This window comes from Mobula hypostoma, chromosome 2 (genome assembly GCF_963921235.1).
Source record: "Mobula hypostoma chromosome 2, sMobHyp1.1, whole genome shotgun sequence".
Taxonomy (NCBI): Eukaryota; Metazoa; Chordata; class Chondrichthyes; order Myliobatiformes; family Myliobatidae; genus Mobula; species Mobula hypostoma.
Window position 1 is genome coordinate 126,541,704 of NC_086098.1, and position 68,943 is coordinate 126,610,646.

Genomic DNA, 68,943 nt, shown 5'->3' on the forward strand with positions numbered 1-68,943 from the left:
AAAATAGTCAAGTCTGCAGAAAAGTATTTTGGTATTTATAGGGCTTAGTTGGGAAGTAGTCAAAGAAATGCTGAATGGAGGATCAAACCGTTCACAGGCAGGGAAGGTGGGATATTAATGGCAGTATATCTTTTACAATGGAATGCAAGGAGTCTTATCGCAAGTGGTCAAGAATTTAGGAAATATGTATCAGAACTTGAGGGGAAAAACTCAGATTTTATGTATACAAGAAACATGGTTGAAACCCAGGGTAAATGTGCAAAACTCCAACAACAAATATAAGTACTCAATAAGAACAACTGAGTTGGAAAAGGGATTGGAAAAATGGAGAAACATTAAAAATTTACAAAAGGAAAAGGAATTTTTGCAAAGTGAATTATCTACATTCAGATTATAAAATGAAAACATGGAAACAAATAAAGAAGAACTTCGAGATCTCAGTAAGCAACTCCGATGTGGTATATTGGGTGCGCTTGCCTAAGTAGCGGAGGCAGTCGTACTGCACCGGGACCGGCTGGTACGAGATAGGCCTTTGGCCACCTCCGAGCCAGCGAGACTGAAGGTAGAAAGTGTCACTCTGGGTGCCCTGCCCCTTGCCTCATCAAATAGTGTCTCCCGTGAGCTGGCTGCAGAACACTCCAGGTGGCAGTGTTGACCACCACAGGGCCTTTGGACTTTTATGTGGATTCTGGGGTGACTGGGCTGGCTGACCCCTCAGTTAGAGGGAGTGAGGTGCTCGGGGGGCGTAGTCAATGGCTTGCCCCAGCATTCCTAATGTCCAGCACTATTTATTGTTCTTGTGTTAAAATGCTTTCGTGGGATTATGGTGGGAAGTTCAAGTTTTTTTATTGTTACAGTTTGGCTTGGGTATACACTTATTCGCATGAGTGCTTTGGTCCACGCTGATGGTAACCGGGGTGTGTAATAATCACCTCCTCCATCTGTATGTGACTAAGTGGGTTCTCTCCCCGGGTCCTAGCACCTGGTCTGTTTCTGTCGCAATAAAGATGTCAGTTGAGATAAACTAGCTCTTCTCATCTGTCATCATGGACTGAATGCTCGCTGGTATGTTTCCTTCCATAAACTTATAATTACCATTTTTAATAGCTTTACTTTTTCTCGCAAATGGTCTCCAGAGATATTTTTCCACAGATATTTTCTGATCAGCTGCACGTTAAGAGCAATTTCTGTTTTTGTTTCGTCCAGTTACTCTTTAACTGATTCCAGCCCTCACTGAAAGGCTGACAGTGAGACAGTCATAGCAGGAGAAGCCGCTTCCATAGATACCACCACCAAAAACATTTGTCTTCGTATTGTAAAAGAGGATTTTCAGCGGCAGTTTAACCCATTGTCGTTATTCTAACTTTGAAGCTGGTTTATAAGATGGGTAATATCTGATCAATTGATCATGATCTCTCTATTGAAAATCAGGAGGGACCCACTGTTGGGAAGAACAGACATTGCTTTACACAATCTAATTGCTAAAATTCCATCACATTTTAAAATATGTGTCTGAACATCGTCTGTCGTCATAGCTGGTGTGTTGCTTGAGTTGTGGATGAAAACTATAACAGAAAAGGACGTGGGGCTAGAACCTGGGTATGGTTAGATCTAGAACTGTACTTTCCACTACGCTAAGACCAATTCCATCAATAATCCGCTCACTGCTGATGCCACCTTCAGTCCATTTATATCTCTACTGGGGAACTTGGGCTTCCTCAGAGCGGGCACACCAAGGGTTAATGACTGAAGAGTACAACATAATATTGACAAAAATGTTTTGCAAAAGATATAAGCTGACATCATTCCTAAGCTATAATATTCAAATCGCCTTCAGAAAACAATATAAAAAGGTTTGATCTGTAACACACTGTAAGGTTTCACTGCTAACGTAATGGCTTCTTTGTAATGTTCACTGCTGAGGTAACGGTTTCTCTGTAACAGCAATGTTTGGGTTATGGCTGGAGATAAAGGGATACGTGTTGGCCAATAAGAGATTGTTGCTGTGTCTTGTGAATCAGGAAAGATGTTTTTTTAGCAGTCTTTTGTTGAGGAGAGATGAAGAGGGAAGACGCGTGGGGAGAGAGCTGGTAGACCACCGGACGGAGTGGACTGGGATCTGAGGGTCTGAAGGTCGGCGCTGTTCAGAGGAGTCCGATGGCGGAAGAATGATTACTAAGCGAGTTCCAACGTGGTTTTGACTTGACTTGGCCCTTTTTGTTTTTGTTTATTTTCATTACTAACCCTATATTCAGATTAAGATTCATAAAGTTCAGTCATTTAATTGCATATGGTGTACTGTCTGATGTCTTGCGTTGTGGGTTTGTAACTGGGGGTACATTACACAGCATCCACACAAACGTGATTACTGTGTTTGGCGGGGCTGAAGGCTGTTTCCTCTAGATGAACACGAGCTGGGCGAGCCTGAGGGTTACAGATCTCACGGTTTGAACAGTAGATCCACCTGGAGGTGCCCAGAGTCACTGGGTATATTCAACAGTGATGGGAACAGAGCACAAGATGCTGAGACTCTATGTGACTCTCTCTGTTCTCCTCAGGTTGCAGGAACAGGAGGAAGAGATCTTGTGGAAGAATCGTGCCAGAGCATGATCTGTCATCCAGTCTTGAAAGTATGATGTAAGTACTGTTGGAAATCATCTGAGGTGGATTGAGGGATGATTGGATATTTGTTGTTATGGAGTCATTGGGTCATAAGAGTTGTACGTCATGGAAACAGGCTCTGTGGTCCTGGTAAAATCTTCATCAATCTTTTCTGCACCCTTTCTAACTTAATGACTTCCTTCCCATATCTAGCTGACCAGAGGTGCACATAGCACTGCACACAGATTTCAAGTTTGGTCTCACCAACATCATATACTGCTGTAACATGACATCCCAACACATGGTTTTGATACCCTCTCCAATGAGGGCAAGTGTGTCAAGTTCCTTATTCTCCACTCAGCCAAACTGCGTCTCCATTTTCAGATGACTATAGTATGTAGCTCTTCCCTTTAGTTACCTCTGTTTTACAACACTTACAGTACCAGGGCCTTAACTTTTAATGTAATTCCTGCTCTGGAATCATTTGTCAAAGTGCAGCTTTGTCTGCCTTAATCTGGAACATTTGTTGATTTGGTCTTTATTCCCTTGTATGCTTACTTCACTGCCAATTTTCATGTTGTCAGTAAACTTGTGTACAGTGTTAACAACATTGTCATTCAGATTGTTAATATAAATGAAAGACAACAGGAAACCCAGCCCTGATCCTTTAGCTTACAGGCCTTCTATGACTACACCCTGCCTACTTCCACCAAGCCAATTTTTGTTCATCCAGTTGGCTAGCTCATCCTGGATTTCACATCATCTAACCTTGCAGACCAACCTGTTCTGCTGAAATGTGTTAAAATACTTACTAATATCCACGTAGATCATCTCTACTGCCCTATCCTCATCAATTCTCTTCAAAAAACCTGTTTTGCTTGCATAAAGCCATGCTGACTATTCCTAATCAGTCCTTGCCTTTCTACATACGGCTTGATCCTATCCCTTAGAATCCACCCCTCAGACTTTCCCACCATTTATGATAACCTCTCCCGCTTCTGCTTTCCCAGCTCCCCTCTAGCTTTTATTGGATAAAGACCAAAAATTAGTTGCATCCAGTGTTCCAGTACTGCACCCATGGCTAAGGAAAGCATGAATATCTCTGCCAGGGCCCTTGATGGTGTCCTTCAACCTGTTCAGTCTCTGGGGATTTGTCTGTCTTAATATGCTTTAAAACAGCCAGCACCTCCTGTTTTTGTAATGTAGATATGCTCCAAATCATCACTAAGCATATCTCTTAATTCCTTAGTTTCCAGGATCTTCTCCACACTGAATAGAGATTAGAAACATTTATCATTTAAGAACGCACCCATCTCGTCTGGCTCCACATACAGATGACCACAGTGATCATCACAGGTACTTGTCTCCTGACTAACTGTATTGCTATTATTATACTTGCAGAACCTGTCAATATTTTTCTTCAGCCCTGTCTGCCGGAGCTAGCTCATGTTTACTTTGTGCATTTCTGATTTACCACTCAAGGGATGCTCTACAAGGGATTTCCTTGTTTGCAGGTGCCCCTACATATTACCTATGTCCTTGTTTTTGCTGACCTGAACCTCGATTTATATTGAGAAGCAGGTTTTCCCAATCCTGCTGGTCTTGCTTTTCATACTAACAGCAACCTGCTGTCTAACCTCTAGCCACCTCAGCTTCAAAAGCCAGTCAGTTTCTAGTGATTCTTCATGCTGCAACCTGCCTGTCAATGAACATTTGTAGGTTCATGTCCGATGCTTTCAAAATTTACCTTGCACTAATGTGGAGTTTTATCTTGTGGGTCAGTCAAAGGTCATAAAAAAGTACACCACAAGAACAGGCCATTTGACCCATCTTGTCCCTGCTGAACCATTTAAACTGCCTTGTCCCATTGACCTGCTCTTGGACCAATGCCCTCCATACCCTCCCCCCATCCATGTACCTATCCAGACTTAAACATTGAAATAGAAATTGTATCCACAATTTGCGCTGACAGCTCAGTTTCACACTCTCACCACACTCTGACTGAAGGAGTTTCCACTCATGTTCCCCTTAAACATATTGCTTTTTTTCCTTAACCCATGACCTCTCGTTGTAGCCTCACGCAACCTCTATGGAAAAAGCCGGCTATGATATACCCAGTAAATACCCCTCATAACTTTGTATGCCTCTATCAAATTTTCCCCTCAATCTTCTACGTTTTAAGTGATAAAGATCCAACCTATTCAAATTTCCTTATAACTCAGGTTCTCCAGTCCCAGCAACACCCTTGTAATTTTCTCCATATTCTTTCAATCTTACTGCATCTTCCCTGTAGGTAGGTGACCAAAACTGCACACAATACTCCAAATTAGGCTCACCAACATCTTGTACAACTTCAACATAACATAGCAACTTCTGTACTCAATTTCGATCCATGAAGGCCAATGTATCAAAAGCTTTCTTTACGACTCTTCTCTCTGTGCTTCCACTTTCAATAACTGATTGGACTGTGTTCCCAGATCCCTTTGTTCTTCCGCTGTCCTCAGTGCTCTACCGCTCACTGTGTAAGACCTACCCTGGGTGGTCCTCCCAAAGTGCTTCACCTCACACTTTTTGCCTTAATTTCCATCTTCCATTTTTCAGCCCTTTTTCCCGGCTGGTCCAGATCCTGCTGCAAGCTTTGATTGTCTTACTTGCTATTCACTCCAGCTCCAATCTTGGTGTCATCCACAAATTTGCTGATCCAGTTAACCACATTATCAACCAGATCATTGATATAAATGGCAAACATCAATAGACCAAGCACCAATCCCTGCAGCACTCCACTAGTTACAGGCCTCCAGTCAGAGAGGCAACCATCACTACCACTCTCTGGTCTGTCACCCAAAGCCAGTTTAATCCAATTTACTACCTCATCTTGAATGACAATTGTCGGAACCTTCTTTGCAAACCTCCCATACGGGACCTTGCCAACTGCCTTCCTAAAGTCCATGTAGACAATATCTACTGCCTTGCTTTCATTAACTTTCCTGGTAACTGCCTCAATAAAATCTATATGATTAGTTCGACATGCTGACTATACCTAATCAGTCCTTGTTTATCCAAATACTCATGTCTGGTCCTTTATAATACCTTCCAATAACTTTCCCATTATGGATGCCAGGCTCACTGGCCTAAAATTTCCTCGTTTATTCTTGGAGCCTTTCTTTAACAACAGAGCAATATTAGCTATCCTCCAATTCTCCAGTACCTTGTCAGTTGCTAGGGATGATTTAAACATCTCTTCTAAGGGCTCTGCAATTTCTGCATTTGCCTCCCATAAAGAAGACTTTATCAAACCCTGGGGATTTGTGCACCCTAATTTGCCTCAAGACACCAAGCAAACAGCTCTTTCTCTGTTTTCTGTATAGGGTATATGATGATGCTCCTGCTGTACATCACTTCTATAGACTGTGTCCCTCTCCCAAGTAAATACAGATGCAAAAAATACAGTTAAGATCTCCCCATCTCTTTTTGCACGCATACGTTGATTACCATTCTGATCTTCCAGAGGACCAATTTTGTCTCTTGTTATCCTTTAGCTTTTAATATATCTGTAAAAACCCTTGGGATTCTTCTTCACCCTGTCTGCTAGAGCAACCTCGTATCTTCTTTTAGCTCTTCGATTTGGTTATGTAGTTCTTGTACACTTCTATACCCCAAGAAGAAGGTATTAAAGCTCTGTGCTTCTTTTTCAAAATAGAAATAACCAGTTCTCCTCCAACACCACCCTGCTCTGTCTGGCAGAACTGATCCTCGCCCACTATAATTTTTCCTTCGGCTCCTTTTGCTTTCTCCAGATTCAAGGGGTAGCAGTGGGCAGCCATATGGGCCACATCTATGCCTGCCTTTTTGTTGGCTATGTAGAACAGTCCATTTTGAAACCTTCCCCATGAATGCCCCTCAACTCTTCCTCTACTGCATTGATGACTGTGTTGCTGCTGCTTCATGCACCCACACTGAAGGTTATCAATTTCATCAACTTTGCCTCCAAATTCCACCCTGCCCTTGAATTCACTTGGTCCATTTCTGACACATTCCACCCCTTTCTTGATCTCTCCGTCTCCATCTCTGGAGACAAACTGTCCACTGACATCTTTTATGAGCTATAGATTCCCATGGTTGTCTTGACTACTACTTCCCTCCCTGTCTCCTGTCAGAATGCTATTCCCTTTTCTCATTTCCTTCGTCTCTATTGTATCAGCTCCAAGGATGCAGCTTTCCTTCCCAGGACATCAGAGATGTCCTGCTTCTTCAAAGACTGGTGTTTCCCTTCTTCCACTATATATGCTGCCCTCACCCACATGTCCATTTCCTGAAGTTCTGTGCTCGCCCCATCTTCCCACTGCATTAACAGTGATAGAGGTCCTCTTGTTCTTATCTACCACCCCATGAGCCTCCACATCCAACACATCATCCTCCACAACTTCTGCCATCTCCAAAGCTATTTTACCACCAAACAAATCTTCACATTCCACCCCCCCATTCTCTGCTTTCCGCAGGGATCGCTTCCTCCGTGATTCCATTGTCTATTCGACCCTCCCCACTGATCTCCCTCCTAACTCTTATTGCTGAAATCAGCTACACCTGCCCATACCCATCCTTCCTCACCTCCATCCAGGGCCCCAAACAGTCACTCCAGGTGAGGCAACACTTCACCTGTGAATCTGCTGGGGTTGTCTATAGGGTCCGGTGCTCCCGATGTGTCCTCCTCTACAATGGTGAGACCAGTTGTAAACTGGGGGACAGCTTCTTTGAGCATCTCCTCTCCTTCCACCAAAAGTGGAACTTTCTGATGGCCAAACATTTTAATTTCCATTCCAACATATTGATCTTTGGCCTCCTCTTATGCCAAGATGGTGGAGGAGCAACACCTTGTACTCCATCTGTAGTCTCCATCCTGATGGCATGAATATCAATTTCTCTTTCGGCAAAAAATGTCTCCCTCCCCCTCCCTTCTTGTTCTATTCCCCACTGTGACCTCTTACCTATTCTCACCTGCCTATCAATTCCCCCATGGGTCCTCTCCTTCCCTTTCTCCTATGGTCAACTCTCCTCTCCTATCAGATTCCTTCCTCTCCAGCCCTTTACCTTTCCTAACCACCTGGTTTCACCTGTCGGCTTCTAGGTTTTTCTCCTTCCACTCCCCCCCATCATTATATTTTATCATCTTCCCCCTTCCTTTCCAATCCTGAAGAAGGGTCTTGGCCCAAAATGTCAACTATTTATTCACTTCCATAGATCCTGCCTGACCTGCTGTGTTCCTCCAGCATTTTGTGTGTGTTTCTTTGTTCTAATTTTTTTTTCTAAATCCCCCGGACTGTTGGGGGGCCTATAATTTAGCCCCATTACTTGTTCATGCTGGCCAGTGCTGTGGTAGCATTCGCACTGGACTTCGAAGAGATGGTCCCGGGTTCAAACCCGGCCGGCTCCTTGCACGCTTCCTATCCGTGCTAGGTTGAGCATTGAGCTAGCAACTTGGCCTTGTAAAAAAGAAAAAGACAAAAGGTGCTAAAGAAATGACAAAGTGCCACTAAGTTTGAAAAGGAACAACAATGTGGTCATACCTTTCTTATTCCTCATAATGCCTGACTAGATGAGTTCTCCAGTCTGGCCTGACTGAGCAGTGCTGTGACATTTTCCCTGATTAATAAAGCCACCTCTTCCCCTTTAATCCCTCCTGTGCTATTGCATCTAAAAAATGGAACCTCAGAATACTGAGCTGGTAGTCCTGCCCCTCCTGCAACCAAGTCTCAGTAGTGCTACAATATCATAATTCCATGTGTTGATCCATGTCCTGAGCTCATCTGTCTTTCATACGATACTTCTTGCATTGAAATATATGCAGCTCAGGACAGTAGAGCACCAGACTCAACATTCTGATTCCTGACTTTAAGGTGTTAACAACATCTGCCTCCACAACCTCTCCACTATTTGTTCTGGCACTCTGGTTCCAATCTCCTGCAACTCAAGTTTAACCCCCTCTCCCTGCAGAACTTGCAAACCTTTCTAGGAGGATATTTAGTCACTTAGTAGAGTGAAATATTTAAGGGGAACCTGAGAACGTGGTCTGGATGATGGGTGGGGGAGTCGTTAATGATGGATGCTTCTTTCCTTCGAAGGTGCTCCATATAAGTGTGTTCCGTGATAGGAAGGATTTTACCCGTGAAGGACTAGCATGTATCAATTACTTTCTGTAGGCTTCCCTGTTCAAAGGCATTGGTGTTTCTATACCAGGCTGTGATGCACCAGTCAATATTCCTCTCCACCACACATGTAAAGAAGTTTGTCAAAGTTTTAGATGACATGCCAAATCTTTGCAAACCTATAGGAAAGTAGAAACACTGCCATACTACCTTTGTAATGGCACATATTTGTCAGATCCAGGATAGATCCTCTGAAATGACCATGAATTTAAAGTTTCTGACCTTCTCCAACTCTGATCCATCAATAAGTATTGGCTAATGGTTTCCCCCTTGTAGTCAATAATCAGCTCTTTAGTCTTGCAGACTTAGTGGGCTGATTGATATAATTCTTCTCCTGTGTCTCATGGTGTTATGGTCTCAGTCATTGCAGGGTCTCAAGCAATCCCATTCCCACACCTATTTCCCTTTCATATATTCTCCTGACAACCTGCTGTCAGGGAAACTTCACATCAGTAGTGGGGTCAGAACAGGAGAACATAGAATGAATGGTGTTGGCATAAAATATCAACAGCTTATTGTGACTTCTGGTTTAAGACCATAAGCCACAGGAGCAGAATTAGGCTATTTGGCCCTTTGAGTCTGTTCCACTATTTCATCATGGCTGATCCATTCTTCCCCTCAGCCCCAATTTCCTGCCGCCTTCTGCTTTTTCCTTCATGCCCTAACCAATCAAGAATCTATCAATCTCTGCATTAAATATACATAAAGAGTTGGGCTCCACAGGTGCCTGTGGCAAAGAATTCTCACAGATTCACCACTCTCTGGCTAAAGAAATTCCTCCTCATTTCCTTTCTAAAAGGATGTACCTCTCTTCTGAGGCTGTTTCCTCGGGTCTTTGACTCTCCCTCCATAGGAAACATCATACTCACTCTATCAAGGCCTTTCACCATTTGATAGGGTTCAATGAAGTCACCTCTCATTCTTCTGAATTCTAGTGATACAGGCCCAGAGCCATCAAACGCGCTTCATATGACAAGCCGTTCAAACCTGGAATGATTGTGAATTTCCTTTGAACCCTCTCTGGTTTCAGCACATCCTTTCTAAGATAAGGGTCCTAAAATTGCTCACAATACTGCACGTGAGGGTTCTCTAGTGCTTTATAAATTCTCATCATTATATCCTTGTTTTTACAATATATTCTGTTCCTCTTGAAATGAATGCTAACATTACATTTGCCGCCTTCACCACAGACCCAACCTGAGGAGTTCCCAACGATCAATAAATCTGAACCCCTGCTCCTCAGCTACGCATTCACCTGCCAAATCATTCTATTCTTACCCCACTGGCATGTGACACAGGCAGCAATCCAGAGATTACCACCCTGGAGGCCCTCAGCTTTTCTCAGCTTTTTACCTAGCTCCCTAAAATCTGTCTTCAGGACCTTCTCACCTTGTCTACCTATGCACCAACGCTTCTGGCTGCTCACCGTCATCCTTGAGAATGCCATGGTCCTGATCCAAGACATGCTGATCCTGGCACCAGGGAGGCAGTGTACCATTCAGATGTCTATTGTACCCGCAGAACCTTGTCTCTGTTCCTCTGACAAAGGAATCTCCTATCGACACGGCAGTCCTCTTCACCTCTCCGCTCTTCTGAGTGACAGCACCAGACTCAATGCCAGAGACCTGGTCGCTGTTGCTCCCCCTCCATAGAATCTGAAGTCCTGTACTTATTGAGAGGAATGGCCACACGTATACTCTACAATGGTTGTGCATTTCCCTTCCTCCTGGCAGGCACATAGTTATCTGTCTCCTGCAACCTAGGGATGGCTACCTCCCAGTAGCTCTTGTCTGTCACCACCTCATTCTCCCATATGCGTTGAAAGTCATGGAGGTGTAGCTCCATTTCCTTAATGCGCTCTCGGATGCTGCAGCTCTGTGCGTCTGGTGCAGATGTGTTTATCTGGGAGAATGAAAGTCTGCCAGACTTCCCACATGCCACACAGAGTACAAAACTCGTCTCTCTGTCTTCTCAAACGTCTTCCTGTCCAAGAAGCTGTCAGGTCTCTCCAAGAAGACTGGAAGAAGCTGCAGAAGATCGTGAACATGGCGCAGCACATCACACAAATCAATCTTCCATCCTTGGACTCACTTTACACTGCAAGCTGTCAGAGTAGTGCTGCCAGGATAATCAAGGACACCCAGCCAACACGCTTTTCATCCCATTTCACTCCAGGAGAAGGCTCAGGAGCTTGAAGACTCGTACGGCCAGATTTGGGAACAGCTTCTTTCCAACTGTGATAAGACTGCTGAACGGATCCTGACCCAGATCTGGGCCGTACCCTCCAAATATCCGGACCTGCCTCTCGTTTTTTTTGCACTAACTTACTTTCTATTTTCTATTTATGATTTATAATTTAAATTTTTGATATTTACTATCAATTTGTACTCCAGGGAGCAGGAAGCGCCGAATCAAATATCACTGTGATGATTGTACGTTCCAGTATCAATTGTTTGGCGACAATAAAGTAACGTAAACACTGTCCCAGGAGCCATTCTCACTAATCTACAGATGAGTTCTGAAACAAATAAGGACCAAGAGAGGGTGACTTTCAAGACGATGTTCCTCACCCAAACCTGATCTCACCTAAACCTGATGAGACAAAGCCCCTCTAGACACTGACACATTCCAAAAGAATGACTGCTGCACTTGCCCTTGAATTGTTCTTATTGGCTCTTTCCAATAAATCCCTCTTGCTGATTGATCGCTTCTGAATTCAGAAACTGCCGTGAAACTCCGCTTTTGAAATCTCAAACGCCCTCCTGATTAAAAGGTAGCTCTTTTTACGCAGGCTTGATGTGAATTGTCCAACTTAGAGATTAATGCTGTCAATATAGCGCCAAAATAGCCCTACTCCAAAAAAATTGCAAAAAAAGTTTTATCGTCATTTCTTGTACTTTCCGTGTACTTTCAGAGATACGGAAGAACATATCAAAAGTTGGACAGAAAGGGAGCATGGGAAAGTAAAAAAATCTGATGTTAAAAAATAGCCGCCAATGAAAAGAATCGGACCCATACCTATCTTATTTTGCTATACAGGTATGCATCGCTTAACGTCTACAATGCATTGTGTGAAATCAGACGTTATGTGATTTGGACTTCGTGCAAACGCTATATTATATAATTTTTTTAATACTTTATTTTCAAAATTTTCAAAAAGAAAATGAAATCATTAAGAACATATCAGCTCAGACATGTATAAAAATGAAATAAGCAAAAAAAAAAAGAGACGTAACATTAGAGGGATGCCTATTGTACAAAGTGCTCAAAAATACCAAACATTAAATCTCAAATGAGGGCCGTGAGAAATCAGCTGGGGGGAAATTGCTCATCCGCCCCCGGCCTGGTCCAGGTAGACAAGAAATGGATCCCAGATAGATGAAAATTTTTTAATTGAATTGCTCCTCAAGAACCTAAGTTTCTCCATCTGTATGACTGAGATCATATCAGCCATCCGTCTCCGAAAGGAAGGGGGAGAAGGTGATTTCCATTTCCTCAAGATGTCTTTTGGCAACAATCATCCCCAGCATCAGAGACTGTTGTATGGCTGCAGGGAAACAAATAGATTGCGAGCAGCCAAATATAGCGAGACCAGCTTCCAAGGGGAAGGATCTTTTATAGGCCTTTGAGTACCAGTCGAATGTTTTGGACCAAAACCTAGTCAGTAATGGGCAAAACCAAAAGGTGTGTGACAACGTGGCTTCTGTCCCTTGGCATCTATCACACATTGGCGAGACAGAAGGGTAAATCCTGTGCAATCTAAGTTTAGAGTAATGGAGACGGTGGACAACTTTAAACTGGATCAGTTGGTGCATGCTGTTAACAGAGCAAGGTGGGCACATGGCCAAGTGGTTAAGGCTTTGGACTAGCTACCTGAAGGTCGTGAGTTTGAGCCCCAGCCGAGGCAACGTGTTGTGTCCTTGATCACTTAATCACACATTGCTCTACGACGACACTGGTGCCAAGCTGTAGGGTCCTAATGCCCTTCCCTTGGACAACGTTGGTGTCATGGAGAGGGAAGACTTGCAGCATGGGCAACTGCTGATCTTCTATACAACCTTGCCCAGGCCTGCGCCCTGGAGAGTGAAGACTTTCCAGGTGAATATCCATGGTCTCGCAAGACTAACGGATGCCTTTACTTTATCATGGACAAACACTCATCCCAGGCAGCTTCAGATAATTCAATGCCCAACTCCTCTCTCCAGGCGTCTCTAATCTTCATAGTAAATGCTACAGTGCAATTATCAAACAAACGTACAAACTTAGAAACAAGATGCCTGGAGTCAGCAGGGTTCTTTAAAATATCAAAAAACATATGTTTCCCTGGAAGGATTTCAAAATTACAAATCTTAGATTGAATGTAGTGTCTAATTTGTGAGTAACGAAAAAAAGTGCGAATGAGGCAGCTCAGATTTCTCTTTCAGCAGACTGTCCCTCTACGTACAGGTCTTCAATACAAACTAGACCCTTCTCCCTCCAAGCATGGTAGGTTTTATCTGACCATGAGGGTGGAAAGGAGTGATTGAAACAGATTGGTGTTTGTACAGAGGTCTCTGGTAAATTCAGAATGCTCCTAATCTGATTTAGAATTCTGATGAAATTTTTCAAAACAAAACTCAAACTTTTTGAAGTCCCAGGCTTCTCTAACTTAGAGAACAGCATGGCTGGCAAGGAGGAATTGACAACAGAGTTAGTCTCCATACACAGCCACAAGGAAGCCCCAGGGGCTAGGTTATCCGGAGCCCCCTGTTGCCAAAACATTAAAGCCCTAGCATTGACAGCCAATAATAGTGTCTAAATACAGGTAATCCCAGCCCTTTGTAAATGAATTTTTGAAATCCTTTGGTTCTTATAATTCCAGATATAAGACAATATTATGGAGTCCAATTCTTTAAAGAAAGCTGATGTAAGAAAAATGGGGAGATTTTGACAAAGATAGAGAAACCTAGGAAGGGAAACCATTTTAATTAAATTTATACGACCAATCATGGACAGGTAGGGTTTTCCAACTTTCTATATTCTGTTTAAGTTTTGAAATAAACTCCGTGAGTTTAGTTTGAATATTAATTTAGGATCTTTGGGGATTGTCAAGCCAAGATAAGTAAAATGATCTTTAACTACTTTCAACGGGACACTTTCCAAAAAACCCCGTGTGTAGTCATTGGAGAGGGGCACAGAGTCACTTTTTCTCCAGTTGATTGAGTATCCTGATAGTCTGCCAAAAGAAGTGATAAAATTTAGAAGAAGGGGGACTGACTTTTCTGAGTTTTGTAAGTAGAGTATCACATCGTCAGCGTATAAACTTGTAAGTGTTTCATTCCTCCCACTTTCAAACCCAGAATATTTGGGTGACATCTTATTTTTAAGGCAAGGGGCTCTACTGCGACGGCAAAAAGGGCCGGTAAGAGAGGGCACCCCTGCTGGACTGAACAGTGTAGGGGAATCAGAGTTGACTTGTCACCATTAGTTATAATAGAACACATTGGGCTAGTGTTGATCAGTTTTACCCAAGATACAAATGACTCCCCAAGCCCAAACCTATACAGTGATTCAAACCTGTAAGGCCACTCAATCTGGTCAAAAGCCTTCTGTGCATCAAGGGACAAAATTGCTGCCCCATTAGCTTTCCCATGATCAGCATATATGGTATTAAGGAGGCATCTGACGCTGGAAAAAGAGAACCTACCCGGGACAAATCCTGTCAGATCAGGATGAATGATAGATGACAAATACTTATCTTAGTCGGTTAGCCAGCATTTTAGTAATTACCTTTCTATTGAAATTCTGAAGTGCAATGGGCCTATAGCTGGCTAGGTCTGTTTCCTCTTTACCTTTCTTTAAAATGAGGGAAATGTTAGCCTTGTATAATGTTCTAGGCAAGGCTTTATCTCTCTCAGAGCAAGATATCATTCTGAGGAGAAGTGGGGCAAGGATATCACAAAATTTCTTATAAAATTCACAGCCAAATCCATCCGGCCCAGCAACCTTGCCGGATGGAAATAACTTAATGGCAGAATTTATTTCTTCCAATGTGAAGTCAGAATCTAAGTCCTCCCTAGCAGCGTCACTAAGTTTCAGCATTACAAAAGAATCAAAGAAGTCATTCAAATCAGATTGAGTGGCATTGCATTTAGAGGTGCAGAGTTCGCTGTAAAATTCTTTAAAACAGTCATTTATCCCCTTGGGGTTAGTTAGCAGGGTACCCGCCCTTGATCTAATGCAATGAATTGACCTTAAGGCCTAGGCACACCTGAGCTGCCGCGCCAGGAGCCCCTCAGGCTTCTCCCCCATTTTGAAATGCTTTTATCTTAATTTTAACAGGAGGTTATTTATTTGACTACCCAAGATACAATTGTACTCCTACTTAAACTTCATTATTTTATTATAATCTTCAGAGGATTTCGAAGCCTGGTATGTCACTTCGAGGGTTGGGAGAGTATTCTTAATCTCTAATAATCGCCCTTCTCTCTCCCTCTTAGCATCAGATTCACATGAAATTATATACCCACGAATTACAACTTTTAATGTCTCCCAGAGTGTGGAATCTTGACACCTCCGCCATTATCGTTAATTTTTATAAAATCTTTTAATCTGGTGGTGCTATATTCTATAAATTTCTTATCGACGAGTAGGGAGGGGTTAAAATGCCAGGAATAGATTTGTTTGGAAAGGGAGAGATTTAGGGACATTGTCAAGGGGCTATGGTCAGAAATTAAACTATCATGATATTTTGTATTGGTAACACGAGATATTAAATGAGAATCAACCAAAAAAATAGTCTATTCTACTATAAGATTTGTGTACATGAGAATAATAAGAATAGTCCTTTGTCGGTGGGATGTTGAACTTGCCAAATATCTACTAAATTCCTAGATCTAATCAAGTTATTTAGGACCTGCACTGACACGAGATTTGAGGGTGGGCAGGAGGGCAATCTATCTAAATATGGATCCAGGTAGCAATTCAAGTCACTGCCGATTATTATATTTAAGTACTGGCATCCGGAAGTAAATCAAAAACTTTCTTAAAAAAATTTGGCTTGTCTGTGTTTGGACCATAAATATTATGGAAGGTTAGTGGAAACGAATTAATATTGCCAGAGATCATACACCTGCCAAGAGGATCTGTAGTCATGGAGGTGAGTTGAAATGGAATATTTTTCCTAAAGAGGATAGCCACACCATGGGCATGAGAAGTAAATGGTGACTGGTAAACCTGCGATATCCAGCTAGATCTCAATCTGCGTTGCTCAGTTACTTTGATATGGGTTTCCTGTAGAAAAATCACATCTGCAGGTAGAGATTTGAGATATTTAAAAAGTAACATTCCATGAGACTATTGTAATATCTTTACCCCCCAGCTGCGTTCTACCGCAAGAGCTCTGCATAGGAGAATAAAAAAGAGATTATTAGAGTTGAGCACAAACATAGTGAACAATGCAAAATAACTGGCAGCCTCATAAGAATACAACATCCACCAAAAAAACTTGTCTGAGCTATAAACAGGAACAACACACACTCTAACTCAACCCCCTTCGTGTCGCCCTAAACCAGACACACAGTTCCCCATTTCCATCCCAAGTGGAGCTGCTGGGCAGGTAACTAACATCACACAATTATCACAAACCCCCTCTCCGAGAAAATTTGTAACACAAATTGTATAATACTGTTAAACAGATGCTATTAGGGCTGGGGAGAGCTATCCAATGTCCTCACCTGAAGCTGAATATTCATGACACCAACTCAAATTTAACCTTTATAATAACAAAAATACTTAGAACATTCCCTGCAAATAAATCCCAGTGTGGCATACAGCATTTCAAAACTACATATAACAAGCAAGTCCCTCCCCTTATCCCAACATGGAAATCGGCACAAATATAAGCTGAATAAACAGCGTCAATATATCTACTCCCTTTGAGTGCATTATTCCGTTCCAAGAATTGTGCTGCTTCTATTGTGTCGTCATATTCTTTAGGCGCTCTTCCATCTTGATGATAAATATAGAGCCTAGCCGGATATCGCAGCGTGTGCTTGATTCCTGCATCATGCAGAGTTTGCAGTACATCACGAAAGGCACAACGTTGAGTCATCACCTCTTTAGTATAGTCCGGGAAGATCAGGAACTTATTTCCCTTGTACTCCATGGGTTGTAATCTGCTGCGGCGCAGGATCAGCTCTTTCACTTGAAAGTGATGAATATGTGCCAAGATGGTGCGCAATTTAGCGCCGGCAGCCGGCTTTGGCTGGAGAGAGCGATGCGTGCGATCGACTTTAACTGAATACAGGAAATGCTCTTCCCCGAGCAAATTGGGAATCAGTCTGGAAACAAATTCAGTAGGTTTACCATCCTCCTCACCCTCTTGTATCCTTACAATCTTAATACAGGTGTCCCCCGCTTTTCGAACGTTCACTTTATGAAACCTCACTGTTACGAAAGACCTACATTAGTGCCCTGTTTTCGCTAACAGAAGGTGTTTTCACTGTTATGAAAAAGATCAACGCGCGATAAAAGGCAGCGCACACCCCGAGCAGCTGTTCTCCCCCTGGATTCGGAACGGCATTCTCGCCGGCATTGCTTAAACAGGTTGCATTGAGCAGCCGTTAGCAAGATGAGGTCTAAGGTGTCGGAAAAGCCTGAAAGAGCTTGTAAGGGTGTTAGACTTAGCGTAAAACTAAACATAATTAAGTGTTTTGATTGTGGTGAACGAAGTAAGGACAACGTGAATTTGGCTTGTGGAAGCTGACGAAGATGATGTTGAAGAGGTTATGGCATCCCATGACCAAGAACTGATAGATGAAGAGCTGATGCAATTGGAAGAGGAAAGGATAACAATCAAAACCAAATTCATTAGTGAAATGAACGTGAAGCAACTGCGTGAGATTTTTGCTGCAATGATAAAGTACGACTTTAATTTTGAAAGGGTACGTAGGTTTAGGGGATATTTGCAGGATGGTTTGAGTGCTTACAAAGAATTGTATGATAGAAAAATGCGCGAGGCTCAGCAGTCAAGCAAGCCTTCCACATCAGCCACAGCAGACGACGAACCTCAACCTTCGACATCAAGGTGGGCAGTCATAGGAGAAGATGAGCTGCCTGCTCTAACGGAGACAGACGACGATGAGATGACACCCCAGTGTCCCACCACCCCAACCCCCAGGCCGCGGACAGATACCGATTCGCGAAGAATGCAGCGGTAGCTGGGAGGCACACAGCACATCTTTAAGAAAAAAGCCAAAATAAACATGCTAATTAATTAGGTGCAATTGGCAATCGCCTCTGATCTGGGCCAACAATTACATGTCGGGTGGTACCTAATTAATTAGCATGTTTATTTCGGCTCTTTTCTTAAAAATGTGCTGGGTGCTTCCTGACTACCGCTTGACCCCTGCGTGCTTCGCGGCAATGTATCCGTCGGTGGCCCGGAGGGTGGGGGCCACTGCATCACCCCAACCTGCGACGACTCAGCCTAACACACCATCATCAGTGTGCTCGGCGCTGTCCCGATTCCGGTAAGTGACACTACACTGTACATACATTATTTCTACTTTATATTGGCTGTGTATTTTTATGTGTTAATTGGTACGATTTGGCAGCTTCATAGCTTGAAGGTTACTGTAGAGAGTGTTTCTGCCGAGAGCGCTTGCGTGAGATTTTCTGCTGAGAGCGCTTGCGTGAGATTTTCGTTACAGAGAACGGTGCCGGTAATGATTGTGGATAAGTATTTCTACTTTACATAGGCTGTGTATTTATCATATCATTCCTGCTTTTACTATATGTTACTGTTATTTTAAGTTTTACGTGTTATTTGGCATGAATTGGTAGGTTATTTTTGGGTCTGCGAACGCTCACAAAATCTTCCCATATAAATAAGTGGTAATTGCTTCTTCGCTTTACGACATTTCGGCTTTCGAACCGTTTCATAGGAACGCTCTACCTTCGGATGGCGGGGGAAACCTGTATTAGGTCTCCGGGAACGAGCCCCTAAGTCATGCACTTTAGCTTTAAGCTGGCTATTTTGTCTTATTAGCTCTGAGTACTTAGCTTCAAGCTCTTGCACGCGTGCTTCAAGCTCACTGGTGGTTAGTTCTTGATTAGCCACACGGGCTTGTACGTCAGCCTGGGAGGCCACAAGCGCCTCAAACTTGGTCTCAAAATCATCAAAGCAGTCGTTAATGCCGCGCAGAACTGACTCAGAAATCTCCTGACCTAATTCCTTGCACATGGCGTAAGTTTTATCCGGCAGTATCTCAGACGTGGAGAAGTTCTTTACAGATACGTTGTTAGCACTAAATTCGGTAGTTTGGCACTCGGTGGTCTTGACTTTATTTGCCTTCGGCATTGTCAAACTTTTCCAGACACTTAGTTTAGACGTACACTGTTGACCTATGAATAAAACACGGGATAATAGTAATTTTATCGAGGCGTCGGAGAGGAGCGCCGACCAAACACGTCTAATCCGTACACATGCACACTGTTGCCCCCACCATATTAAATGCTTAATAAACCTATATGGAGTACTGTAGTGTATCTGTATTGACTAAATAGCCAAGAACTTACACTAAAACTGTATAGTGTACACTATGATACATACATCAACACTCACAGATGTACTACTAACTTTCATATTATGCAGCGAAAAATGTTGCTTGAAGCGCTTGAACCACCCAGAGCTAGCACTAAACTCGATATCATAGTCTGGTCCTGCTTTTTCTTTAAGCATTTCAAACAAGCTCCATGCCTTAGCAGTGATTGTCAGCATGCTGAGAGGGATTCTCTTTTGTGTTTGGTCCTCAATCTATATCATTAGCACTGGTTTTCCACCTTCACATTGTTTAATAATGTTCTGTTCCACTTCCAAATCAATATTTTTCCTTTGCCTCTTGCTGCTGCTATCACTCGGAGTGGTCTTGCTGCATTTGGAAGCCATGATGCACTTTACGGTAATATTTTCTAAAGAAAATTAAAGAGAGAGATAACACTACTACACTCAAGAGACGCACAATATACGAGATTGGTTACGTCTGCTATGTCATGTTCTCCGATCGGGACTACGGACATATATGCGATTGGACGTTGTCCAATTAGACGTTAAGCAGCGCACACCTGTATTTCACTCTTTCTAACAATAGTAGTGCCATAATTGTGGTATAAAAGGTGAATGGGAATATCTGCAGGGTGTGTTTTATCGCCAGAACTATGAAATAATAGTTCATGCTGATGGATCAGTGTTTTACACATCAGATTGTTGCTAAAATCATGGAGGATAACCGTGGTTTTCAAGACCAAGTGGAGGAACTTGAGAGACTGTACACACTGATGGAGACGGGCGCAAGTGACTTAGAGTCGTCGTTGAAATCAGATTGCATTCGCAGGATTGACAAAACTGTAACTCTCAAAAAGGATGAACTGGTAGGGACCTCCAAATCCAGCACACTGTGGGTCAACTACCAGTACATGGTAGGGATTGCTAGGGCACTTGTTGCAGCCGATCAAATGGGGTCATGGGAGATGCATCTCAGCTTGCTTGCCAATATTCGCGGCCACTGGCCATCCGAATTATCTGAAGTCGGCTCGTCTCTATCTCCAGAAGGTGCATGCATTAGAGGATGACAACCCTGAGGTTCATCAGAAGTTCCAGTCTGGGTTCCATATAATCAGACGCAACAGCCAATACTGGGCTGGCCTTGGCTCTGATCTTGTGATAGAACAGACACTAATGCACGCACTAATAAGCCAAGGGGGCCTAACACAAGGAAGTGGGATGTCAGAGCACCAGAGAGCAGTTTGAACTATGTCTTCCACTGTGTTATCCAATTACAACCTGGCCATGCAAGAACTGACTGTAAATAGTTACACAGCAGGTGAGAAGTTGTCCAACTCCAGAGTGAGTAGAGATGAGACTTGCCTTGAAAAAGTCGCAGCAAAACTGGACTGTTTCACGCCATTTTCGGATGATAAATCATTGCGCAACATCACAGGGATTTATGCAAATGAGGATGTCAATGTACATGACCTGTTCGCAATAGGAAATGCCATAGTTAGGAAGATGGACGGACACTCTGTTTTCTTGTGTTCGCACAAAAGGAGTTCGAAGGTGAAGACACTAGCATCCAGCAGGGCAGTCAAAGTTGCTGAAGACCGTACTATAGATCCAGCGTTGTTATTCCAGAGGTTCCTAGTTGTGTCACAGAAAGGTGATCTTCGGCTAGATGAAGTGATGAACTATGAACTCTGTCTATATCTGATGTCTTTGTTTGAAGCAAAGAACATCTTGCGCCAGCCGGATAAACCACAACTGGCAGAAGTGAGAAAGAACTATGTCACCTCCAAATCGGACAATGCTGACACACAGTCAGATTGACAGATCACTATGTTCTAGATGGGGGATCACTTCTGCACTGCTTAAAATGGACGGAGGGGTGCACCTACAGTTCAATTACAGATGACTACGCCTCACTCACTGTCAAACACTATGCCAAAGCCACTGTAATGTTTGATGGTTATAGGGTTGGGCCAAGCATAAAGGACTGTACTCATCAGCGTCGAAGTAGAAATTTGAATGCGAACAAGGTGAACATTACAGGGGCGACAAAATTTGTTGAAAGAAAGGACTTCTTGTCGAATGAGGCAAACAAGCAGGTAATTATCCAGCTCATCATGGAACGTTTGCGACAGGGAGGCTGCAAAGTGATTCATACTCAGAGAAGCAGCTTGTAATGATCTATTTTTTTTTTTTCCATGCCTTTACCAGATGCGACTCAACATCCAGAGTATTTGAGATCAGAAAGAAGTCGGGGTTCTGTTCACCAAAGTAAAGTCAGGATGTTGTGGAAACCAATGGCTGTAGGGCAATGGTGGCGTTGTTCAATGGAAATCAGAACAACTCCCTGGCATCTATCAGATACAATATTCTCTGCAAGAAAGCTGCGAGAGCTAAGACTTTCATCACGCCTGAAAGACTGCCACCAACCACCTCGGCCTGTAAATTTCACTCCTTGCAGACTTACTACCAGGTTATGGAGTGGATGGGCTGTACTGATGAAATGGAGCCGTCATAGTGGGGATGGAGGGTAGAAGAGGAAAAACTCGTTGCAGTGATGACAGACAAAAGGCCTTCTCCAGAGGTACTTATTCAGATGATTCACTGCAACTGTTCGGGAGGGTCGAATACGCTAAAGTGTACCTGTAGAAAGCATGGGCTGGAATGCACCAGTGCATGTGGGCATTGCCAAGATGGCAACTGTGGCAATATGACAAATGAGCCCGTGATAGAAGAGGATGATGAACAAGACTGCATCTGAGAAGCCATAAGGTAGCATATTATGTGTCATGATGTCAGTAGTTAATACCAGCGTTGTCCCTTGATTACGTCATTGATGTCATGATGTCAGTTCAAATGCAACTTTCATTCCAGGAACTACTGTTATTTGAAAAACACTGGTGAAAAGAGCATTCCTTAAAACATAGGGTTTTAAAAAACTTTATATTTAAGGTAATTCTCCTCTTGTTTGTATATATGCTCTTTTTAAATCAATAAAAAGATTATTGAAGGAAGAAGAAAAAACTTGCAATTTGATGGTTATCAGTCAGATTTTTGACGTTTTCTGCTGGCGGCCACCTTGTTTTCTGTTGTCATTTTTGGAAACTTTCACGTGTGTCAAAATTGTCCGCCTTTTGATATGTTGTTCTCCACATCAAATAGTACAATAGAAGATCATAAAACGTTTCTTTGCAATTTTTTTGGTGTTATGTGGTGTATTGACAAGCCTAGATGGTGCTACTGACATTGGCTGTACTTCATAAGCAAGAAATACAACAAAATAATTTATTAATAGCACTTTGTGTGTGGTATATTGTCACCACAAACAATGAGGAGGTGAGTGAAGGCGAGGCTGATTTGTGGGTTGAGTCGTGCGGGCGTGATACAAAGTTGGAGTGTTTGAGGAGAAGTTGTCAGACTGAGGTCAAGGCATGTTGAAAATGTAAATGCGTTTGGAGTGAGAGAATCAGAGAGGGGTCGGTGCAGAGGAGTTTCGCAGCCCGTCCACCTAAACCGGGAGCGAGGTTGGATTGATCTAAGTGCTCAGCTGATTTGGAAAGGTCGAGTTCGGCCTCCGGCTGGCTGGTGGGGTACAGGTACAGAGAGATCTCTACGGCAGGGCCCTTGTCCTAGTGTGGGGGACGACCCCATGTTTAGACAAATGAAACGCTGGCCCAGATAGACTGAAAAGGCAGGCGTTGGGACCAGAGGCGAGGATCGGGCTGATTCCATTCCCTCTTCTGCGACATGTACTGTTCTCTCCATGGTGCTAAGTCTTGAGACTGCTCCAACTGCAGCGAGCTTCGTGTCTGTGGGCTTTGCGGTGATTTGCCCCGCTGTGTGATGAACTGAGACTGAAGCTATGGGTCTAATCTGGCTGTTCCGGGCTCCGTGTCGATGGACTCAGTGTGATTCTGAACGCTGTCGCTTGTTCTTATTATTTGCAGGATTTATGTTTTTTTTCTCTCTCTCTCTCTATAGGCATTGAGTGTTAGACTCTTTTTAAAATTGGGTTCTTTCGAGTTTCTTGTTTTGTGGTTGCCTGTAAGCAGACAAATCCCAAGGTTGTATAATTTATCATCATCATCAGGTGCCGTGCCCAGTTTGAGCTTTGACTGCCATGGCCCACGCACTCCTGTTTCGGGTCAAGTGGATCAATTTATTGGTATTCATTTCCAGTTCTCTGGCTGCTGTCTCCGTCGTTATTTGTCTTTGTCTTCCTCTTGCTTTCTTTCCTTCAATCTTTCCCATAATTACTGTGCATTTTAACTCCTCTTTCCTAATCACATGTCCAATGAAGTTACGTTGCCTTTTTATGATCTCATACATTATTTCTCTTTTTGTGTTTGCTCTGTTCATGACTTCCTCGTTAGATATTCACTTCGTCCATGATATTCTTTGCATCCTCCTCAAAAACCACATCTCTGCTGATTCAATTCATTCCCTTATGTTACTAGATATTGTCCAGCATTCTGAGCCATATAACATAACTGGATAAACGTAACATTTCAGCACTCTGAGGCGGGTTGTCATGCCTCGTTTAGTATTTGTCAGTGTACTCTTCATTCTCGTGAAGGTGTCTTTTGCCATACCTAGTCTTCTTTTGATGTCGTAAGTTGCACCTGCCATCTGATGTCACCCAGCTTCCTAAGTAGCAAAAGTTCTGTACTTGTTTTATGTCTTCCGCTTTTATTCTCAGCCTGCCGATAGGATTCTCCTTCTTTTCGGATATCACCATACATTCTGTCTTTTTGCAATTGATAGATAGACCCATTTTTGCACTTCCTTCAACAACAATTATATCAAGCAACACACATCAAAGTTGCTGGTGAACGCAGCAGGCCAGGCAGCATCTCTAGGAAGAGGTACAGTCGATGTTTCGGGCCGAGACATCGACTGTACCTGTTCCTAGAGATGCTGCCTGGCCTGCTGCGTTCACCAGAAACTTTGATGATGTGTGTTGTGTGAATTTCCAGCATCTGCAGAATTCCTCATGTTTGCGAACAATTATATCAATCAAGTTTTGTAGTTCTTCCTCTGTACTTGCAATTAACACAGTGTCATCTGCATATCTGAAATTATTGATGTTTTCACCACCAACTTTGATTCCAAAGATGCTTCTTATTTTTTGCGATATTGTTTCACTGTACACATTAAATAAATCAGGGGAGAAAACACACCCTTGTCTAATGCCTCTCTTGATTTTCATAAACTGACTCACTTCTCCATCTATTCTTACAGCGGCCGTTTGTTCCCAGTACAGATCTCTGACTAGGCGGAGGTCTTTCAAATGTAAAACTATAGTATAATTTATAGATACATGAATAATGAATGTACTATGAGATTTATTCCTCTCTATAAAGGGGCAGTGGAAGTGAACAATCGCATCTCTACCATTCCCAAGGTCACACAGACCCAGGGTTACCATGAAAACCAGTGACTCCTTTAAGCCTCTTCACTTCGTTGTAACACAGCCAATGACCAAGGCTTTTACTAAATACAGAGATGTTGAGGTGTGACCACTCGGGGACAGTTCAAACACTAACAGCACATGGCCATTGTGACACCAGTGGGACACATCACAATGAAATGCGTCATCACAACAGGATTTAAACTCTGGTCACCTGGAGACCAGAGGCAGATTAAAGATTTTTTGTTTGATAGAAAAATTCAAGTTCGGATTGGATCAGAATGATCAAAACAGTACATAGTGGAAAATGGCACACCTCAAGGTAGTGTGATTAGCCCGTTACTTTTCATCATTATGATCAATGATGTCTTCACAAAGGTACCAGTGGATATAGGTAGGTCACTGTTTGCGGATGATGGGGCCTTGTGGAAAAGAGGCAGGAACGTGGACCATATAATCAAGAAACTACAAGAAGCAATTGATGAAGTGGTGGAGTGGGGTTATGATTGGGGATGTAGATTTTCAGTAGATAAAACTCAAACTGTATTTTTTTTTTACCAGGAAAAGGGTTGAGGTAGGGAAGAAGTTAAGGATGTATGGGGTTGAATTAGAAAGGGTTGCATCATTTAAATTTCTGGGAGTTATATTTGATGCGCGATTAACATGGGCAGACCATATCAGGAAAGTTGAGGAGAAATGTAAAAAAATAATAAATGTGATGAGATGTTTGACTGGTAGGGAATGGGGAGCAAGTTGTTCAGCTTTGAAGAGAATGTATGTGGCTTTAGTGAGATCTGTGTTGGACTATGGAAATATAGAATATGGATCAGCAGCTAGGTCTCTTATAAGGAAACTGGATGTAATTCAGGCTCAGGCCTTGAGAGTGTGCAGTGGGGCTTTTAAAACGTCACCAGTGTCAGCCCTACAGGTAGAAATGGGAATAATACCTTTGGAACTAAGAAGGATGCAACTGATGGCAAACTACTGGGCTAACTTGCAGGGGCACAATGATTCTCACCCTACTAAAGGAGTGTTGCAGGAGTGCTGGGAAAATGGGAGGTTTCAGAGGGATGCCTTTAGTCGGGTAGGGAATGATATCGCGAAAGAATGTGGAGTGTTTGATCTGAGGATAAGTCCTTCAGTAGTTTATCCGGTTGTAGCTCCATGGAAGCTTGTATGGCCTGACATAGACTGGCATTTGTTAGAGGTAAAAAGGAAAGAAAGATATAAAACAGATTTGGTAAATGCATTTAACTGTCATGTGATGGAAGAGTATAGTGATTATACTCACATTTATACAGATGGTGCGAAGCAACCTGAAACAGGAGTGACAGGGTTTGGGGTGGTAATACCAGCAAAAGAAATTGGAATCAGCAGAAGAACATCTAATAAGTTAGGGGTGTTTACAGTGGAGATGCTGGCAGTGTTGGTTGCGTTGCAATGGGTGCAGAAAGCCAGACAAGCCAAAGCATTGATATGTTCAGATTCGTCCTCAGTTCTAGCAAGTTCAAGGTCTTTTCACACAAACAGTCGGCAAGATGTACTTTATGAAGTCCTTCAGTTAGTTACAAGAATTGCAAATCAGGGAGATCAGGTAAAATTTCTATGGGTTCCAGCACATGTAGGGGTGAAGGGGAATGAGAGGGTGGATGAGTTGGCAAAGAGGGCGTTAAAGAAAGAAAATGTGGAAATGCGCATTAGTATCAGTAAAGCAGAGGTTAAGCGTGTAATCTGGGAAAAAGTCAACCAAATGTGGCAAGAAAAATGGGACGGGGGGGGGGAAAGGGAGGCATTTATATCAAATACAAGAGAGTGTTGCAGGTACTAGGGTAGGTAATGGAAACAGAAGAGAGGAAACTGTGTGGACTAGGTTAAGGCTGGGGCATTGTGCATTAAACAAAACATTGAAAATGATAGGGAAACACCAGACAGGATTGTGTGAGGAATGTCAGGAAGAGGAGTCAGTAGAACATGTAGTTTTGTGTTGCAGGAAGTATGGGAGACAGAGAGAGATGATGAGAATTAAATTAAGGGAGTTGGGGGTGCAGGAATTCACATTAAAAGGGTTGCTGGGCATGGGTGAGAGAGCACAAGTCCAGGTATTTTTAGCGTTTTTAAGGGGTACAAGGGTTTTTTATAGGATATGACGGATAATCAGGAATAGGGTACTAGGATGGTCAAAGATGGGAGGGTGAAGTGTGTGTGTGTGTGTGTGTGTGCGCGCGTGCGCGATTGAGTGAAGGGATTTAGAATATATGTCTAGTGCACATTCCGGAGCAGAGGGTGGCGGTAATGCACCATTAAGCTGGATGCCAACCGCCGTAAAACAAGATACAGACAGACCAGAGGCAGATATAAGCAAGGGAGATATTCTGGATTCAGACATACCTGCATGGGTGTTCAACAGACAGAGGGTTAAAGTACAGAGTTCTGTGTAAGTGGTGACAGAAGTAGACAGGGTAACGAAGCAGATGGGGACGGGTTCTCATGCTGTGTGTATCTGTGACTCGAAGTGTAAGTGGTCCTGTTATTGTCTAGTTGTTTGCCAGTGAGTAACCTTTTTCTTTCTTCTGCCAGAGGGACAAGACTTCCAAAAACCATGGCATCAGAGTGCGTCCTTGTCTGAAACCAGCTGGCTCTGAGATGACTCTGCCCACCCATACCAGGATCAGACTGATTCACCTAAGTGCTGATAGTTGCAGCTAGTGTGCCCTTCACTAGGGGCACACATCATGCTCTCTGTTGGCACCTACCCAGCCCGGAACCCTGGTTTCCAGTTGGCATCAGCTCATTTGGGGGTGGAAGACAAAAGATGGTTGGACCATTGTTGGGAAAGATGGTAAGAGCAACACCCCTGTTGATGACAATCCCCAGCCCTCCCCTTCCGCTAGCACTAACTGTAAATATGTTGCTGGACAAAGAAATGCATGCAATGCTCACAATAAAACTCGAAATACTAAAAAAGACAGTGCTCGCAAGGATATCAGTAAAAGTAACGGGATTTAAATTGCTATCATTAATTACCGCAGTATAAAAGGAAAATTGGCTGTGATTAATTCACTTATTGAAACTGAAAATGCTGACATTTTAATCGGGACTGAATCTTGGCTTGATCCTTTAATTAAATCTGCTGCCCAGTTTTATTTTCAGTGGGTGAAAGAGTTGAAGTAAGACCAGATGGTGGATTCCCAAAGTGGTTGTTTGGAACAGCAGATTGGGATAAATTCCAGAAGTTGAGTGAAGAGGTATTGACAAAGGTTGACATTTCTGCAAATATAGATGAATTAAACAATCAGGTGACTTCAACAATTATTATGGCAGCAAAACGATCTATACCCAGGAGTAAAAATAGGGCGAATAGAAAACTAGTATCATAGTGGGCAGAGGAATATTGTCAAACTGTGAAAAACAGAAATAGAACATTCAGGCTAGTTACAAGAACCCATAATATGCAGCATTTTGTTCAATATAAGAAGGCACAGGCAGTGGTGAAAAAAACTATAAGTCAAGCTAAAAGGGCAAGTTGGAGGAGTTTTTGCAACAAAGTAGGAAGAACAACACCTGTGGGAGAGGTATGGGGAATGATTAAGAGGATGGGTGGAGATAGAAGGGAATTGGAATATCCAGTAATGATATCTGAGGAGGGAACAGCAGTCTCCAGTAGGGATAAGGCTGAGATCATGGCCAAGTGGTTTGTAGATGTACACAGTTCAGAAAATTTGTCTGAAGAAGGGAGAAGGAGAAGGGAAAGAACAATGAATCAACACATAGGTGTGTTAAACAGGAGGGAAGAAACAGATGATACAATTGATGATCCATCCATGTTGGGAGAAATGGTGAGAGCAATAAAAAGCTCGAGACCAATATCCCCAGGGAATGACTTCCAGAAATCGTGGCATCTTGAGTGAGTCCTTGTCTGGTACTAGCTGGCTGTAAGATGACTCTGCCCACCCATACCAGGATCAGGCTGGTTCACCTAAGTGCCGACGGTTATAGCTGGTGTGCCCTTCACTAGGAGCACACATCATGCTCTCTGTTAGCACCTACCCAGCCCCAGAACCCTGGTTTCCAGTTGGCATCAGCTCATTTGGGGGAGGAAGACAAAAGATGGACCATTATTGGGAAAGATGGTAAGAGTAACACCCCAGTTGATGACAATCCCAGCCCTCCCCTTCCACTAGCACGAACTGTAAATATGTTGATGGACAAAGAAATGCATGCAATGCTCACAATAAAACTTGAAATACTAAAAAAGTCAGTACTCGAAAGGATATTAGTAAAAGTAACGGGATTAAAATTGCTATCATTAATTGCCGCAGTATAAAAGGAAAATTGGCTGTGATTAATTCATTTATTGAAACCGAAAAACCGAAAATCCTGACATTTTAATCGGGACTGAATCTTGGCTTGATCCTTCAGTTAAATCTGCTGAGATATTCCCTCCTCATTTTCAAATTTTTAGAAAGGACAGAAACTCTCAAGGAGGCAGTGTTTTTATCGGTGTGAACAATACTATTCCTTGTTTTGAAAGAACTGGCTTACGGAGTGACTCTGAGAAAATTTGGTGTCAAGCTACACTTCAGGGACAAATGGTGCGGATCGAGAGTTTTTACCATCCACCTGATGCGAAGTCTGGGCCTCTTTTAGACCTTGAATCCAGCATTTCCAAAATAAACACCTCGTGGCGCTCTATTATCTTTGGGGGGTGATTTTAATGTCCCGGGTGTCGATTGGACTGACGGCACACAAAGTGAACCAAAAGGTGCTCTTCAGGAAGCCCTGGCTGATTTGATTCTGAAAAGTCATCTGTTTCAGAAAGTTACTTTTCCTACCAGACGTGATGATACAGGTGGCGCCGAAAACACCTTAGATTTATTGCTGACTTTGCTTTCAGATTTAATTTCGGAGGTTTCACCCAGTGCTGGAATCAGTGATCATTTTAGTATTGAAGGAAAACTGCACACAAAGATTAAAGATCCCCCTAAACCATCTCGTAAAGTTCCACTTTTGAGAAAGGTGAACAGTGAGGAATTCAAAGACTTAGCAAAACAACTTGAGAGAGACTTCTTTAACTTACAACCAGACAAAAGATCTGTTGAAGACAACTGGATGTGGCTGAGAGACTCATTAAATGTTATTGTTACGAATCATGTTCCTCATAAATTTATTAAGGACCATATGCATTCTCCTTGGCTTTCAGCGAAATTAAAACATCTCAGTAGTAAAAAAAGAGAAATCTTACATGCGTGCCAAAAAATAGTGGTACAAGACTGGATTGGGGCAAGTTCACCAGAGTGTGGAAGCAAGTCGACCATCCCATTAGGAGTGCTCATAAACAACATGTTTCTTCAATTCTTGAGGGAGAGCATCCTAAGGATCTTTGGAGATATGTGAAATCGAGATGGACAGACAACACTGGTGTCCAGATGCTAAAGATGAACAACTGTCTAATCACTGAGGACCAGGAGAAAGCAGAATCTCTTGCAAACCAATTTCAAAATGTTTTTACCCGGAAAGATACAGAACATTCACCTTTCTGAGGTCATCCTCAGCTTTTCTCAGCTTCTTACCTTGCTCCCTAAAATCTCTCTTCAGGACCTTCTCACCTTATGTGCCTATGCACCAATGCTTCTGGCTGCTCACCCACATCATTGAGAATGCCATGGTCCTGATCCAAGACATCCTGATCCTGGCACCAGGGAGGCAATTTACCAGCCAGATGTCTGTTGCACTCGCCGAACTTCATCTCTGTTCCTCTGACTAAGGAATCTCCAATCAACATGGCAGTCCTCTTCACCTCTCTGCTCTTCTGAGACTCAATGCCAGAGATCCGGTCACTGTTGCTACCCCCACCATTTTGTCCTCCCCCTTCATAGAATCTGAAGTCTTGTACTTATTGAGGGGAATGGCCACAGGTGTACTTCACAATGGTTGTGCATTTCCCTTACCCCGGCAGGCACGCAGTTATCTGTCTCCTGCAACCTAGTGATGGATAACAGATGAGCTATGAACAAATAAGGACCAAGAGAGAGTGACTTTCAAGACGATGTACCTCACCCAAACCTGATCTGACCTAAATCTGACGAGACTTTATAACCAGAAAAATTACTAAGTTGAGCCAACAAAGATAAAATAACAGGAATTGATTTCTCAGGATTAGAGATATATAATAACAAATCAGCTGCATATAATGATAATTTATGTATCTCATTTCCGCGGATAATACCAAAAATATTGGGCGAGTCTCGGATAGCGATTGCTAAAGGTTCAAGGGCAATATTAAATAATAAAGGACTAAGAGGACATCCTTGCCTAGTACCGCGAGATAGACGAAAAAAGGGAGATCTTTGATTATTAGTACAAAGCGAAGCTACAGGGGTATGATATAACAATCCAGAATATTAATATCAGACTAAAATTAAATTTCTCAAACACACTACTTATGGCCATTCAACTCTATCAAAAGCTTTCCCAGCATCTAATGAAATAATACATTCCGGAGTGTTAAGTGAAGGGGTATAAACAATATTCATTAACCTCCTGATATTAAAAGATGAATAACGGTTTTTAATAAATCCTGTTTGGTCCACAGAGATAATTTGAGGTAATACCTTCTCTAGCCTAGTTGCTAAAATTTTTGAAAAATTTTTTGAATCTACATTCAAAAGAGATATCGGCCTATATGATGCACAATCAGTAGGATCCTTATTCTTTTTAAGAATTAAAGAAATAGAAGCTTCATAAAATGATTGTGGTAATCTAGCTAAACTGATTGCTTCTTTGAATATTCTAGACAGCCAAGGAGAGAGAACAGAGGAAAAAGACTTAAAAAATTCCACTGTAAAACCATCTGGACCAGTCGCTTTACCGGAATTCATTGGTGAGATTACAGCTGTTATTTCTTCTGAGTTTCTGATATTAAACAGTCTTCGGGTGATAATTTTGGAAAATTCAATTTTCTTAGAAGATCATGCATGATGTTAAAATCATGAGGAAAGTCAGAATGGTAGAAAGAGATATAAAATTCTTGAAAGGTTTTGTTTATCTCTTCATGATCAACTGTCAAAGTATCATCATATTTACGGATCTTAGTAATTTGACGTTTAACCAAAGTAGATTTCAATTGATTGGCTAATAATTTACCCGATTTATCACTATGAATATAAAACTCACTTCTAGTTTTCATTAATTGATTTTTTAATCAAGGATGTTAATATTAAACTATGTTCCATTTGGAGTTCAACTCTCTGTTTATAAAGCTCCTTGCTAGGAGCAATAGCATATTTTTTATCAATTTCTTTAATTTTATCAGCCAACGAAAGTATTTCATTCTTAGTACGTTTTTCCAAACCAACAGAGTAGGAAATAATCTGTCTGCGAATATAAGCTTTAAAAGCATTCCATACTGTTCCGTTGGAAAATTCTTCCGTAATATTAGTTGAAAAGAAGAAATCAATTGGTTCCTTCATAAACTTAACAAAGTCCAAGTCTTGAAGCGAATTAGAATTAAATCGCCATTGTCTATTAGTAGAAAATGTATCCATTAATTTAATAGAAAGTTTCATTGGAGCATGATCTGAAATGGCGATAATGTCATAATTGCAATCAATTACAGATGGAATTAATCAAGAGTCAATAAAAAAGTAGTCAATTTGAGAATAAGAATGATGAACATGTGAAAAGAATGAAAATTATTTGTCCTTTGGGTGTAGCAATCTCCAAATTTCTGAGATCCCAGAATCAGTCATAAAAGAGTTGGTAAGAGTAGCCGACTTATTCGGTAGTTCGGTAATACCTTAATAAGAGTGAATTATTTCCCCGAAATAAGCGGGTTCCTATTTATGGATGTTTACCATTTAAATTGGTTACTGACTCTTTTATATATTTAGGGCTTGAAATCACAAAAAAGCATAAAGATTTATTTAAAGCTAATTTTTTACCTTTAATTGATCAGATTAAACTTTTGTTTACTAAATGGTTACCAATGTCTTTGGCACTGATCTGTCTGATCAATGCTATCAAGATGATTATTTTGCCTAAATTTTTATATCTATTTCAATCGGTACCAATTTTTATTCCAAAATCTTTTTTTGATAATGTTGATTCAAAAATTTCCTCATATATATGGCAGAACAAAACCCTAGGTTAAGTAAAAGGCATTTACAGAAATCTAAAAAAGAGACGGGGGGGGGCGGGTGGTGGTGTTAAGCGCTCCCAAATTTTAGATTTTACTATTGGGCAATTAATATTCGATACTTAAAATTTTGGTTTCGGGACTTGGATGTAATTTAGATTGGAAAATGAAAGGTAAAGTATGATTTTGTGATCTGTTTTTGGATAATTGTTTTATGTCCATTGAACAACTATCTAATAAATATAATTTACCTAGATCTCACTTTGTTAGGTATTTACAGGTTAGAAACTTGTTAATTACTATTTCTCCTAATTTTCCACATTTATATCCAATGGATATTTTGGAAAAAATTTCAGATTTCAATCTTTTTGAGAAAGTTGTGGGAGCAATGATTTATAAAATAATTATGAATTTATATCCTGATGTATCTAATAAAATTAAAACTGATTGGGAAAGAGAATTTAAGATTACTGTACCGATTGAAAAATGTGAAAAAATTCTTCAATTAGTTAACTCATCCTCTATATGTGCTAAACATGCGTTGATACAGTTTAAAGTAGTGCACAGGGCTCATATGTCCAAAAATAAATTATCTTGTTATTACTCTTATATAAATCCTATATGTGATAGATGTCATTCCGAGATAGCTTCTTTAACTCACATGTTTTGGTCATGTCCTTTGTTGAAAAAAATATTGGAAAGATATTTTTGATATTATTTCAACGGTTTTGAATATAGACTTACAGCCTCACCCAATTACTGCTATTTTTGGGTTACCAATGATAGAATCAAATCACTTAACCTCTTCAGCTCATCGGATGATTGTATTTCTTTTTTTAATGGCTAGAAGATCCATTTTGCTGAATTGGAAAGAGATTAATCCTGCTACCACATTTCATTGGTTTTCTCAAACTATGTTGTGTTTAAATTTGGAAAAAATTAGAAGTGTTTATGACCCCTCTATTCAATTCGAAAAGACTTGGAGGCCATTTATTCAACATTCTCATATAATGTAATTTGATCATTTCCAAACTTATTTTACTTCTTTGTAATGTTGATTGAGAGGAATGGAGTTGTCGACACTAAGGTTTTCTTTTTTCTCTTTTTATTTAACGATGTTACAAAACAGCCCATGTCTTTTTTATTTAGTTTAGTTGATTAATTCTGTTTAGATTATTTCTTTTCGGGGCGGGTTATTATTTTTTTTCCTTTGTCATGATTTTTTTTAGATATTTTTCTTTGTTTTATATTATTCATTTGTATCCTATATGATTGGGAGTTTTATCATTTAAGTGTTATCTGGCTTTATAATCACTTACGTTAATTATAACAATGTATTCCCAATAATTTTGTACTACTGCCATGGTATGTTTATTGTTATGAAACTAATAAGATTGAAAAAGAAAAGTAAATGATGAGACAAAGCCCCTCTAAACACTGACACATTCCAAAAGAATGGCTGCTGCACTTGCCCTTGAATTGTTCTTATAGCCTCTTTCCAATAAATCCCTCTTGCTGATTGATCGCTTCTGAACTCAAGAGGAACTGCTGTGAAACTCTGCCTTTGAAATCTCAATCGCCATCCTGTTTAAAATGTAGCTCTTTTTACACAGGCTTGATGTGAATTGTCCAATTTAGAGATTAATGCTGTCAATATAGCGCCAAAATACCCCAGCCCCAAAAAACTGCAAAAAAAAAAGTTTTATGGTCATTTCTTGTACTCTCAGACATATGGAAGAACATATTGAAAGTTGGACAGAAACGGAGCACGGGAAAGTAAAAAAAAAAATCTGACGTTAAAAAGTGGCCGCCAATGAAAAGAATCTGACCCATACCTGTCTTATTTTGCTATACAGTTATGCGTTGCTTAACGTCCACGATAAGTTCTGTGAAATCGGATGTTATGTGATTTGGGCGTTGTGCGAACACCATATTTTATACTTAACAAACCTATATGGAGTACTGTATTGTACCTGTATTGACGAAATAGCCAAGAACTTACACTAAACCTGTATAGTGTACACTGTAATACATACATCAGCACTCACAGACTCACCACTAACTTTCACATTACGCAGCGAAAAATGTTGCTTGAAGTGCTTGACCCACCCAGACTTAGCACTAAACTCAATATCGTAGTCTGGTCCTGCTTTCTTTAAGCATTTCGAACAAGCTCCGTGCTTTAGCGGTAATCGTCAACATGCTGAGAGGGATTCACTTTTGTGTTTGGTCCTTAATCCATGTCATTAGCACTGGTTTTCCACCTTCACATTGTTTAATAACCTTTTGTTTCACTTCCAAATAAATACTTTTCCTTTGCTCCTTGCTGCTGCTATCATGAGGAGTGATTTTGCTGTGTTTGGAAGCCATGATGCACTTTACGGTAATATTTTCTAAAGAAAATTAATCAGATAACACTACTACACTCAAGAGACACGCGATACACAAGATTGGTTACGTTCACTAGGGCACGTTCTCCAATCAGGACTACGGACGTATATGCGATCGGACGTTGTCCGAATGGACGTTAAGTGGCGCACACCTGTATTTCACTCTTTCTAACAATGGTAGTGCCATAATTGTGGTACAAAATGTGAATGGGAATACCTGCAAGGTGTGTTTTATCGCCAGAACTATGTACTATTATTTCATGATGTCATGCTGGTGTATCAGATTGTTGCTAAAAACATGGAGGATGACCCTGGTTTTCGAGACCAAGTGGAGGAACTTGAGAGACTTTACACACTGATGGAGACTGGTGCAAGTGACTTGGAGTCGTCATTGAAATCAGATTGCATTCGCAGGATTGACAAAACTGTAACTCTCAAAAAGGATGAACTGGCAGGGAGCTCCAAAACCAGCACACTGTGGGTCAGCTACCAGCACATGGTAGGGATTGCTAGGGCACTTGTTGCAGCTGATCAAATGGGGTCATGGGAGATGCATCTCAGCTTGCTTGCCAATATTCGCGGCCACTGGCCATCCGAATTATCTGAAGTCGGCTCGTCTCTATCTCCAGAAGATGCATGCATTAGAAGATGACAACCCTGAGGTTCATTAGAAGTTCCATTGTGGATTCCATGTAATTAGAAGCAGCAGCCAATACTGGGCTGGCCTTGGCTCTGATCTTGTGATAGAACAGAGACTAATGTGCTCACTAAAAAGCCAAGGGCAAGGCACAAGGAAGTGAGATGTCCAAGAAATACCTAAGAAATAGTGGATGCATTAGTGATAATTTTTCAAAACTCTTTAGATTCTGGATTAGTTCCTGAGGATTGGAGGGTGGCTAATGTAACCCTACCTTTTAAAAAAGTAGAGAGAGAGAAACCGGGGAATTATAGACCGGTAAGCCTGACATCGGTGGTGGGGAAAATGCTAGTCAGTTATCAAAGATGTGATAACAGCACATTTGGAAAGCGGTGAAATCATCGGACAAAGTCAGCATGGATTTGTGAAAGGAGATGTCTGACAAATCTTATAAAATCTTTTGAGGATGTAACTAGTACAGTGGATAGGGGAGAACCAGTGGATGTGGTATATTTGGATTTTCAAAAGGCTTTTGAAAAGGTCCCACACAGGAGATTAGTGTGCAAACTTAAAGCACACGGTATTGGGGGTATGGTATTGATGTGGATAGAGAATTGGTTGCAGACAGGAAGCAAAGCGTGGGAATAAACGGGACCTTTTCAGAATGGCAGGCAGTGACTAGTGGGGTACCGCAAGGCTCAGTGCTGGGACCTCAGTTGTTTACAATATATATTAATGACTTAGACGAGGGAATTAAATGCAGCATCTCAAAGTTTGCGGATGACACGAAGCTGGGCTGCAGTGTTAGCTGTGAGGAGGATGCTAAGAGGATGCAGGGTGACTTGGATAAGTAAGGTGAATGGGCAAATTCATGGCAGATGCAATTTAATGTGGATAAATGCGAGGTTATCCACTTTGGTGGCAAGAACAGGAAAACAGATTATTATGTGAATGGTGGCCGATAAAGAAAAGGGGAAGTGCAATGAGACCTGGGTGTCATTGTACACCAGTCATTGAAAGTGGGCATGCAGGTACAGCTGGTGGTGAAAAAGGCGAATGGTATGCTGGCATTCATAGCAAGAGGATTCGAGTACAGAAGCATGGAGTTACTACTGCAGTTGTACAAGACCTTGGTGAGACCACACCTGGAGTATTGTGTGCAGTTTTGGTCCCCTAATCTGAGGAATGACATTCTTGTCATAGAGGGAGTACAAAGAAGGTTCACCAGATTGATTCCTGGGATGGCAGGACTTTCATATGATGAAAGACTGGATCGACTAGGCTTATACTCTCTGGAATTTAGAAGATTGAGGGGGGATCTTATTCAAACGTATAAAATTCCAAAGGGATTGCACAGGCTAGATTTAGGAAGATTGTTCTTGATATTGGGGAAGTCCAGAATGAGGGGTCACCGTTTGAGGATAAAGGGGCAGCCTTTTAGGACGGAGGTGAGGAAAAACTTCTTCCGACAGAGAGTGGTGAATCTGTGGAATTCTCGGCCACAGGAAACAGTTGAGGCTAGTTAATTGGCTATATTTAAGAGGGAGTTAGATATGGCCCTTGTGGCTAAAGGGATCTGGGGGTATGGAGAGAAGGCAGGTGCAGGGTGCTGAGTTGGATGATCAGCCATGATCATACTGAATGGTGGTGCAGGCTCGAAGGGCCGAATGGCCTACTCCTGCACCTATTTTCTATGTTTCTATGTCAGAGCACCCGAGAGCAGTTTGGACTATGTCTTCCACTGTGTCATCCTCTTACAACCTTGCCATGCAAGAACTGGCCACGAATAGTTACACAACAGGTGAACAACATAAGGAATTGTCCACCTCCAGAGTGAGTAGAGATGAGACTGACCTTGGAAAAAGTCGCAGCAAAACTGGCCTGTTTCACGCCATTTTCGGATGATAAATCATTGCACAACATCATCACTGGGTTGATGCAAATGAGGATGTCAATGTACATGACCTGTTCGCAATAGGAAATGCCAGAGTTAGGGAGATGGACAGACACTCTGTTTTCTTGTATTTGCACAAAAGGAGTTCAAAAGTCAAGACACCAGCATCCAGCAGGGCAGTCAAAGTTGCTGAAGACTGTACCATAGATCCAGCGTTGTTATTCTATATCTGATGTCTTACTTTGAAGTGAAGATCATCTTGCGCCAGCCGGATAAGCCACAACTGGCAGAAGTGATAAAAAAAAACTATGTCACCTCCAAATCGGACAATGCTGTCACACAGACGATCGCAGTGACAGATCACTATGTTCTAGATGGAGGATCACATCTGCACTGCTTAAAATGGACAGAGGGGTGCACCTACAGTTCAATTTCAGATGACTACGCCTTACTCACTGTCAAACACTATGCCCGAACCACTGTAGTGTTTGCTGGTTATGGGGTTGGGCCAAGCATAAAGGACTGTACTCATCAGCGTCAAAGTAGAAATTTGAATGCGAATAAGGTGAACATTACAGGGGCGACAAAATTTGTTGGAAAAAAAGGAGGACTTCTTGTTGAATGAGGCAAACGAGCAGGTAATTATCCAGCTCATCATGGAACGTTTGTGACAGAGAAGCTGCAAAGTGATTCAAGGTGAAGGAGATGCGACATTGAGATTGCAAAAGCAGCTGTCACACTTTCTGCTTTCAAATCTACCACCCTCGTTGGAGATGACACAGATCTCCTCGTAGTCTTGCTCTACCATGTACTGGTAACAAACTGCACTGAACTCTATTTCCGCTCGGATAAGGCGAAATCAAATGCCTATAATATCATGCTCTTTAAGCAGATACTTGGAGAAGCAGCTTGTAATGATCTGTTGTTTCTCCATGCCTTTACTGGATGCGACTCAACGTCCAGAGTATTTGGGATCGGAAAGAAGTCGGGGTTCCAAAGAATCATCAAGAAAGAAAAGGGAATCAGAGATTGTTCGAAAGCATTCTGTTCACCCAAGCAAAGTCAGTATGTTGTGGAAAGCAATGGCTGTAGGACAATGGAGGCATTGTTCAATGGATATCAGAACGAATCCCTGGCATCTATCAGATACGATATTCTCTGCAAGAAAGGTGCGAGAGCTGAAACTTTCGTCACGCCTGAAAGACTGCCACCAACCACCTCGTGCTGTAAGTTTCACTCCCTGCGGACTTACTACCAGGTTGTGGAATGGATGGGCTGTACTGATGAAATGGAGCCGTCTGAGTGAGGATGGAGGGTAGAAGGGGAAAAACTCATTCCAGTGATGACAGACAAAAGGCCTTCTCCAGAGGTACTTATTCAGATGATTCACTGCAACTGTTCGGGAGGGTGCAATATACTCAAGTGTACCTGCAGAAAGCATGGGCTGGAATGCACCAGTGCATGTGGGCATTGCCAAGATGGCAACAGTGACAATATGACAAATGAGCCCGTGATAGAAGAGGATGATGAACAAGACTGCATCTGAGAAGCCATAAGGTAGCATATTATGTGTCATGATGTCAGTACTTAATACCAGCAGTGTCCCTTGATTATGTCATTGCTGACATCATGATGTCAGAACAAATGCAACTTTCATTCCAGGAACTACTGTTAATTGAAAAACATTGGTGAATAGAGCATTCATTAAAACATCAGGTTTAAGAAACTTGCAATTTGATGGTTATCAGTCAGATTTTTGATGCTTTTCTGCTAGCGGCCATCTTGTTTTAAGATGTCATTTTTGGAAACTTTCCCGTATGTCAAAATTGTACAACTTTTGATTTGTTGTTCTCTACATCGAATAGTACAATAAACGATCATAAAACGTTTCTTTCTTTTTCAATCTTTTTAATACTTTCATAATGATACACATAGCATAGTAATGGTACAAAGTTATTGGGAATGCGTTGTTATAATTGGCATAGTTAATTATAAAGCCAGTTGACACATAAATGATAAAACTCCCAATCATATAAGATACAGATGAACAATACAAAAGAAAGAAAAATATCTCAAAAGTCATGAAAAAGGAAATAAAAATACAACTGTAACGCCCCCAAAAAGCTAATCTAAACAGTATTAATCAACTAAACTAAAAAAAAAAGACGTGGGCTGTTATGCAACATCATAAAAAAAGGAAACCTCAGTGTTGAGGACTCCGTTCCTCTCAACCAATATTACAAAGTAAGCGGAACAAGTGCTACACATGCCTTTACACTTCCTCCCTTACCACCATTCAGGGCCCCAAACAGTCCTTCCAGGTGAGGCATCACTTCACCTGTGAGTCGACTAGGGTGATATACTGCGTCCGGTGCTCCCGATGTGGCCTTTTATATATTGGTGAGACCCGACGCAGACTGGGAGACCGCTTTGCTGAACATCTACGCTCTGTCCGCCAGAGAAAGCAGGATCTCCCAGTGGCCACACATTTTAATTCCACATCCCATTCCCATTCTGACATGTCTATCCACGGCCTCCTCTACTGTAAAGATGAAGCCACACTCAGGTTGGAGGAACAACACCTTATATTCCGTATGGGTAGCCTCCAACCTGATGGCATGAACATTGACTTCTCTAACTTCCGCTAGGCCCCACCTCCCCCTCGTACCCCATCTGTTACTCTTTTTTATGCACACATTCTTTCTCTCACTCTCCTTTTTCTCCCTCTGTCCCTCTGAATATACCTCTTGCCCATCCTCTGGGTCACCCCCCCCCCCGTCTTTCTTCCCGGACCTCCTGTCCCATGATCCTCTCGTATCCCCTTCTGCCTATCACCTGTCCAGCTCTCGGCTCTATCCCTCCCCCTCCTGTCTTCTCCTATCATTTTGCATCTCCCCCTCCCCCTCCAGCTTTCAAATCCCTTACTCACTCTTCCTTCAGTTAGTCCTGACGAAGGGTCTCGGCCTGAAACGTCGACTGCGCCTCTTCCTATAGATGCTGCTTGGCCTGCTGCGTTCACCAGCAACTTTGATGTGTGTTGCTTACAAAGAAATAAAATAAGTTTGGAAAAGGTCAAATTACATCATATGAAAATGTTGAATAAATGGCCTCCAGATCTTTTAGAATTTAATAGAGGGATCATAAAACATTTCTTTGCAATTTTTTTGGGGTTATGTAGTATATTGACCCGCCTAGATGGTGCTACTGACATTGGCCGTATTTCATAGGCAAGAAATACAACAAAATAATTTATTAATTACTCTTTATCTGTGGTAAATTGACACCACTAACAATGAGTTGAGTGAAGGCGAGGCTGACTTGTGGGTTGAGCCATGGGGATGTGATACAAAGTTGGAGTGTTTGAGGAGAAGTTGTCAGAGGCATTTTCGAAATGTAGATGTGTTTGGAGCGAGAGAATCAGAGAGGAGTCGGTGCAGAGGAGTTTCGGAGCCCGTCCACCTAAACCGGGAGCAAGGTTGGATTGATCTAAGCACTCTGAACGCTGTCGCTTGTTCTTATTGTTTGCAGGATTTGTATTTTTTCTGTCTCTTTCTACATGCTCGTGGTGATAGTCTCTTTTCAAAATTGGGTTCTTTCGGGTTTCTTGTTTTGTGGCTGCCTGTGAACAGACGAATTGCAAGGTTGTATAATTTGTCATCATCATCAGGTGCCATGCCCAGTTTGAGCTTTGACTGCTATGGCCCACACACTCCTGTTTCGGGTCAATTCATTGATATTCATTTCCAGTTCTCTGGCTGCTGTCTCCAGGGTGTCTGATCCTTGGAGGGTCAGACACCCTGAGCCAATAGGCTGGTCCTGGACTTATTTCCTGGCATAATTTACGTATTACTGTTTAACTATTTATTGTTTTATTACTATTTAATTATTTATGTTGCAACTGTAAGGAAAACCAGTTTCCCCCGGGATCAATAAAGTATGACTATGACTATGATCATCATTTGTCTTTGTCTTCCTCTTGCTTTCTTCCCTTCAATCTTTCCCATAATTACCGTGCATTCTAACTCCTCTTTCCGAATCACGTCCGATGAAGTTACGTTGCCTTTTCATGATCACATTCACTATTTCTCTTTTTGTGTTTGCTCTGTTCATGACATACTTGTTAGATATTGGTTTCGTCCATGATATTCTTTGCATCCTTCTCAAAAAGCACATCTCTGCTGATTCAATTCATTACCTTATGTTACTAGATATTGTCTAACATTCTAAGCCATATAACATAACTGGATAAACGTAACATTTCCATACTCTGAGGTGGATTATCATGCCTAGTTTAGTATTGGTCTTCATTCTGGTAAAGGTGTCTTTTGCCATCCCTATTCTTCTTTTGATGTCCAGGTCGCACCTGCCATCTGATGTCACCCAGCTTCCTAAGTAGCAAAAGTTCTGTACTTGTTTTATCTCTTCCTTGTTTATTCTCAGCCTGCAGATACGATTCTCCTTTTTGGATATCACCATACATTCTGTCTTTTTGCAATTGATAGGTAGACCCCCATTTTTGCACTGTCTGCTATAGTTATATCTATTAGGTTTTGTAGTTCTTCCTCCGTACTTGCAATTAACACAGTGTCATCTGCATACCTGAAATTATTGATGTTTTCACCGTCAACTTTGATTCCCAAGATGTCTCCTATTTTTTTGCAATATTGCTTCACTGTACACATTAAATTAATCAGGGGAGAAAACACACCCTTGTCGAATGCCTCTCTTGATTTTTGTAAACTGACTCACTTCTCCATCTATTCTTATAGCGGCAGTTTGTTCCCAGTACAGATCTCTGACTAGGCGGAGGTCTTTCAAATGTAGAACTACAGTATAATTTATAGATACGTGAATAATAAATGTACTTGAGATGTATTCCTCTCCATAAGGCGACAGTGGAAGTGAATAATCGCATCTCAAACAATAATCACACAGACCCAGGGTTACCATGAAAACCAGTGTCTCCTTTAAGCCTCTTCACTTCGTTGTAACACAGCCAATGACCAAGGCTTTTACTAAATACAGAGATGTTGAGGTGTGACCACTCGGGGACAGTTCAAACACTAACAGCACATGGCCATTGTGACACCAGTGGGACACATCACAATGAAATGCGTCATCACAACAGGATTTAAACTCTGGTTGCCTGGAGACCAGAGACAGATATAAGCAAGGGAGATGTTCTGGATTCAGACATACCTACATGGGTGTTCAACAGACGGAGGGTTAAAGTACCGAGTTCTGTGTAAGTGGTGACAGAGGTAGACAGGCTAATGAAGCAGGTGGGAACAGGTTGTCATGCTGTGTAAATCTGTGTCTCGAAGTGTAAGTGGTCCAGTCATTGTCTAGCTGTTTGCCAGTGAAATAACTTTTTCTTTCTTCTGCCAGAGGGACAAGACTTCCAGAAACCGTGGCATCTGAGTGAGTCCTTGTCTGGTAATAGCTGGCTCTGAGATGACTCTGCCCATCCATACCAGGATAAGGCTGGTTCACCAAAGTGCTGACAGTCACAGCTGGTGTGCCCTTCATTAGCGGCACACATCATGGTCTCTGTTGGCACCAACCCAGCCCGGAACCCTGGTTTCCAGTTGGCATCAGCTCATTTGGGGGAGGAAGACAAAAGATGGTTGGACTATTGTTGGGAAAGATGGTAAGAGCAACACCCCTGTTGATGACAATCCCCAGCCCTCCCCTTCCACTAGCACTAACTGTAAATATGTTGATGGAGAAAGAAGTGCACGCAATGCTCACAATAAAACTCGAAATACTAAAAAAGACAGTGCTCGCAAGGATATTAGTAAAAGTAATGGGATTAAAATTGCTATCATTGTTTGCCACAGTAGAAAAGGAAAATCGGCTGTGATTAATTCACTTATTGAAACTGAAAATCCTGACATTTTAATCGGGACTGAATCTTGACTTGATCTTTCAATTAAATCTGCTACCCAGTTTTATTTTCAGTGGGTGAAAGAGTTGAAGTAAGACCAGGTGGTGGATTCCCAAAGTGGGTGTTTGGAAAAGCAGATTGGGATAAGTTCCAGAAGTTGAATGAAGAGGCATTGACAAAGATTGATATTTCTGCAAATATAGATGAATTAAACAGGTGATTTCAGCAATCATTATGGCAGCAGAAGGATCTATACCCAGGGGTAAAAATAGGACGAATAGAAAACTTGTACCATGGTGGACAGAGGAATGTTGTCAAGCTGTTAAAAACAGATATAGAACATCCAGGCTTGTTAAAAGAACGCATAATATGCAGCATTTGATTCAATACAGCAAGGCACAGGCAGTGGTGAAAAGAACTATAAGTCAACTAAAAGGGCAAGTTGGAGGAGTTTTTGCAACAAAATAGGAAGAACAACACCTGTGGGAGAGGTACGGGGAATGATTAAGAGGATGGGTGGGGATAGAAGGGAATGGGAATATCCAGTAATGATATCTGAGGAGGGAACAGCAGTCTCCGGTAGGGATAAGGCTGATATCATGGCCAAGTCGTTTGTTCAGATTCACAGTTCAGATAATTTGACTGAAGAAGGGAGATGGAGAAGGGAAAGAACAATGAATCAGCACATAGGTGTGTTAAACAGGAGGGAAGAAACAGATGATACAATTGATGATCCATTCATGTTCGGAGAAATGGTGAGAGCAATAATGAGGTCAAGACCAACATCCCCAGGGAAAGACCTGATGTGCGATGTTCTGCTAAAAAATCTAGGAGAAGGAGCTTTCTTGAGGTTGCTGCATTTTTATAACAGTGTGGGAGGAGGGAAGATTCTCAAGTGCATGGAAAGAAGCAGTAGTAATTCCGATAAGGAAACCTGGCAAGGATCCGTCAAAACCCACTAGCTACAGACCAATGGGATTAACATCAAATCTATGTAAGATGATGGAAAGGGTGATAACAGAAAGGTTACCGTATGAGCTTGCGAAGAGAGGAATGCTGGCAAGTTACCAGAGTGGTTTTAGGAAGGGAAGGAATTCCATAGACTCAGTGCTAAGGTTAGAGACTGAAATAAGAAAGGCCCAGGCAAATAAAGACTCAGTAGTTGCAGTATTTTTTGACATTGAAAAAGCCTATGATATGATGTGGAAGGAGGTATTGTTAATTAAAATGCACATGATGGAGGTTGGTGGGAGTGTTTTTAATTGGATTAAAGATTTTTTGTTTGATAGAAATATTCAAGTTCGGATTGGATTAGAATTATCAAAACAGTACCTAGTGGGAAATGGCACACCTCAAGGTAGTGAGATTAGCCAGTTATTTTCCATTATTATGACCAATAATGTCTTCACAAAGGTACCAGTGGATATAGGAAGGTTACTGTTTGTGGATGATAGGGCCTTGTGGAAAAGAGGCAGGAACATGGAGCATAGAGTCAGGAAAATACAAGGAGCAATTGATGAAGTGGTGGAGTGGGGTTATGATTGGGTATGTAAGTTTTCAGTAGAAAAAACTCGGTGTATTTTTCACCAGGAAAAATATTGAGGTAGGGAAGAGGTTAAGGATGTATGGGATCGAATTAGAAAGGGTTGGATCATTTACATTTTTGGGAGTTACATTTGATTCACGATTAACATGGGCAGAACAAATCAGGAAAGTTGAGGAGAAATGTAAAAAAGTAATAAATGTGATGAGATGTTTGACTGGTAGGGAATGGGGAGAAAGTTGTTTAGCGTTGAAGAGAATGTATGTGGCTTTAGTAAGATCTGTGTTGGACTATGGGAATATGGCATATGGATCAGCAGCTAGGTCTCTAATAAGGAAATTGGATGTGATTGATGCTCAGGGTTTGAGAGTGTGCAGTGGGGCTTTTAAAACATTACCAGTATCAGCCCTAGGGGTGGAAATGGGAGTAATGCCTTTGGAACTAAGAAGGATGCAGTTGATGGCAAACTACTGGGTTAATTTGCAGGGACCCAATGATTCTCAACCTGGAAAAGGAGTGTTGCAGGAGTGCTGGGAAAACGGGGAATTTCAGAGGGATAACTTTAGTGGGGTAGGGAATGATATTGCTACAGAATGTGGAGTGTTTGATCTTAGGATAAGTCCTTCAGTAGTTTATCCGATTGTAGCTCCATGGAAGCTTGTATGGCCTAACGTAAGCTTGTATGGCCTAACGTAGACTAGCATTTGTTAGAGGTAAAAAGGTAAGGAAAATATGAAACTCATTTGGTCAGTGCATTTAACTGTCATATGATGAAAAAATATCGTGATTAGACTCAGATTTATACGGATGGTGCTAAGGAACCTGAAACAGGAGTGACAGGGTTTGGGGTGGCTATACCAGCAAAAGAAATTGGAATCAGCAGAAGAACATCTAATAAATTAGGGGTGTATACAGTGGAGATGCTGGCAGTATTGGTTGCGTTACGATGGGTGGAGAAAGCTAGACAAATCAAAGTGTTAATATGCTCAGATTCATCCTCAATTCTAGCAAGTTTAAGGTCTTTTCACTCAAACAGTCGGCAGGATGTGCTTTAGGATGTCCCTCAGTCAGTCTCAAGAATTGCAAATCAGGGAGGTCAGGTAAAATTTTTATGGGTTCCAGCACATGTAGGGGTGAAGGGGAATGAGAGGGTGGATGAGTTGGCAAAGTTAGGAAAGGAAATATAGAAATGCACATTAATATCAGTAAAGCAGAGGTTAAGTGTGTAATCTGGGAAAAAATCAACCAAATGTGGCAAGAAAGATGGGACAGGGAGGGGAAAGGCAGGCATTGATATCAAATACAAAAAAAGAGTTGCAGGTACAAGGGTAGGTAGTGGATACAGAAGAGAGGAGACTTTGTGGACTAGGTTAAGGCTGGGGCACTGTACGTTAAACAAAACATTGAAAATGTTAGGGGAACACCAGACAGGATTGTGTGAGGAATGTCAGGAAGAGGAGTCAGTAAAACATGTCGTTCTGAGTTGCAGGAAGTATGGGATTTAGAGAGAGATGATGGTAATCAATCGAAGGGAATTGGGAATGCAGGAATTCACATTAAAAGGGTTGCTGGACATGGGTGAGAGGGCACAGGTCAGGGTATTTTTAGATTTCTTAAGGGGTACAGGGTTTTTTTTATAGGATATGATGAAAAAGCAAGAAGAGAGTACTAGGGTGGTCAAAGATGGGAGGATAAAATGTAGGTTAGGATATGCGTATGTGTATGATTGGGTGAAGGAATTTGGAACGTAAGTCTATTGCACACTCTGGAGCAGAAGGTGGCAGTAATGCACCATTAAGCTGGGTGCAAACCACCGTAAAACAAGAAGACGTAAAAGAAGACCAGAGGCAGATATAGGCAAGGGAGATATTCTCGATTCAGACATATCTACGGAGTTCAACAGACGGAGGGTTAAAGTACTGATTTCAGTGTATGATGTGACAGAGGTAGACAAGGTAATGAAGCAGGTGGGGATAGGTTCTGATGCTGTGTAAATCTGTGACTTGAAGTGTAAGTGGTCCTGTCATTGACTAGTTGTTTGCCAGTGAATTAACTTTATCTTTCTTCTGCCAGAGGGACAGCACTTCCAGAAACCGTGGCATCAGAGTGAGTCCTTGTCTGAAACCAGCTGGCTCTGAGATGACTGCCCACCTGTACCAGGATCAGGCTGGTTCACCTAAGTGCTGACAGTTATAACTGGTGTGCCCTTCACTAGGGGGACACATCATTCTCTCTGGTGGCACCTACCCGGCCCCGGAACCCTGGTTTCCAGTTGGCATCAGCCCATTTGGGGGAGGAAGACAAAAGAAGGTTGGACCATTGTTGGGAAAGATGGTAAGAGCAACACCCCCGTTGATGACAATCCCTAGCCCTCCCCTCCGCTAGCACTAACTGTAAATGTGTTGATGGACAAAGAGATGCATGCAATGCTCACATTAAAACTCGAAATACTAAAAAAGACCGTGCTCGCAACGATATTAGTAAAAGTAGTGGGTTTAAAGTTGCTATCATTAATTGCCGCAGTATAAAAGGAAAATTGGCTGTGATTAATTCGTTTATTGAAACCGAAAATCCTGACATTTTAATCGGGACTGAATCTTGGCTTGATCTTTCAATTAAATCTGCTGAGATATTCCCTGCTCATTTTCAAATTTTTATGAAGGACAGAAGCTCTCAAGGAGGTAGTGCTTTAATTGGTGTGAACAATACTATTCCTTGTTTTGAAAGAACTGACTTAGGCAGTGACTGTGAGCAAATTTGGTGTCAAGCTACACTTCAGGAACAAATGGTGTAGATCGGGAGTTTTTACCGTCCACATGATGCTGAGTCCAGGCCTCTTTAGACCTTGAATCAAGCATTTCCAAAATAAACACCTCGTGGCACTCCCTGTTTATTATCCTGGGGGGTGATTTTAATGTCACAGGTGTATATTGGACTGACGGCACACAAAGTGAACCAAAAGGTGCTCTTCAGGAAACCCTGGCTGATTTGATTCTGAAAAGTCATCTGTTTCAGAAAGTTACTTTTCCTACCAGACGTGATGATACAGGTGGCGCCGAAAACATCTTAGATTTATTGCTGACTTCGCATCCAGATTTAATTTTGGAGGTTTCACCCAGTGCTGGAATCAGTGATCGTTTTATTATTCAAGCAAAACTGCACACAAGGATTAAACTTCCCCCTAAGCCACCTCGTAAAATTCCGCTTTGGAGAAAAGTGAACAGTGAGGTATTCAAGGACTTAGCAAAACAACTTGAGAGAGACTTCTTTAACTTGCAACCAGACAATTGATCTTTTGAAGTCAACTGGATGTGGCTGAGAGACTCATTGAATGATATTGTTCCGAATCATGTTTCTCATAAATTCATTAAGGACCAGACGAGTTCTCCTTGCTTTTCAGCGAAATTAAAACATCTCAGCAGTGAAAAAGAGAAATCTTACATCCATGCCAAAAAATAGTGGTACAAGACTGGATTGGGACAAGTTCACCAGAGTGCGGAAGCAAGTCGACCGTACCATTAGTAGTGCTCATAAACAACATGTTTCTCCAGTTCTTGAGGGAGAGCATCCTGAGGATTTTTGGAGCTATGTGAAATGCAGTCGGACAGACAACACTGGTGTCCACATGCTAAAGGTGAAAAACTGTCTGATCACTGAGGAACAGGAGAAAACAGAAGCTCTTGCAAACCAATTTCAAAATGATTTTACCTGGGAAGATATGGAACCTTCATCTTTCTGTGTTCATCCTCAGCTTTTCTCAGCTTCTTACCTAGCTCCCTAAAATCTCTCTTCATGACCTTCTCACATTGTCTGATATGCACCAATGCTTCTGGCTGCTCACCCTCATCCTTGAGAATGCCATGGTCCTGATCCAAGACATCCCTGATCCTGGCAACAGGGAGGCAATGTACCATCCAGATGTCTGTTGCTCCCGCAGAACCTCGTCTCTGTTCCTCTGACAAAGGAATCTCCTATTGACATGGCAGTCCTCTTCACCTCTCTGCTCTTCTGAGCTGCAGCATTAGACTCAATGCCAGCGACCCGGTCACTGTTGCTACCCTCCCCCCAATTAGGTCACCCCCTCCGTAGAATCTGAAGTCCTGTACTTATTGAGGGGAATGGCCACAGGTGTACTTCACAATGTTTGTACATTTCCCCTCCTCCTTGCAGGCACACAGTTATCTGTCTCCTGCAGCCTTAGGATGGCTACCTCCCGGTAGCTCTTGTCTATCACCACCTTATTTTCCCATATGTGTTGAAAGTCATGGAGCTGTAGCTCCATTTCCTTAATGTGCTCTCTCAGGTGCTACAACTCTGTGCGTCTGGTGCAGATGTGTTTATCTGGGAGAATTTATGTCTCCGAGACTAACCACATGCCACACAGAGTACAAAACTTTGCTCCTTGAGCCATTCTCACTTTCAAGATGATGTACCTCACCCAAACCTGATCTGACCTAAATCTGACGAGACTTTTTAACCAGAAAAATTACTAAATTGAGCCAACAAAAATAAAATAATAGGAATTGATTTCTCCGGATTAGAGATATATAATAACAAATCATCTGCATTGAATGATAATTTATGTATTTCATTTCCACGGGTAATACCAGAAATGTTGGACGTGTCTCGGATAGCAATTGCTTAAGGTTCAAGGGCAATATTAAATAATAAAGGACTAAGAGGGCATCCTTGCCTAGTACCGCGAGATAAACGAAAAAAGGGAGATCTTTGATTATTAGTATAAACCGAAGCTACAGGGGTATGATATAACAATTTAATCCAGGATATACAGATCGGACTAAAATTAAATTTCTCGAACACACGAAATAAATATGGCCATTCAACTCTATCAAAAGCTTTCTCAGCATCTAATGAAATAATATATTCTGGCGGTTTAAGTGAAGTGGTAGAAACAATGTTAATTAACCTCTTGATATTAAAGGATGAATAACGGTTTTTAATAAATCCTGTTTGGTCCACAGAGATAATTTGAGGTAATACCTTCTCTAGCCTAGTTGCTAAAATTTTTGAAAAAATTTTTGAATCTACATTCAAAAGAGATATCCGTCTATATGATGCGCAATCAGTAGGATCTTTATTCTTTTTAAGAATTAAAGAAATAGAGGCTTCATAGAACGATCGTGGTAATTTACCTAAACTGATTGCTTTTTTGAATATTCTAGACAACCAAAGAGAGAGAATAGAGGAAAAAGACTTAAAAAAAAAATTCCAGGGTTAAACCATCCGGATCAGGTGCTTTACTGGAATTCATTGGTGAGATTACAGCTGTTATTTCTTCCTCTGTAATAGGAGTTTCTAATATTAAACAGTCTTCGGGTGATAATTTCGGAAAATTCAATTTTCTTAGAAAATCATGCATGATGTTAAAATCATGAGGAAAGTGAGAATGATAGAAAGAGGTATAAAATTCTTGCAAGGTTTTATTTAACTCGTCATGATCAACTGTCAAAGTATCATCATGTTTACGGATCTTAGTAATTTGACATTTAACCGGAGTAGATTTCAATTGATTAGCTAATAATTTACCCGATTTATCACTTTGAATATTAAACTCACTTCTAATTTTCATTAATTGAATGTTAATTGAGGATGTTAATAGTAAACTATGTTCCATTTGGAGTTCAACTCTCTGTTTCTGATGCTCCTTGCTAGGAGCAATAGCATATTTTTTATCAATTTCTTTAATTTTATCAACCAACAAAAGTATTGCAATCTTAGTACGTTTTTTCAAACCAACAGAGTAGGAAGTAATCTGTCCGCGAATATAAGCTTTAAAAGCAACCCATATTGTTCTGTTGGAAAATTCTTCTGTAATATTAGTTGAAAAGAAGAAATCAATCTGTTCCTTCATAAACTTAACAAAGTCCAAGTCTTGAAGCAAATTAGAATTAAATCGCCATTGTCTATTTGTAGAAAAAGTATCCATTAACTTAATAGAAAGTTTCATTGGATCATGATCCGAAATTGTGATAATGTTACAATTGCAATCACTTAGCGATGGAATTAATCGAGAGTCAATAAAAAAAAGTAGTCAATTCGAGAATAAGGATGATAAACATGTAAAAAGAATGAAAATTCTTTGTCCTTTGGTTGTAGAAATCTCCAAATTTCTGAGATCCCAGAATCAGTCATAAAAGAGTTGATAAGACTAGCCGACTTATTCGGTAATTAGGTAATACCTTAATAAGAGTGAATTATTTCTCCTAAATAAACAGGTTCCTATTTATGGATGTTTACCATTTAGATTGGTTACTGTCTCTTTTATATATTCAGGGGTTAAAATCACGATAAAGCCTAGAGATTTATTTAAAGCTAATTTTTTACCTTTAATTGATCAGATTAAACTTTTGTTTACTAAATGGTTACCAATGTCTTTGGCACTGATCTGTCTGATCAATGCTATCAAGATGATTATTTTGCCTAAATTTTTATATCTATTTCAATCGGTACCAATTTTTATTCCAAAATCTTTTTTTGATAATGTTGATTCAAAAATTTCCTCATATATATGGCAGAACAAAAACCCTAGGTTAGGTAAAAGGTATTTACAGAAATCCAAAAAAGAGGGGGGCGGTTAGCGCTCCGGAACTCTAGATTTTACTACTGGGCAATTAACATTCGATACTTAAAATTTTGGTTTTGGGACTTGGATGTAATTTCAAGTTCACATTGGGTAAATCTTGAATGTAATTCTTTACAAGGGTTTTCATTGGGTTCTGTTTTAGGGAATTTGCTTCCTTTTATTCTTTCTAAATTGTATAAACAAATGTATAACCCAATAGTTAAACATACTTTACGTATATGATTTCACTTTCGAAATTTTTTTGAGTTAAACCAATTTATTTTAGCAAGTCCTATTATATTTAATTTCTTTTTTCAACCTTCCACTATGGATCAAGCTTATTTAGATTGGAAAATCAAAGGTATAGTAAGATTTTGCAATTTGTTTTTGGATAATTGTTTTATGTCCTTTGAACAACTATCTAATAAATATAATTTATGGATTAAGGAACGTGAAACAGGAGTGACAGGGTTTGGGGCGGCTAAACCAGCAAAAGAAATTGGAATCAGCAGAAGATCATCTAATAAATTAGCGGTGTATACAGTGGAGATGCTGGCAGTGTTGGTTGCGTTGCGATGGGTGGAGGAAGCTAGACAAGTCAATTGTTACTATGCTCAGATTCATCCTCAATTCTAGAAAGTTTAAGATCTTTTCACTCAAATAGTCGGCAAGATGTGCTTTAGGATGTCCTTCAGTCAGTCACAAGAACTGCAAATCAGGGAGGTCAGGTAAAATTTTCATGGGTTCCAGCATATGTAGGGGTGAAGGGGAATGAGAGGGTGTTTGAGTTGGCAAAGATGGCATTTAGGAACGGAAATACAGAAATGCACATTAATATTATTAAAGCAGATGTTTAGTGTGTGATCTGGGAAAAAAATCAACCAAATGTGGCAAGAAAGATGGGACAGGGAGGGGAAAGGAAGGTATTTATATCAAATACAAAACAGTGTTGCAGGTACTAGGGTAGTGTAGCCCCCCTGGCCACCCTCAGGGTCGCTCGACTCGCTGTCGTCTAGGGAAACAGCCTCGGCCCTGCCAAACTGGGTAATTCGTTTGTGTGGATGCTGTGTGAGGTACCCCACCCCGCCCAAATAACAGACAATACACCAGATGCAATTAAATGATTTATAGTTTATAGATATTACTGGAACTATATAATTAAAAGAGAATAAAATATAAAAGGAAAATAAAAGGCGCCACACTTATCAAAGTTCAATCTCTTCATGCACAACAACCGTTGGAGCTCAAGGACCTTCTTCTTCACCCTGCGACCCCTTCGGACCACCTCGACTGGCCGCCTGGGACCAACAACGGTGGTCGACCAGACGCTCCACACGAGTCCGTCTCCGTCTCCTCGCCGAACGTCCCGCTCGGGGTCCGACCCCGTTAGCGGACTCACAGTACTCTCTTATCAGACTCTAAAGCAAAAACAAGCTGCTAGTGCAAACTTTCTCAGCGTTTAACACAATAAAGCCGCATTTTAGATTAACATAACAAAGACGCCATTTTAATTAGCCTCCGCAGTAACATAAAAATCGAAACCCCCTTACAGTAGGTAGTGGATACAGAAGAGAGGAGACTCTGTGGACCAGGTTAAGGCTGGGGCACTGTACGTTAAACCAAACATTGAAAATGATAGGGGAACACCAGACAGGATTGTGTGAGGAATGTCAGGTTGAGGAGTCAGTAGAGCATGTAGTTCTGAGTTGCAGGAAGTATGAGATTCAGAGAGAGATGATGATAATCAATCTGAAGGAATTGGGGGTGCAGGAATTCACATCAAAAGGGTTGCTGGACATGGGTGAGAGAGCACAGGTCAGGGTATTTTTAGATTTCTTAAGGGGTACAGGTTTTTTTTTAGAGGATATGATGAAAAAGCAAGAAGAGAGTACTAGGGTGGTCAAAGATGGGAGGATAAAATGTAGGTTAGGATATGCGTGTGTGTATGATTGGGTGAAGGAATTTGGACTGTAAGTCTATTGCACACTCTGGAGCAGAAGGTGGCGGTAATGCACCATTAAGCTGGGTGCAAACCACCGTAAAAGAAGAAGAAGAAAAGGAGGACCAGAGGCAGATATAAGCAAGGGAGATATTCTGGATTCAGACATATCTAAATTGGTGTTGAACAGACGGAGGGTTTAAAGTACAGAGCTCTCTGTAAGATGTGACAGAGGTAGACAGGGTAATGAAGCAGGTGGGGACAGGTTCTAATGCTATGTAAATGTATGACTCGAAGTGTATATGGTCCTGTCATTGTCTAATTGTTTACCAGTGAATTAACTTTTTCTTTCTTCTGCCAGAGGGACAGGACTTCCAGAAACTGTGGCATCTTGAGTGAGTCCTTGTCTGGTACTAGTTGGCTCTGAGATGACTCTGCCCACCCGTACCAGAATCAGGCTGGTTCACCTAAGTGCTGACAGTTACAGCTGGTGTGCCCCTTCACTAGGAGCACACATCATGCTCTCTGGTGGCACCTACCCGGCCCCGAAACCCTGGTTTCCAGTTGGCATCAGCAGCTCGGCCCTAGCAATCCCTACCATGTGCTGGTAGTTGACCCACAGTGTGCTGGTTTTGGAGCTCCCTGCCAGTTCATCCTTTTTGACAGTTACAGTTTTGTCAATCCTGCGAATGCAATCTGATTTCAATGACGACTCTAAGTCACTTGCACCAGTCTCCATCAGTGTGTAAAGTCTCTCAAGTTCCTCCACTTGGTCTTGAAAACCAGGGTCATCCTCCATGATTTTAGCAACAATCTGATACACCAGCATGACATCATGAAATAATAGTACATAGTTCTGGCGATAAAACACACCTTGCAGGTATTCCCATTCACATTTTGTACCACAATTATGGCACTACCATTGTTAGAAAGAGTGAAATACAGGTGTGCGCCACTTAACGTCCATTGGACAATGTCTGATCGCATATACGTCCATAGTCCCGATCGGAGAACGTGCCCTAGTGGACATAACCAATCTCGTGTTTCGCGCGTCTCCTGATTGTAGTAGCGTTATCTGATTAATTTTCTTCAGAAAATATTACCGTAAAGTACATCATGGCTTCCAAACGCAGCAAAACCACTCCTAGTGATAGCAGCAGCAAGAAGCAAAGGAAAAGTCTTGATTTGGAAGTGAAACAAAAGGTTATTAAACAATGTGAAGGTGGAAAACCAGTGCTAATGACATGGATTGAGGACCAAACACAAAAGAGACTCCCTCTCAGCATGTTGACGATCACTGCTAAGGCATGGAGCTTCTTCGAAATGCTTAAAGAAAAAGCAGGACCAGACTACGATATCGAGTTTAGTACTAGCTCTGGGTGGTTCAAGCACTTCAAGCAACATTTTTCGCTGCACAACGTGAAAGTTAGTGGTGAGTCTGTGAGTTCTGATGTATGTCTTATAGTGCAGACTATACAGTTTTAATGTAAGTTCTTGGCGATTTACTCAATACAGGTACACTACAGCAGAGGTCCCCAACCACCGGGCCGCAAAGCATGTGCTACCCGGGTGCGAGGAAACAGTATGATTTGGCGATATGAAACAATATGAGTCAGCTGCAACTTTCCTCATTCCCTGTCATGCCCACTGTTGAACTTGAACGCACGCGAGGTCATTTCATCAGTCGGTCATTAACCTGCAACAACTCGATGAGTAAAAAACAAACGTCGCTTGAGAGTTTCTTTAGAAGAGATGGTAGGGGACATAAAAGGCCTAACGATGATGATAATGCAGAGACAGCTGAGGCTGAGACTGCAAAAAAAAAAGAAAGCTTCTTTCAACAGAAAATACAAGTCGTACAAAAAATACGGCTTTATTGCGACCAGTGACTCACACGCTTCAAGCCCCCTGTGTGTGATATGTGGAGACAAGCTGTCTAATGAGGCAATGAATCCCTCAAAACTGCTTCGGAACCTTGAGTCCAAGCATGCTGCACTTAAAGACAAACCCGTTGAGTTTTTTGAGCGGAAAAATGCGAGCAAGCGGATAGAAGCAAGTGCTGAGAGCCACCACCTCCACAAATGCTGCTGCTCTAAGAACGTCGTACTTAGTGGCTAGCCGTATTGCGAAGGCTAAGAAGTCTATCACTGTTGGTGAAGAATTGATTCTGCCTGCTGCCAAGGACATGTGCCATGTCTTCTCCTATCATTTTGCATCTCCCCCTCCCCCTCCAGCTTTCAAATCCCTTACTCACTCTTCCTTCAGTTAGTCCTGACGAAGGGTCTCGGCCTGAAACGTCGACTGCGCCTCTTCCTATAGATGCTGCTTGGCCTGCTGCGTTCACCAGCAACTTTGATGTATGTTGCTTGAATTTCCAGCATCTGCAGAATTCCTGTTGTTTTCATGTGCCATGAACTGATTGGGAGAAGCTGCAGCTAAGAAGATGGCACAGGTTTCTCTTTCAGCCACCACAGTTTCAAGGAGAATCGATGACATAGCGGAGGACATTGAAGCACAGCTGTTGGAATGGCTTAACCAGTCTGGCTTCACTACCCGAGTCAAAGAGGTTGCTCCTGAATGCCAGTCTACACACTGTGTCACACACAGGGAAATGTTGGCTAGCCAAAAATGTCACTTGATCTTAATAGCATGTTGAGTGATGTGGTTGAAGTTATCTATCACATCAAAGCAAAAGCCCTGAACTCACATCTGTTTGAGCAGCTTTGCGAGGAAATGCATGCAGAGCACAACGCCTTCTCTTAAATACCAAAGTCAGGTGGCTATCAAGGGGGAGAGACCGGCCAGGGTTTTTGAGATAAGAGCTACAGCGATTACTTTCAAGAAAAAAGTCAGCACTGGCAGCACACGTCAGTGATGAGGAGTGGACAGCAAAACTCGCTTATCTGTGTGACATCTTCAACCTGCTCAATGAACTCAGTTTGTCACTTCAGGGGAGAATGATGACTGCCTTCAAGTTGGCAGATAAAGTGTCTGCTTTCACAGCCAAACTGGAACTGTGGGGATGGCGAGTGCACAGGGGCATATTTGACATGTTCCCAACATTAGCTGGGATGTTGGGAGAGACTGAGGCTGCACCATCCTTCTCACAGATGGTGCGCGATCATCTATCTTCGCTGTCAACAGAATTCGAACATTACTTCCCAACCGCAAATGTGGGACGAGCAAAGGAATGGGTCCGTGACCCATTTGTGAATGTCCCCGGTGAATAATCCATGTCAGCGCGGGAAGAAGATCAACTCCTCGAGCTCGCAAATGACGGTGGGCTGAAAAGTATTTTTTCCATAACATCTCTGCCGGCATTCCGGATCAAAGACAAGGCTGAATATCCTGAGACAGCCACGAAAGCACTGAAAACGTTGCTTGCATTTCCAACATCATATCTCTGCGAAGCGGAGTTTTCTGCAATGAATGCAACGAAAACTAAATTGCGGAATAGATTGGACATAATGAACCCTATTATAATTGACTTATCACTATATTCATGCGAGGAAAATATGCACTGTGTGTTTAATATTAAATTCATTAGATAATCCCTTTTAGAAACAAAATTGAGTGTACAAGCCACTGATAAGTGACTTAAGGTTGACTTATCACCTATACTCCGGTTGTGATTAACACCGCGCCCCCCCTTCCCCATCGGCTGGTCCCCAAGAATATTGTCAATATTAAACCAGTCTGTGGTGCAAAAAAGGTTGGGGACCCCTGCACTACAGTATTCCATATAGCTTTGTTAAGTATAAAATATGGTGTTCGCACAACGTCCAAATCACATAACGTCCGATTTCACAGAACATATCGTGGACGTTAAGCAACGCATAACTGTATAGCAAAATAAGACAGGTATGGGTCAGATTCTTTTCATTGGCGGCCATTTTTTAACGTCAGATGTTTTTACTTTCCCGTGTTCCGTTTCTGTCCAACTTTTGATATGTTTTTCCGTGTGTCTGAAAGTACAAGAAATGACCATAGAACTTCTTTTTGCAATTTTTTTGGGGCAGGGGTATTTTGGCGCTATATTGACAGCATTAATCTCTAAATTGGACAATTCACATCAAGCCTGCGTAAAAAGAGCTATATTTTAATCAGGAGGGCGACTGAGATTTCAAAGACAGAGTTTCACAGCAGTTCTTCTGAGTTCAGAAGCGATCAATCAGCAAGAGGGATTTATTGGAAAGAGCCAATAAGAACAATTCAAGGGCAAGTGCAGCAGCCATTCTTTTGGAATGTGTCAGTGTTTAGAGGGGCTTTGTCTCGTCAGATTTACCTTTCTTTTTCAATCTTTTTATTAGTTTCATAAAACCAAACATACCATGGTAGTAGTACAAAGTTATTGGGAATACATTGTTATAATTAACAGAAGTGATTATAAAGCCAGGTAACACTTAAATGATCAAACTCCCAATCATATAGGATATAAATGAATAACATAAAACAAAAAAAATCTAAAAAAAAATCATGAAAAAGGAAAAAAAAACCCTCCAAAAAAAAACTAATCTAAACAGAACTAATCAACTAAACTAAAAAAGACATGGGCTGTTTTGTAACGTTGTGAAAAAAAGAGAAAAAAGAAAACCTTGGTGTCAACGACACCGTTCCTCTCCACCAACATTACAAAGAAGTAAAATAAGTTTGGAAATGGTCAAATTACATCATATGAAAATATCAAATACATGGCCTCCAAGTCTTTTCGAATTTAATAGAGGGGTCATAATCACTTCTAATTTTTTTCAAATTTAAACACAACATAGTTTGAGAAAACCAATGAAATGTGGTAGGAGGATTAATCCCTTTACGATTCAGTAAAAAGGATCTTCTAGCCATTAAAAAGGGGAAAAAAATAACAACCCTCCCCCCAAAAAAACTAATCAATTAGGAAAAGGGGAGGTGTAACAAGACCTGGGTGTTATTGTACACCAGTCATTGAAAGTGGGCATGCAGGTACAGCAGGCGGTGAAAAAGGAGAATGGTATGCTGGCACTCATAGCAAGAGGATTCGAGTACAGGAGCAGGGAGGTACTACTGCAGTTGTACAAGGCCTTGGTGAGACCACACCTGGAGTATTGTGTGCAGTTTTGGTCCCCTAATCTGAGGAAAGACAGTCTTGCCATAGAGGGAGTACAAAGAAGGTTCACCAGATTGATTCCTGGGATGGCAGGACTTTCATATGATGAAAGACTGGATCAGCTAGGCTTATACTCTCTGGAATTTAGAAGATTGAGGGGGGATCTGATTGAAACATATAAAATCCTTAAGGGATTGGACAGGATAGATGCAGGAAGATTGTTCCCGATGTTGGGGAAGTCCAGAACGAGGGGTCACAGTTTGAGGATAAAGGGGAAGCCTTTTAGGACCGAGATTAGGAAAAATTTCTTCACACAGAGAGTGGTGAATCTGTGGAATTCTTTGCCACAGGAAACAGTTGAGGCCAGTTCATTGGCTATATTTAAGAGGGAGTTAGATATGGCCCTTGTGGCTAAAGGGATCGGGGGTATGGTGAGAAGGCAGGTACAGGGTTCTGAGTTGGATGATCAGCCATGATCGTACTGAATGGTGGTGCAGGCTTGAAGGGCTGAATGGCCTACTCCTGCACCTATTTTCTATGTTTCTATGCAAACAGAATTAATCAATTAAAATAAAAAAAAGACATGGGCTGTTTTGTAACATCGTTAAAAAAAAGAGACGACTCTGTTCCTCTCAACCAACATTACAATGAAGTAAAATAAGTTTGGAAATGGTCAAATTACATCATATGAAAACGTTGAATTAATGGCCTCCAAGTCTTTTCGAATTTAATAGAGGGGTCATAAACAACACTTCTAATCTTTTCCAAATTTAAACACAGCACAGTTTGAGAAAACCAATGAAATGTGGTAGGAGGATTAATCTCTTTTCAATTCAGCAAAAAGGATCTTCTAGCCATTAAAGTAAGAAATGCAATCATCCGACAAGCTGAAGAGGTTAAATGATTTGATTCTATCATTGGCAACCCAAATATAGCAGTAATTGGGTGAGGTTGTAAGTCTATATTCAAAAACCGTTGAAATAATATCAAAAATATCTTTCCAATATTTTTTCAACAAAGGACATGACCAAAACATGTGAATTAAAGAAGCTATCTCGGAATGACATCTATCACATACAGGATTTATATAAGAGTAATAACGAGATAATTTATCTTCGGACATATGAGCCCTGTGCACTGCTTTAAACTGTATCAACGCATGTTTAGCACATATAGAGGATGAATTAACGTATTGAAGAATTTTTTCCCATTTTTCAATCGGTACTGTAATCTTAAGTTCTCTTTCCCAATCAGTTTTAATTTTATTAGATATATCAGGACATAAATTCATAAATATATTATAAATAATTGCTACAACACCTTTCTGAAAAAGATTTAAATCTAAAATTTTTTCCAAAATATCCATTGGATTTAAATGTGGAAAATTAGTAGAAACAGTTATTAAAAAGTTTCTAACCTGTAAATATCTAAAAAAAGTGTAAATTATATTTATTAGATAGGTGTTCAAAGGACATAAAACAATTATCCAAAAATAAATCACAAAATCGTGCTATATCTTTGATTTTCCAATCTAAATAACCTTGATCCATAGTGAAGGCTGAAAAAAGAAATTAGATATAATACGACTTGCTAAAATAAATTGGTTCAACCCAAAAAATTTTCAAAATTGAAACCATATACGTAAAGTATGTTTAACTACTGGGTTATTCATTTGTTAATACAATTTAGAAAGAATAAAAGGAAGCAAAGTCCCTAAAACAGAACCCATGAAAAACCTTGTAAAGAAATACATTCAAGATTTACCCAATTGTGGACTTGAAATTACATCCATGTCCGTAACCAAAATTTTAAGTACCGAATGTTAATGCTTTTAAACGTTATATTCCCGGACAGATTATTTTCTACTCTGTTGGTTTGAAAAAACATACTAAAAATGCAGTACTTTTGTTGGTTGATAAAATTTTAAAAATTGATAAAAAAATAGGCTATTGCTCCTAGCAAGGAGCTTCATAAACAGAGAGTTGAACTCCAAATGGAACATAGTTTACTATTAACATCCTCGATTGAAAATCAATTAATGAAAACTAGAAATGAATTTTATATTTACAGTGATAAATCAGGTAAATTATTAGCTAATCAACTGAAATCTACTTCGGTTAAACGTCAAATTACTAAAATCCGTAAATATGATGATACTTTGACAGTTGATCATGACGAGATAAACAAAACCTTACAAGAATTTTATACCTCTTTATACCATTCTGACATTCCTCATGATTTTAACATCATACATGATTTTCTAAGAAAATTGAATTTTCCGAAATTATCACCCGAAGACTATTTAATATTAGAAACTCCTATTACAGAGGAAAAAAATAACAGCTGTAATCTCACCAATGAATTCCGGTAAAGCACCTGGTCTGGATGGTTTTACATGGAATTTTTTAACTCTTTTTCCTCTATTCTCTCTCATTGGTTGTTTAGAATATTCAAAGAAGCAATCAGTTTAGGTAGATTACCCACAATCATTTTATGAAGCTTCTATTTATTTAATTCTTAAAAAGAATAAAGATCCTACTGATTGTGCATCATATAGTCTGCTATCTCTTTTGAATGTAGATTCAAAAATTTTTGCAACTAGGCTAGAGAAGGTATTACCTCAAATTATCTCTGTGGACCAAACAGGATTTATTAAAAACCGTTATTCATCTTTTAATATCAGGAGGTTAATGAATATTGTTTATACTCCTTCACTTGACACTCTGGAATGTATTATATCATTAGATGCTGGGAAAGCTTTTGATAGAGTTAAATGGCCATATTTATTTAGTGTGTTCGAAAAATTTAATTTTAGTCCGATATTTATATCCTGGATTAAATTGTTATATCATACCCCTGTAGCTTCGCTTTGTACTAATAATCGAAGATCTCCCATTTTTCGTCTATCTCACGGTACTAGGCAAGGATGCCCTCTTAGTACTTTATTATTTAATATTGCCCTTGAACCTTTAGCAATTGCTATCCGAGACTCGCCCAACATTTTTGTTATTACCCGCGGACATGAAATACATAAATTATCATTATATGCAGCTGATTTGTTATTATATATCTCTAATCTGGATAAATCAATTCTTGTTACTTTTTCTTTCTTGGCTCAATTTAGTAATTTTTCTGATTATAAAGTCTAGTCATATTTAGGTGAGATCAGGTTTGGGCGAGGTAAATCTTCTTGAAAGTCACTCTCTCTTGGTCCTTATTTGTTCATAGCTCATCTGTTAGGGCATAGTAGATAAGTGAGAATGGCTCCAGGGGCAATGTTTTGTACTCTGCGTGGCATGTGGGTAGTCTGGGAGACTTTCATTCTCCCAGATAAACACAACTGCACCAGACGCACAGAGTTGCAGCATCCGAGAGCGCGCATTAAAAAAATGGAACTATAGCTCCATGACTTTCAACACATATGTGAGAATGAGGTGGTGATAGACAAGAGCTACCGGGAGGTAGCCATCCCTAGGTTGCAGGAGCCAGATAACTGTGTGCCTGCCAGGAGGAAGGGAAATGCACAACCATTGCGAAGTACACCTGTGGCCATTCCCCTCAATGAGTACAGGACTTTAGATTCTATGGACGGGGAGGACATAATGGGGGGGTAGCAACAGTGACCAGGTCTCTGGCATTGAGTCTGGTGCTGTAGCTCAGAAGAGCAGAGAGTTGAAGAGGACTGCCGTGTTGATAGGAGATTCCTCAGTCAGAGGAACAGAGACGAGGTTCTGCAGGTGCAACAGACATCTGGATGGTACATTGCCCCCCTGGTGCCAGGATCAGGGACGTCTTGGATCAGGACCATGGCATTCTCCAGGATGTGGGTGAGCAGCCAGAAGCATTGGTGCATAAGCAGACAAGGTGAGAAGGTCCAGAAAAGAGATTTTAGGGAGCTAGGTAAGAAGCTGAGAAAAGCTGAGGATGACCTCAGAAAGATGAAGGTTCCGTATCTTCCCGGGTAAAAACATTTTGAAATTAGTTTGCAAGAGCTTCTACCTTCTCCTGGTCCTCAGTGATCAGACAGTTGTTCACCTTTAGCATTTGGACACCAGTGTTGTCTGTCCGTCTGGATTTCACATTTCTCCAAAAATCCTTAGGACGCTCTCCCTCAAGAACTGAAGAAACACGTTGTTTATGAGCACTCCTAATGGTACGGTCGACTTGCTTCTGCACTCTGGTGAACTTGTCCCAATCCAGTCTTGTACCACTACATTTTTTGGCACGGATGTAAAATTTCTCTTTTTTACTACTGAGATGTTTTAATTTCACTGAAAACCAAGGAGAACACATATGGTCCTTAATAAATTTATGAGAAACATGATTCAGAACAATATCATTTAGTGAGTCTCTCAGCCACATCCAGTTGTCTGCAACAGATTTTTTGTCTGGTTGTAAGTTAAAGAAGTCTCTCTCAAGTTGTTTTGCCAAGTCCTTGAATTCCTCACTGTTCACCTTTCTCCAAAGCAGATTTTTACGAGGTGGTTTAGGGGGAACTTTAATCTTTGTGTGCAGTTTTGCTTGAATAATAAAATAATCACTGATTCCAGCACTGGGTGAAACCTCCATAATTAAACCTGGAAGTGAAATCAGCAATAAATCTAAGGTGTTTTCGGCGCCACCTGTATCATCACGTCTGGTAGGAAAAGTAACTTTCTGAGACAGATGATATTTCAGAATCAAATCAGCCAGGGCTTCCCGAAGAGCAGCTTTTGGTTCACTTTGTGTGCCGTCAGTCCAATCTACACCTGTGACATTAAAATCACCCCCCAAGATAATAAACAGGGAGCGCCACAAGTCGTTTATTTTGGAAATGCTGGATTCAAGGTCTAAAGAGGCCCAAGCTCAGCATCAGGTGGACGGTAAAAACTCCGGATCTGCACTATTTGTGCCTGAAAAGCAGTTTGACACCAAATTTGCTCAGAGTCGTTGCCTAAGTCAGTTCTTTCAAAGCAAGGAATAGTATTGTTCACACCAATAAAAACACCGCCTCCTTGAGAGTTTCTGTCCTTTCCAAAAATTTGAAAGTGAGGAGGGAATATCTCAGCAGATTTAATTGAAGGATGAAGCCAAGATTCAGTCCCGATTAAAATGACAGGATTTTCGGTTTCAATAAATGAATTAATCACAGCCGATTTTCCTTTTATACTGCGGCAATTAATGATAGCAATTTTAATCCCATTACTTTCACTAATATCCTTGCGAGTACTGTCTTTTTTAGTGGTTCGAGTTTCATTGTAAGCATTGCGTGCATTTCTTTGTCCATCAACAAATTTACAGTTAGTGCTTGCGGAAGGGGTGGGCTGGGGATTGTCATCAACAGGGGTGTTGCTCTTACCATCTTTCCCGACAATGGTCCAACCACCTTTTGTCTTCCTCCCCCAATGGGATCATGGGAGATGCATCTCATCTTGCTTTCCAATAGTCGCTGCCGCTGGCCATCCAAATTATCTGAAGTCGGCTCGTCTCTATCTCCAGAAGATGCATGCATTAGAGGATGACAACCCTGAGGTTCATCAGCAGTTCCAGTCTGGGTTCCATATAATCAGATGCAGCAGCCAATACTGGGCTGGCCTTGGCTCTTATCTTGTGATAGAACGGACTAATGCGCTTACTAAAAAGCCAAGGGGGCCTAACAGAAGGATGTCCAAGAAATACCCAAGGAATAGTGGATGCATTAGTGATAGTTTTTCAAAACTCTTTAGATTCTGGATTAGTTCCTGAGGATTGGAGGGTGGCGAATGTAACCCCGCTTTTTAAAAAAGTAGAGAGAGAGAAACCGGGGAATTATAGACCGGTAAGCCTAACATCGGTGGTGGGGAAAATGCTAGAGTCAGATTTCAAAGATGTGATAACAGCACATTTGGAAAGCTGTCAAATCATCGGACAAAGTCAACATGGATTTGTGAAAGCAAATGTCTGACGAATCTCATAGAATTTTTTGAGGATGTAACTAGTAGAGTGGATAGGGGATAACCAGTGGATGTGGTATATTTGGATTTTCAAAAGGCTTTTGACAAGGTACCACACAGGAGATTAGTGTGCAAACTTAAAGCACATGGTATTGGGGGTATAGTATTGATGTGGATAGAGAATTGATTATGTGAATGTTGGCCGATTAGGAAGAGGGGAGGTGCAACAAGACCTGGGTGTCATTGTACACCAGTCATTGAAAGTGGGCATGCAGGTACAGCAGGCGGTGAAAAAGGCGAATGGTATGCTAGCATTCATAGCAAGAGGATTTGAGTACAGGAGCAGGGAGGTACTACTGCAGTTGTACAAGGCCTTGGTGAGACCATGCCTGGAGTATTGTATGCGGATTTGATCCCCAAATCTGAGGAAAGACATTCTTGCCATAGAGGGAGTACAAAGAAGGTTCACCAGATTGATTCCTGGGATGGCAGGGCTTTCATATGATGAAAGACTGGATCGACTAGGCTTATACTCTCTGGAATTGAGAAGATTGAGGGGGGGATCTCATTGAAAGGTATTAAATTCTAAAGGGATTGGACAGGCGAGGTGTAGGAAGATTGTTCCCGATGTTGGGGAAGTCCAGAAAGAGGGGTCACAGTTTGAGGATAAAGGGGAAGCCTTTTAGGACAGAGAAGGAAAAACTTCTTCCAACAGAGAGTGGTGAATCTCTGGAATTCTCTGCCACAGGAAACAGTTGAGGCCAGTTTATTAGCTATATTTAAGAGGGAGTTAGATATAGCCCTTATGGCTAAAGGAATCAGGGAGTATGGAGAGAAGGCAGATACAGGGTTCTGAGTTGGATGATCAGCCATGATCATACTGAATGGCGGTGCAGGCTCGAGGGGCCGAATGGCCTGATCCTGCACCTATTTTCTATGTTTCTATGTCTCTATGTCAGAGCACCAGAGAGCAGTTTGGACTATATCTTCCACTGTGTCATCCTCTTACAACCTTGCCATGCAAGAACTGATCGCGAATAGTTACACAACAGGTAAACAACATAAGGAGCTGTCCACCTCCAGAGTGAGAAGAACTGAGACTGACCTTGGAAAAGTCGCAGCAAAACTGGACTGTTTCACGCCATTTTCGGATGATAAATCATTGCACAACATCATCACTGGGTTGATGCAAATGAGGATGTCAATGTACATGACCTGTTCGCAATAGGAAATGCCACAGTTATGAAGGTGGACGGACACTCTGTTTTCTTGTATTTGCACAAAAGCAGTTCGAAGGTCAAGACACCAGCATCCAGCAAGGCAGTCAAAGTTGCTGAAGACCGTACCATAGATTCAGCGTTGTTATTCCAGAGGTTCCAAGTTGTGTCACAGACAGGTGATCTTCGGCTAGACGAAGTGATGAACTATGAACTCTGCCCATATCTGATGTCTTACTTTGAAGCAAAGATCATCGTGCGCCAGCTGGATAAGCCACAACTGGCAGAAGCGATAAAGAACTATGTCACCTCCAAATCAGACAAAGCTGTCACACAGACGGTCCCAGTGAGAGATCACTATGTTCTAGATGGGGGATCACTTCTGCACTGCTTAAAATGGACGGAGGGGTGCACCTACAGTTCAATTTCAGATGACTATGCCTCACTCACTGTCAAACACTATGCCAGAGCCACTGTAGTGTTTGATGGTTATGCGATTGGGCCAAGCATAAAGGATTGTACTCATCAGCGTCAAAGTAGAAATTTGAATGCGAACAAGGTGAACATTACAGAGGTGACAAAATTTGTTGGAAAAAAAGGAAGACTTCTTGTCAAATGAGGCAAACAAGCACGTAATTATCCAGCTCATCATGGAAAGTTTGTGACAGGCTGCGAAGTGATTCAAGCTGAAGGAGATGCCGATGTTGAGATCGCAAAAGCAGCCATCACAATGTCTGCTTTCACATCTACCACTCCCGTTAGAGAAGGCACAGATCTCCTCGTACTCTTGCTCTACCATGTAGTGGTAACAAACTGCACTGAACTCTATTTCCACTTGGATAAGGTGAAATCAAATGCCTATAATATCAAGCTCCTTCATGAGATACTCGGAGAAGCAGCTTGTAATGATCTGTTGTTTCTCCATGCCTTTACCGGATGCGACTCAACCTCCAGAGTATTTGGGATCAGACAGAAGTCGGGGTTCCAAAGAATCATCAAGAAAGAAAAGGGAGCTAGAGACTGTACCGAAGCGTTCTGTTCACCAAAAGCAAAGTCAGGATGTTGTGGAAACCAATAGCTGTAGGGCAATGGTGGCATTATTCATTGGAAATCAGAATGACTCCCTGGCATCTATCAGATACAATATTCTCTGCAAGAAAGTTGCGAGAGCTAAAACTTTCATCTGAAATATCTGAATATCTGAAAAACATCATGAAAAAGAAAAAAAATAAAACTGTAACCCCCCCCCCCAAAAAAGCTAATCTAAACAGTATTAATCAACTAAACTAAAAAAAAGACATGCGCTGTTATGCAGCATCGTAAAAAAAAGTAAACCTTAGTTTCGACGACTCTGTTCCTCTCAACCAATATTACAAAGAAATAAGTTTGGAAAAGGTCAAATTACTTCATATGGAAATGTTGAATAAATGGTCTCCAAGTCTTTTTGAATTTAATAGAGGGATCATAAAACGTTTCTCTGCAATTTTTTGGGGGTTATGTAGTATATTGACCCACCTAGATGGTGCTACTGACATTGGCCCTATTTCATAGGCAAGAAATACAACAAAATAATTTATTAATAGCACTTTATCTGTGGTAAATTGACACCACTAACAATGAGTTGAGTGAAGGTGCGTCTGAATTGCGGGTTGAGCCATGGGGGTGTGATACAAAGTTGGAGTGTTTGAGGAGATGTTGTCAGAGTGAGGTTGAAGCATTTTCGAAACGTAGACGTGTTTGGAGTGAGAGAATCAGAGCGGAGTCAGTTCAGAGCAGTTTCGGAACCCGTCCACCTAAACCGAGAGCGAGGTTGGATTGATCTAGGCGCTTTGAACGCTGTCGCTTGTTCTTATTGTTTGCAGGATTTGTATTTTTTATCTTTCTCTCTACATGCTTTGGGTGTTAGTCTCTTTTTAAAATTGGGTTCTTTCGGGTTTCTTGTTTTGTGGCTGCCTGTAAGCAGACGAATGCCAAGGTTGTATAATTCATCATCATCATCAGGTGCCCTGCCCAGTTTGAGCTTTGACTGCCATGGCCCACACACTCCTGTTTCGGGTCAATTCATTGGTATTCATTTCCAGTTCTCTGGCTGTTGTCTCCATCATCATTTGTCTTTGTTTTCCTCTTGCTTTCTTCCCTTCAATCTTTCCTATAATTGCCGTGCATTCTAACTCCTCTTTCCGAATCACGTCCAATGAAGTTACGTTGCCTTTTCATGATCTCATACACTATTTCTCTTTTTGTGTTTGCTCTGTTCATAACATACTTGTTAGATATTCATTTCATCCATGATATTCTTTGCATCCTCTTCAAAAACCACATCTCTGCTGCATCAATTCATTCCCTTATGTTACTAGATATTGTCCAACATTCTGAGCCATATAACATAACTGGATAAACGTAACATTTCAGTACCCTGAGGCGGATTGTTATGCCTAGTTTAGTATTGGCACCTTAGTTCAGTACCTTTATCAGAATGTACTCTTCATTCTGGTGAAGGTGTCTTTTGCCATCCCTATTCTTCTTTTGATGTCCAAGTAGCACCTGCCATCTGATGTCACCCAGCTTCCTAAGTAGCAAAAATTCTGTACTTGCTTTATGTCTTCCCTGTTTATTCTCAACCTGTAGGTAGGATTCTCCTTCTTTTTGGATATCACCATGCATTCTGTCTTTTTGCAATTGATAGATAGACCCCGATTTTTGCAGTTTCTTCAATAGTTATATCAATTAAGTTTTGTAGTTCTTCCTCCATACTTGCAATTAACAGTGTCATCTGCATATCTGAAGTTATTGATGTTTTCACCGCCAGCTTTGATTCCAAAGATGTCTCTTATTTTTTGCAATATTGTTTCACTGTACACATTAATTAAGTTATTGGAGAAAACACACCCTTGTCTAATGTCTCTCTTGATTTTCGTAAACTGACTCTCCTCTCCATCTATTCTTACAGCGGCAGTTTGTTCCCAG

General features: G+C 41.3%; 1 long non-coding RNA gene across 1 annotated transcript; it reads left to right on the forward strand.

The window, feature by feature from the left end:
• The first annotated feature begins 27,373 nt into the window (after nt 1–27,373).
• On the forward strand, nt 27,374–43,367 carry LOC134359417 (uncharacterized). The gene is made up of 3 exons (XR_010021108.1): nt 27,374–27,596; nt 31,551–31,637; nt 43,201–43,367. It is a non-coding gene; the product is annotated as an uncharacterized LOC134359417 (long non-coding RNA).
• The last annotated feature ends 25,576 nt before the right edge of the window (nt 43,368–68,943 follow it).